Genomic DNA, 60,948 nt, shown 5'->3' on the forward strand with positions numbered 1-60,948 from the left:
TGCTGAACAGGTTTAGGGCCACTTCATTTCTTCTAATGGTTTGTTTTGAATTTCGCGCAAAACTACACTACGATTACCTGCGCTAGCCAATATCATTGTTTGGCGGTGTAAGACGAGAGGGAAGGCAGCTAGTCGTCACCACCTATCGCCATCTCTTGGGCTACTCTTCTACCAACAAATAGCGACACTATCCGTCCCATTATAATGGCTCCACGGCTGAAAGGGCGAGTATGTTTGGTGCGACAGGGATTCGAACCCGCGACCCTCGGATTACGCGTAGATTGCCTTATCCAAGTGGCCATGTAATCAAAACGAAGTTAAAAGCAAATGACAAAACCGTGCACAAACACAAGAGAATCGATAAAAGAATTTAAAAATAGAATTATCCCGCAACTGATCTCAAAACACAACATAGGATAATGACAGTACACAAAAAACAATACCCTAATCCCATACCAGTAAAATCAGATTGAGAAACGTACCCATGCATTACCTGTCTCAACAACGTCATAGATTATTTCGCCGTAGAAGTTAAAAGACGCAGTGAGAAACATTTACTGTTTTACAAATCTCGTGTTTGCTTCCCAGATCTGTTAACTCTCGACCCAGAATCGAGTCGCCCGATTGAAAAACAAAATAACAGAATCTATGAAAACCCGAGAATGAAAAATAAAAGGTTTATAATGGTTCCTAAACAACCATTACAAAACATGCACAATCCGGTATCTAAGCAGCCATTACAAAACGAACACAACCCAGTATCTGATTAACCATATAAAACGTGTACAACCCAGCACATAAGTAATCATTACGAACGTACAAACCAGTATCTGAGTAACCATTATAAAGGTACACAACCCATTTTCTAAGCAACCATTGTAAAACGTACATAACCCAACATCTAAGCAACCGTTACAAAACATATAGAACCCAATATGTTATGCAACCAGTAAAAACTGTATGCAACCCAATACCAAAGCAGCCATTATAAAACGTACACAGCCGAACATCGTGTTTATGCTACAAGTTTAACATGAGTGATTACAGTGTAGTACCGAAACCCAGGTTTCATAATGCCAGCTGGGATACAATAGACCGATTTTGCATCATTAACTTTCAAAATCAATTATCATACATGTAATTATGATAAATGTTATTGACAAATCAAGATTGTAATCTCAATAGCATGATATTATTTATTTTAACACTATTTATATTATTTGATGGCATTATTTTTACTTGTTTTAACTTTACTAACACCACGAAGCAGCGACGAACTTGTTTTAACTTTACTGACACCACGAAGCAGCGGTGAACTAGTCGTCTGGTCATTTTGTAAATTTTAGCAAGACCTAGAGGTCTTAGAATAGTACCAGTAAGTTCTGGAATAGTACCAGTAAGTTCTGGAATAGTACCAGTAAGTCCTAGAATAGTACCAATAAGTTCTGGAATAGTACCAGTAAGTCCTAGAATAGTACCAGTACGTTCTGGAATAGTACCAGTAAGTCCTAGAATAGTACCAATAAGATCTGGAATAGTACCAGTAAGTCCTAGAACAGTACCAGTAAGTTCTGGAATAGTACCAGTAAGTCCTAGAATAGTACCAGTAAGTCCTAGAATAGTACCAGTAAGTCCTAGAATAGTGCCAGTAAGTTATGGAATAGTACCAGTAAGTCCTAGAATAGTACCAGTAAGTTCTGGAATAGTACCAGTAAGTCCTAAAATAGTACCAGTAAGTTCTGGAATAGTACCAGTAAGTCCTAGAATAGTACCAGTAAGTCCTAGAATAGTGCCAGTAAGTTATGGAATAGTACCAGTAAGTCCTAGAATAGTACCAGTAAGTTCTGGAATAGTACCAGTAAGTCCTAGAATAGTACCAGTAAGTTCTGGAATAGTACCAGCTGAGACATAAATCGTATATCGGGGAGAAAAAAAATAAGTTAATATATAGAAAGTGCGTGACGATTCAATGACTTAAAACATTTAATAAAGTAGTTCGTAATTACAAAACGATATAATACACAGCAAGCTGATGAGCCTCTTAGGTCATCATTATGTCAACCCACTTTCTTTAAGGACGTCCTTGTTCAAATAAATGAGCTTTAACAAATCAGGGCGCCCTTGCTTAATAAGCACGCCTTTAAGAAAGCAGAGTGCCCTAGGTCCGATAAGAGTGCCTTAAAAAAAAACAGAGTGCCCTTGAGCACCCTTAGAGCAGCGTGACCTTCCTCCGATACGTGCACCCCTAAGGTTCTCTTTCACCTTTATATACGTAGGTAAAAGGTGTTCCATGTATATTTTACGAGATTGGTAAAAAAATTCTAAAAATAATAACTTCTTGTAAAATTCAAGACATTAGAGATTTGATTACAGGTTGAAAATGGACCACTTATTGGACAGTTTTTTATTAATGAATTTTTTAAAACATGTTTTGTCAAGATGAAAATCAGTTACTAAATAAAACCTATGTGGTTAAAATATCCATTTTATTGTACATAGTTATTCACTATTACATATGAGAGGTAACCGTTTTTCAATTTTGGTTTACAATGTCATATTTTCAAATTTATTTTTTTAATATATAAACATACAATTTTGTGGTAATTTTAAGATGTCATACAATAAAACCAATCGTAAATAGACCCATACCTATAAAACTTCAATTGTTGTTTATTGTTTACTCTAAAAATTATAAATCTCTTTACGTAACACAATTTTATATAAGAGAGATAAATTGAAAAATACCATAAGAAGATGCATTGAAAATTAGTTCAAGTAAGCTCTCATAGATGGCAGAGCTAATACTTTATGCTGTTCCTCAACATTGGCCGCTCTTACTCCACAAGTGCCGCATAGCAGTAGAGTATGTTACAGGACTGGAATTTTAATAGTTATTTATTTATTCACTGTAATAGATTAAGTATATCTTTAATATACAGCCTAGTAAGTGAGGTAAAAGCAGACGATAGTAAGAAAGGCATCTGTATAGGTGTAATATCAATTTATAAAAATTATGTAGAATTGTCATTGAAATAACGTTTTCTTCAAAGTACAAAATATTCTTGTGAAATTTTCATTTATTTGCCACGTTCACATTGCATACGTCTGCATAAGAAGCTTTGGTGGATGTTTTTCATATTTTATTTTTTCTTTTAAGTTACCTCTGCGGCTCAGCGTTAGGTTTCGTGACTTATAACGTTAAAACATTCTAGTTTCTATCCCTGCAGAGAGCATATCACATGTGGTCCATTGCATAGACTTGTGCCTTTTTTATTTGTTTTTGAATTTCGCGCAAAGCTATACGATGGCTATCTGCGCTAACCGTCCTTAATTTAGCAGGGTAAGACGAGAAGGAAGGCAGCTAGTTACAATGATTCACCACCAATTCTTGGGCTACTCTTTTACCACCGAATAATGGGTCTGACCGTCACATTATAACGCCTGAAAGTGCGAACATGTTGGGTGCGACGGGGATTCGAACCCGCGACCCTCAGTTTACGACTCCAACGCCCAAACCTGGACATGGCAGGACTGCTTGGCAATAAGCACACAAATGTAAATAATGATATGACAAAAAAGAAACGTGTTACTGCTAAAACTAACCGCACAAAAAAGATAAAAGAAAATTAGTTTACCATAATAAAACAAGAAGTTAACTTGAACAAGTAAAGTCAGTGTTAGGGACGACAGGTACTTAAACAAAGTTTTAGCACAGTAACATCAGCCTTCTCCGTACCTGACGGTCCGGCATGGCCAGGTGGGTTAAGGCGTTCGACTCGCAATTTGAGGGTCGCGGGCTCGAATCCCCGTCGCACCAAACATGCTCGCCCTTTCAGCCGTGGGGGCGTTATAATGTGACGGTCAATCCCACTATTCGTTGGTAAAAGAGTAGTCCAAGAGTTGGCGGTGGGTGGTGATGACTAGCTGCCTTCCCTCTGGTCTTACACTGCTAAATTAGGGACGGCTAGCACAGATAGCCCTCGAGTAGGTTTGTGCGAAATTTCAAAACAAACAAACAAAAACAAACAATTTAGTGGTTGTGCCTCTAGGTTACATTCCATGTGAATAAATAATTTGTATAAATAAACAGAAATCAAAACCTTAACAAAATAAAACAGCACATAATATACAATGCTAAAATAGAGCAATATTAACATCTTCCTTCATACTAAATATTATTTTAAATGATTCTAATTTTTAAGACAAATAATTGACTTCGTATTTTATTATGAATGAGAGAAACTTTCAATAAATCCTTTATATCAATCACGTATTTTTTACTTTTCTTCCAACGTGAACGTAATTTTCCAATACTTCCTTTTTTATAGGTTAGATGACGCTCAAAATTCAGTGGTTCGAAATAGTAAGTTACGCGTTAGTGTCTGTAAATATGTGTTATATGTTTTTTTATATTATAGATCTTGTGCTCCAATGTTTTTCATGAATTAATATTCATGGGAAGATTTTGTATTCTTGTTATTCATATTACAAAATATTTATATGTATATTATTTATTCATAGGGTGACTAAGTACGCATAAAGAGATAACCGATTTTAAATGTAATATTAGTATTACTACTACTAGTGTTAGTAAAGCTTTGTAAGCTGACGGTGACTCCTATTTATATTATATCAAAATATATATTTGTTTCCCCTATTTCTTACACACCCTGTCATTAAGTATAATAAAATATGTTATATCAGTGCATTCAAGTTCTTTAATAATTTTGATTGCATCAGTCGGAACTTCATGACATTTTTTCTAGATAATTTCAAATATATCCACCTGTTCGTTGTATGAAAACCCTTTTCTTAGGTATTATCTTAGTATCATTCTATTGAAGTTCTTCCTACATTTCATTGCCCTTGTACAAAGAGTGTAAGACTGAACACACTACTCCAAATAAGGTCTAACTAGTGGCTTATAACAGTGAAATAGTAATCTTATTTAGACTCTAATTTGGTGTGTCTGTAAATGCAGTCCAAAATTAGATTTGCCTTACCAGTAGCAATAACGCAATGCTTGGATGACTAATCAACTAAAACACTAATATCCTTTTATTCTATAATAGTGTCAGGTTATTTGTGTGAAAATTATATTTATGATTTAACCTGTTGATTGTTTATTTGCAAGATGTGCACCATATACATGTACAGCAATACTGAGACAGAATGTAGTAAGTTTTCAGATTTAAGATACTAATATCAAGGATTTGATTCCCCTTGGCTGATGGCCCATTGTGGCTTTGATATAATTAAAATAAATATATGGCACATTCACAGCTGATTACCAGGGTTGGGCCTTATTCTCTATGGCTGCTCAGGAGTCAGTGGGTTAAATTATGGTAATCCATGTACATGCATTCCCTTGCATTTATTACAGAGTTAAAAACTGTCAGCTTGTTATTTCTGTAACTTACTAAGTGATTATATTCTTTTGTAAAGTTGCAGAATTCTCATTGCAGACAGCAATGCTGAAAACCTTAATGTTGGTAGCATGTTTTATCAGTTTATTTACCATTTCTATTTTTCAGTAATTGGTGTAAATCAAAGAGGGCAGAAGTTCCAATGCTAAACCTTGAGTTACATAGTCATGAAACTAATCCAGTTTATTGGATCTTTGTTTATAACATCTGCTTTCTTCAATCCAGTCATGGCCCTTTTATGTGGCACCACGTCAGATTCTTTTTGAAAATATAGATATACCAAGTAAACATCTTAAGCAATAACCTTTTCAAAGAATTTAAAATAGACCAGCAAATCAAAATTACCACCAGTGAAACTATGTTAATAAGTGAATCAATTTTAAACTTTGTAAAATAATTGTGAATCATCTTTTATCAGACTTTCAAAAATGTTTTCTACAACAGATGTTAGATTGATAAGCTTATAATTGTGGGAACAATTTTTATCTTTCAAAAGAGGAGAGACATTAGCTAACTGCCAATCGTCTGGTACCTGCTCACTATTCATGGACTTCCAAAGACTTCAGAAACCTTGGAAGAATATGTGGTCTATGGATCTTGTCATGTTTACATTTTTCAGCTTTTTTTTATATCAGAATTAATATAATCATCTTGTTTCTCAGCCATGTTTCCCTTTTGCATCTGCTGGGAGTGAGGGATACTGCTTAACTCCATAGTTGTAAACAAAATTGAAGATAAAGTAGTGTTTAATAACATAGCCCAATCATAATCACCACTGCTATTTTTATTTACCTTAAGGATTTCAACTTTCTCTGTTAACTGTTGCATTTCTTGTTTCAGGATTTCTGTTTCTTCATCTAAGTGTCTAAACCTTCTGAGGATTTGTAATTTGTTGAACTCTTTTTGTGAGATGCCTTCTACCGTTTAACCCAGTGTATTCAAAATGTCTACTTCCTTTCGTCGAAAGGTTGCTTCTATGGTTTGTTTTTTTCTCTGATTTTGGACTTGAATTATCAGATGTGCCTGTTTTGGTTTTTTTATATTTAAATTACATTATATGTATATTTTAATAACAATATTTAAGGAAAACAAGCAACCTATTGATCCATCTAGACTGCCCTGTCCACTAAACTAAAGCTGTTAAATAAAATCAACTTCATAATCAACCCTTATATTTTATAACTGACGATGACTTCATCTTTGCCAAAATTTGTACTTATGTCCCCTAGTCCTACTATTATTAAAAACAACACTATTAATATACAGTTCAAATCCCAGCTGCACCAAACATACTTCTCCTTTCAGATGTGGGCATTATAAAGTGACGGTCAGTCCCACTATTCATTGATAAAAGAGTAGTCCAAGCAGTGGGTGGTGATGACTAGCTGCCTTCCCTCTAGTCTTACACTGCTAAATTAGGGACGGCTAGCTCAGATAGCCCTCGTGTAACTTTGTGCGAAAATCAAAAAACAACCAATTAATATACGATCCTTTCTAAGGTAACAAGGTTAGGATTGAACACAATATTCCAAATGTGACCTATACAATGAAATTATAACATTGCTAGAGATGTGTTCAGTATATCTGTAGAAACAACTTAAAATCCTATTTATTTTATCAGATTAAACTTGTAGAATATTGTATATTGTTTTTATTTTCGTTATTTCTAGTCCAAAATGAAATGCAGACAAATATCTAGTTTTGATGTGATTTTTATTTTCATATAAGCATATTATTATTTTTACCTTGTTAATTTTGTTTTATAAGAATAAAGTTTGTGTAATATTTATTTTCAGAAGCTAAAATGCCATAATTCTGTGAAAGAGATTGTTAATACATTAGAAAACCTGAATCCAGTGTAAATGCTAACTTTGATTCACCATAGTATATTCATTTTTCTCATGTAGAATTAAAATAAAAATATACATAATATATTTTGATGTATTATCATTGTTAGAATCTACTGGATAATATATATGCAACTTAAAAGTAAAAAGTTTTATGGTATTTACAAGTTGTGTGTAATAGTATAATCATTTATTGGTTGAATACTAGTACATTTAAAACTAAAAGAACTCCCACTGTTTTATCCATTTCAGGTAACTCAGTGTGTTTCATCAGTTCACAAAGGGTTAAATACAAATGTAACTGAATATGTTTCTAAACTGCTCAAAGTTTGTCCAAAAAAAAGGTATTGTCTGTTGTTTGATATGTAAAATTTAAACAAGAAAATAACACGATTTTCACTAGAGATGAGTGATTAAGTTAATTGTATCAGTTATTCATCATCCTTATTAATTAATTACATTCAACTACACAGTTATTCTCACACAAGATTAATATGCCTTGTTTGTTTTTTGGACATTGTTAAACTACAGTTTATTTAATGTTACAGACATCTTCAAGTACAACAATTTAGGGTTAAGTTATTTTTTAACTCTAAATTATATTGAAGTATAAACAACCTTTAATAAGCTTTAAATATATTATTTAAATCCTTCCTTCAGCTTCTTTCTGCACATTTTTGCAACACTAATAAAACTACTGGATTTTTTAGGGAGAATAAACACTGGTGGGTAACATTAGTTATAAATAAGAAAAACAATAAACGTTTTCAAGATTTGTTGGATAATTATCTTGGACATGCCTTCAGAAATGTTATGGGTGCCAATCAAAGTCAGTAAGGTTCAGAAACAGTTTATGGATTGTTTTTGAAAACTGAGATGTTTCTCACAAAGTAAGCTAGTCTTCATTAAAAATCACTGTTGTTGACCCTGCATTAGTGTGAGGAAACATCTTCCATAGCTGCTCTTTTGTCAGAGCAGACCTTGTCGTTAAAACATTCATTTAAAAGTATCAAAATACTAACACACAAAAACTCTTCCTTTATTAATCAATAAATTAACACTGAATATTACATTTTTTTCTTTTTTAACACCCAAATCAAATGTAACAATTCAACACAAACTATTGAAATACTGAAGCCACTGAGAACAACAAATGTGTGCTCGCTTCTCTCTGTTGGTTACCACAGATAGCCTAGTTGCTTTGTGCCATTAATCCCCAATCCAATCACCCATCCACCCTATCTGTTGATGCTGATTGTTACAAGATATTTGGGGTCCATGAAGATTAATGCAGGGTTAAAGAAATGGGTATAGCATTGTTACAGAGAACTAAGATATTTGTTTATTATTGTATTGAATTGCAAGCCATCTCTTGTAGTGGCTTCTAACGTTTAGAGCACTGAAGTATTCCAAGGTTGTAAAAAACATACTTGAATGATCCAAATCTTCACAAGACCAGTTGTGTTCACTTTAAAGTGAAATGTACAATCTTCTTGCTGGATAAAGATCGGTAAAGTTGGTCCTAAATAGTTTAGGATATCGACATTAACCAAGAAAAGAACATTACACATTCTCTACTTCATTTAAGTGCAGTATGTCAGATTAATTATTTTTTATTTCATTTAACCACAGTGTATCAGACTAATCACATGGAGACAACTGAATTAATGTTATACAAAAAATGAATTGAAATATACTAATCACAAAATGAAACAAAAAATCTTGAGACAGATGTTAAGAACAACTACGTTTATATTGCTTTCTGCTTTGTCATTGTTGTCATAAGACAACTGTTCAGATGTTTAATTTCTAAATAATTTCACAGATGGTGGAAAATGTACGTGATACTGTGGAATAGTTCACTTTTTACAAAAGGAATTTTGAAATATGTACAGTTAAATAGAAAACACATGAATATATTTATTATAGTGTTACTTGCACAATCAAAATAAAAACTTATTTTTGAAAGACTGCTTGTTCATTTTTTAAGTTAATTTATGATCAAATGTTGTAATAGTTTATGTATATAAAGATCATATAGGACAAATACATTAGTAGAATAAGTGATTTAATCAATATAACCAATTACTTATGAGCAGCAATTATGTCGATTAGTGGTATGTAAACTAACTGATTAATCAGTATTATAATGAAATTAATTAAAGTTTGTGTTAATGCTTGTCACTATTTTTTTTTTATTATTATTCTAACAGTAGATTAATCTAAAATCAAATTATATCGGTTATCATGAAAATAATAAACTAATTAAAAATTAGGATTTTTTAATTATTATTAAGTTATTCCCGATTAATATAAAATACTGCCATCAAATGAACTTACCTTATTTTGTGATGGAAAAGGTGGTGTCAGTTATGTTTGACTGCTTCTGACTGGATAGTAGGCAACTGGCTAACAGCACCCACTGAAAACAACTTTTTTTTGTTTGCACTATACTAATCAATTAATAGAATCAACAGTTAATTAGTTAGCAAATATCACTAACCAGAAGCTCTAAACGTGAAAGGCTTTTAATTGTGTTAAGTGACTCGTAGGTTTTCCAATTAATCAACTGCAGAAGATATACCTAATTTCAACAAAGAAAACTATTAAACTTACTGTAGCCTCTGAGGTTACACTTCACCAAAACTGCACGTTTATTTCTTACCACGTTTCTAGGATGTTGTTATGGATTGGATGAAAACTTGAAGGTAATGAAAACATTGCACAGATAGACATTTAAATGCTGTGTTTAAAACACAAATGTGTAAAATGTTTATAGTATTCTTAACAGATCCTCTGTATTTAAGAGAAGACAGCGATAGAACTTTTCTTTTTGAGTAATTTACCCATTATTATAAAAGTTGAAACAAAATAATGAAAACAAATCAAAATTCACCGAGATATGTAACCATAGCAATGTACAAAACAAAGTCACTATTCATGTCAGTATTACTGTTTACATATGTAGGTTGGATTTGTATGTCATCAAAGAGTGCTTATAGTTGAAAGACAGAAACAGTTTTCTTTGTATAATTATTACTGAACAAATAATGAATGTTTTCATTTCCATTGTTTTAAAGTAGGTTGGACTAGAGATAAGTGTTTATATGTCTAATTATGAATATTTTTGCAAAAATTTAATAACTTTATAGCTAAGGTAAGGGTTTGAGCCCCTTTATTGGTTGAATGTTAAAAGATATGTAACACTGAGTACATATGTAGCATGTTATTAGTAAGCAATATATTCCCTAGGTGGGCATAACTTGGTGGTTGTGACTTAAATTAAGGTTCATAGATTTGATACCTGCTGCCACCAAGCTTGTTTGTCATTTCAACTGTAATCAAAAGTGAGGGTCAGCCCAAGAGTTGGTGGTGGATGCTGCTGGCTGGTTGTCTTTCAGTTGATCAGTAGTTCAAAAGTAGTGACACATAGTCTTAGCAGTTTTCTACAACATGAAACTAAACACAACTCTTCTCAGCTGAGAGTGAGCATGCTTGATGGCACTGTAAATTGAATCCAATAATCTTGAATCATAAGATAACAAACTTCCTCCCCTCATCTAATTACCACTGTGCCAGTGCAAAGCTGGAAAAACTTGAATTGAAACCATAATAATAATGAGATGTCAAAATGGCAATACTGTGGTTATTTGGATAGTTTGAATAATCAGTAACCCTAATTTTGATAAGTTGATTATTTCATGAATTACTAAGACCTGGCATGGCCAGGTGGTTAAGGTGCTCGACTCGTAATAGGAGGGGTGCATATTCACCCTTTCAGTCGTGGGGACATTATAATGTGATGATCAGTCCCACTATTCATTGGTAAAAGAGTAGCCTAAGTTAGACAAACATGAAGTAATCAACAATGGTAAGAATTGGAAATCTTTATTTTTCAGTTAGTTGATTATTTCCATGACCATTAATTTAATCATAATTTAAATCCACTGATTAGTTTACACAATGGTGATCAGTGCTATCATTCTTAAGAAGAAAGTAATTTCCGAGCTCTAATTTTTATATTTGATGATAAGAGTTGACAATTAGCAGAAATATTAATCAATAAGATGTAAACAAGACAATGTCAATAAAAATAAAATTGTTAGCCATTGTAATGACTTTAAAAACAACACTTTACAATGTATACATTTTCTAAAAGCATTCCTATACCCAAAAGTTTATGAATATAATATATTAAAAATAAATATGAATGTTTTAAAAACTGTCTAATGATTGTTATTTGTTTTTCCAGCCATGAAACTCAGGTGTGGCTTGCATGGAAATCTTTAAAAGATTTTGATTCAACATTCTTGAATCTCAGTTCATGTGATTTTGTGTCTTTAATAAAAAAGGAGGTATGTTCTTTCAGTTATACTTTCATGTAATGATCTTCATTGTATTTACTTTTATCTACACATGATGGTTAAATTCCTAAAAAACCTGACAGTCAGGAAACTTGAAGACAAAGATGAAAATGTTAGGGAAAATTAATGAATCATTCCAACTCGTGGGAAACTCACAGAAAATTATGGATATCCATTTCCACCACCTTAGAACTTGTAGACAAACCATACTCTTTTTACAATGCCAATTATTAGTATATTTTAACAAGATCTTGGTCAGCAATGGTATTGTTTTATCTCAGGATACTTATCTAGTTCATTAAATTTAATGATAGGTTACATAAGATTTTTGTTTAAATAAATAAATGTGAAATATATATTGTTAACTATCAAGTTGATTGAAGAACCTTTCTGTGTAAGAAGTTTTTGTTACCACTTTAAAAAAACAACAACATTGATTGCAGTGTCGTGTTTGGGGGTGGGGCTCAAGGGTTACATATTAACCTCTCACACGGAGTTTTGTATGTTACCAAGAATAGTACCATGCTGTTGTCTGTCATAGTGTAGTACTGCAGTTTTATCCCATTGTACTGCATGACTTAATATTGCTAAACTAGGTTGTGTTACCCTGTTGTTATTGTAAAATAAACCTTAATAGTGACAAGCCTAAAACAAAAAGGAATTTTGAGCTTTCTTAAAGTTTATTTAAACATACAAGTATGTTTACTATATGTCAGAATTATAGTAGCCTAAACCATTTTAAAGGTACCATAGATAACATCAGTTGAGCGTTAATTTTTTGTCAGAAACATAGGATCCTAAAACATGTTAAAAGTGCCCTAGATTACAGTAGTTTGGCCTAAGTTGTTTACCAGAAATATGGTATTCCTAAACCATGTTAAAAGTGCCCAACATTATACTGGTTTGATTTTAATTGTTTGCAATTCTCTTGGTGGATGGACCTTGCAGAAGGGAGGCAGTTTTTTCTGGGGACTTTGGAGTGTTGCTTTCAATATCATATGCAATTTTACCTTTATACCAGTAAACACCATCTTCACATTTCTCCCAGACACCTGGCTCTGCCTCCTGCATTAGGAAGAATCAAGACGAAAGACTGAAATATTAGTGTATCATACATGAGTATGTAGAAATGACTGAAATATTAGTGTTTCATACATGAGTATGTGTAGAAACGACTGAAATATTAGTGTTTCGTACATAAGTATGTGTAGAAAACATTGAAATATTAGTGTTTCATACAGGAGTATGTGTAGAAAAGACTGAAATATTAGTGTTTCATACAGGAGTATGTGTAGAAAAGACTGAAATATTAGTGTTTGATAAATGAGTATGTGTAGAAAAGACTGAAATATTAGTGTTTCATACATGAGTATGTGTAGAAAAGACTGAAATATTAGTGTTTGATAAATATGTGTAGAAATATTAGTGTTTGAATGAGTAGACTGAAATATTAGTGTTTGATAAATAAGTGTGTGCAGAAAAGACTGAAATATTAGTGTTGCATACATGAGTATGTGCAGAAAAGACTGAAATATTAGTGTTTGATAAATGAGTATGTTTTGAAAAGACTGAAATATTAGTGTTTGATACATAAGCATGTGTAGAAAAGACTGAAATATTACTGTTCCATACGTGAGTATGTGTTGAAAAGACTGAAATATTAGTGTTTCATACATGAGTATGTGTAGAAAAGACTGAAATATTAGTGTTTGATAAATGAGTATGTGTAGAAAATACTGAAATATTAGTGTTTCATAAATAAGTGTGTGCAGAAAAGACTGAAATATTAGTGTTGCATACATGAGTATGTGTAGAAAAGACTGAAATATTAGTGTTTGATAAATGAGTATGTTTTGAAAAGACTGAAATATTAGTGTTTGATACATAAGCATGTGTAGAAAAGACTGAAATATTACTGTTCCATACGTGAGTATGTGTTGAAAAGACTGAAATATTACTGTTTCATACGTGAGTATGTGTAGAAAAGACTGAAATATTAGTGTTTCATACATGAGTATGTGTAGAAAAGACTGAAATATTAGTGTTTGGTAAATGAGTATGTGTAGAAAAGACTGAAATATTAGTGTTTGATACATAAGCATGTGTAGAAAAGACTGAAATATTACTGTTCCATACGTGAGTATGTGTTGAAAAGACTGAAATATTAGTGTTTGATACATAAGCATGTGTAGAAAAGACTGAAATATTACTGTTCCATACGTGAGTATGTGTTGAAAAGACTGAAATATTAGTGTTTGATAAATGAGTATGTTTTGAAAAGACTGAAATATTAGTGTTTGATACATAAGCATGTGTAGAAAAGACTGAAATATTACTGTTCCATACGTGAGTATGTGTTGAAAAGACTGAAATATTAGTGTTTGGTAAATGAGTATGTGTAGAAAAGACTGAAATATTAGTGTTCCATACGTGAGTATGTGTTGAAAAGACTGAAATATTACTGTTTCATACGTGAGTATGTGTAGAAAAGACTGAAATATTTTTTTTGATACATGATTATGTGTTGATACCGAAAATCTGGGAAGTTAGTGAAAATAAGTTTTTGAAAGAATTACGCTAAGTGTTTGCATTATTTGTTAATTAAAAGCTTTATTAATGTGGTAATTAAATCATTTTGTCAATTACCTTAATTATTTTTGTTGGAAATCATGTGTACATCTTAAAGGATATGTCAGTGTTGATTGTATTCTGTTTACTTGTGTAACCAATTATTGATCCGTAAGGAACATGGAAATCTGTGATATTATTTTGATATTTTTAATATAACATAGTAATTTGTAATATAACGTAGCAATTTTTCGAAACAACAAGGGACCAATTTGTCTGTTTCAGTTAACATATCTTCTAAACTAAAACTATTCAGTAAATAAATTAAAAAAAAATTTAAAGCCAGCATTTATCACTCATTGAGTTATCAAAATTTCTGTTAAACTCATTTATATATACTGCCTGCTCAACAAGGCAACCCATTCCAAAGATTAACCACTGTTAGAACAGTAGTCTTAGCTAAAAATGACTCCTAGACTCCTACTTTACTGAAATTATTCATGTCCTTTCGTCTTACTATTCACAGCATTAATTATGTAAAATGATGGTGCATCAACATTGTCAGTTCCATTTACAATATTGAACACCTCAGTCAGATCCCTTTGACTCTATTCATCCTGCTCTGAACCCTTTTTAGCAATTCAATATTTACCTTAGAGAATGAATGCAAGACTGAACTCAGTATTCCAAATGTAGCCTAATCAGTGACCTATATAATGAAGTTGTATCATCTTTAGAGTTGAATTGAATAGTTCTGTAGATCCAACATAAAATTCTATTTACCATACCACTATTAACAGCATATTGCTTGGATGGCTTTATAGACTGATTGATTAGTACACCGAGATACCTTTTGTTCATAACACTATTAAGGTTAATTCTGTCTAAATTGTACTTATATTATGATAATCACATGCATTATTTTGCATTTTTTATTATTAAAATAACTGAATATTAAGGACAAATAAATAATATGTGGTTTTTAATCACAGTAAATGCAAAATAATCCATGTGGGTTGTCATAAATTTAATTATAATCCACATACATTATTTTACATTTATTATAATTAAAAACCACACATTTATTTGTCCAACTCACTACATGATCTAAATCCTGTTCTAAAGTAGCAGCATCCTCTTTACAACCAGCAACATCCATAACCATGATATCATCCCTAAATGTAAGTAATTTATTGACCATTTCTTCATCTATATTATTGTTATAAAATGAAAACAAACAGTGAGCCTACGACTGAGCCCTAAGGTACACGCTTGCAACACCAATCCATCTTTACTGAGCTCCATTCATAAGAACACCTTGCTTTCTTTCATCAAGCCATTGTTCTATCCAAATAGCAAACTTATCCCCAACACGTATAGAGACAATTTGTTTTACAAGCTTCTTATGTGGCAATTTGTCAGTTGCTTTCTCAAGATCCAGATACAACAAATTCTCTTACCATTATCTACTTCACAGTAACATTTTCAAAGCACGTCAAAATATTCGTAAGGCAAAATTTTCTTTTAGTAAATCCTTGTTGACTTTGCAAAGCATCTTTTATTCGGCTTTCCAAAACTTTTCTCATAACTGATATGAGACTGATAGGCCTACAAGTAGTTGACCAACTTTTTATTACCTGTCTTGAATATAGGAGTAACATTAACTTCCAGTCTTTCAGTGTGTCCACTCTTCCATGAATTGCAAAAAATAGTAGCAAGTGGCTCACGTATGCCATCTTTAACCTCTTTCAAAACCATTATGGAAATACTATCTTGACCAGGAGCCTTATACTATCTTTAAACTGTGTAGATGTTTCCTTAATCAGCTCAGACTTAATGCAGTTATATTTTTAAACCGTGTTTCCATCTGTCAGCTGTTCAAGATTTAGTTAGTTGAATTGTCATTAGTAAAAACTGAAGAAAAGATAGAATCCAGTCATCTCATTATCATTAGATATGAGCCTTTCTTTATCAGTTCTTAAAGAATCTACTTCTGTCCTAACATTTTGTTAACCCTAATTATTTAAAGAATTATTACTGTCATTTTTTTTTACATTTTCAGCCAACCTTTTATCATACATCATTTTTGATGTTCTAATTTTCTGTTTAACTGATTTTCTTGGTATTTCATAATATCCTAAGTCTCCTGTTATACCAATCAGTTCATATTTCTTATATTTTATAGTGGTTTTCTTTAATTTTGTCTCTCATACCCTTTGTGAGCCAGCCTAGTTTTTACATTCAGCCTCCATTTACCTTTTATGTGAAGTATGTTTATTGTGAATATTTAAAATTTATGTTCAGAATTTTTTACATTTTATCATATAACTGACCAATTCACAACAGATAATTCTTGTTGTATTTCTCCAGAATTTGCTTTTTTGAAACTTGGAAACAAAATATTATTCCCAATTTCCATGTGCAGCAAAACGTCACCTAATACAGCAATGACCACTTACACCCAGGTGCGTCCAAATTTACACCCTCTATTTCATTTCTATACTATAAGTTAACAATAAATCTAAAATGGCCTTTCTTGTAGGAAGTTTTCTTGACTAATTGGTGAAGAAATCCATCTTGAATAATTCTATAACATTTTTCCCTCATTGTTTAACTCTAACATTTACCAACTAATGTGTTTGAAATTAACATCACCCATAATTATGATTTCATTAACAGTTGAAATTTTAATGTCACTGTAAAGTTCCTCATAATTTCATAAGGAACATGTAGTTGTCTTTGTAACAAATTCATACTGAGGACTTGATATCCACTAACAGAAACCCAAGTGGATATAACCTGCTTGCTATTATCTTTGTTATCCTGAGCTTCAACAGGATGTAACTCACATATATAGTGACCCCTCCCCTTTCTTCACTATTAAATAACCTATTATCATGTATTTCAAAGAACTTTCTGTCCTCAAAATCATCTACGTTTAACCATGTATCAGTTATCCCTACAAAATTATCTACATTTAACCATGTATCAGTTATCCCTACAAAATCATCTACGTTTAACCATGTTTCAGTTATCCCTACAAAATCATCTACGTTTAACCATGTTTCCGTTATCCCTATTATATAAAAATCTTCCATTCCTACCACTTCCTTAAAGAAATTAGGTGAATAACCTGTGGTTGCCATTGGTTGAATCTACAGGAAATCTCTCCTCCAATCAAAAATGGTGATAATCCAACCAATTACAACGTCCTCTTCACAATCCACCAGGACACTGTAAAAGACCGACAGCACCTACACACACACTGACTTGAAAATGAAAGGCAGAAGACTTTCAAAACATCGTCCACTACACTTGTGTCTTCACAACAAGCAGTTGCTGTCGATTATACAAAATTTCATCAGTAATCTGTTTAATTTCTTATATTTCTAGTATCATTATGCAATAGTTAAGCCTACCCTTAGCACCACATCTGTACTCATTACTGTGCTAACTTTTTTTTTTAAATCTTATTTTTTTTGCATTAGTTTATTCTGGCCCTCATCACTGTCTACTCCCAGTTTGAAATTTCTCTTACATTTTAAGAATAATTTTAATTGTAGTACTGTCCATAGATACTACATAAGGTTTATGTAGAGTAATGTTATTAACATTTGTGTTGGAGTTTATTTGTAACTGAACACAAACACAGTACTTAAACTTAATATTAAAATGATTTTACAAGTAATTGCAAGGATATTTAGTTATATGCTGGTAAAATAATCATTCCAAGTTAAATCAGTTATGAAGTTATAGTAACACTTTGACACTGATTGAATTCAAAATTTATCTAAAAATCTTATTATGAAGATATTAAACAGAAATATGTTGAAAACATTATTTAAAATATACTTAATTGTTAATTTTTATTTATGATATGCCACTAATTAATATAAATACACGTGAATAAAAATTGACATAGTGAAAAGTCTGTAGGTACGTAATTTAACTGTTTTAAAGCAGAGGGTTTAAAATCATATAATATTGTTTAAAGAGCTGTTGAGGAATTCTCATGTTGTTTATTAGCAGCATCTAAAACAGTCAATGTAATATTTAACCAATTCCTTGCACAGCTGTGTTTTGTCAGATGTAATTATATTTTTGTTGAACAGTTATAGATACTTAAAGGTTAAACTGTGACAAATAAAAAGTATATTAATTATTTTAGTGTGAGTAAACATATGATACCGTAAACAAAATTAAAACAAAAATAAGTGTATGAACTTAAGGTTTTTGGACTTTGGAATGGATTACCTTCAGGTGTTATGGAGACAGTAAATTTAAATGAGTTTAAAAAAGAACTTAACTATATGAATGATGACAATTCATTATAACAATTCGGGATGATGAGAAAACCCACTTGTAGAAAATTATATTTTTAAAAATGGATGGTATGGGTAGAGAAAGCACTAGTAGAGGAGCAAACAATATTTCGACCTTCTTCTTCTTTGTGAACCTGATGATGACCGAAGAAGGTGGAAATGTTTGCTCCTCTACTAGTGCTTTCTCTACCCATACTAGTCATTTTTAAATAGATAATTATGTTATAACAATTAATGTAGTTATTTAATATAATATAAAGTTTCATTTAATGAAAACACAAGTTATCATCTCTTAGGTTAGATAAAGAGAAGCACATTACATTTAAATATACATATATATGTGTATAATATGATTTGAGGAAAATAGTCGTATATGTTTATTAGGGTACGATGAATGGACAACCTTTTAAAAACGTTTTTAGTAACAAATTACAGACACTTTTGTTTATAAGATTGTGGGATGAGGTGACCATAATTTAATTACGGTGTTTTAAAAAATGTATAAATAAAGTGTATACTCCTCATTTTGTTATTGTGTGTTCTGAAATGCTTTAATAGAAAATATTTAATAGAGAAGACACCACTGAATGTTTGATCATTTAGAATGGATATAAAGTACTGTTTATGAGTGTATATGTAACTAATGCTTTTCTAAACCAGTTCTCTCATAGTCTTGAGAGAAAACTTGTGTAATGATACATCAAAATTTGAATTTTTGACAGTAGTTTTTAAGAATTAAAACATGAAGCTATTCTGAAATTTTTTACATAAAAATTCTAATTCTTTAAATTTTCTACAATTAATTTGAATTCCAGGTTTTTAATGAAATTTGATTGTGTTCTTTTTAAACTTTGAAATAAACTGCCATGTCATACATCAAGTAACACTGACATTCACAACAGACTGATTTATTTCAGTATTTGTAGGACAGAATATAGCACATACTCAAAGATTATTGCTTCTATCTTGTAAAATCATGTATTAGAAGAAATACATATAAAGTATGTGAAAGGTCATTATTACAACCTTCACTTGTTTTATTTCAATAGTTAATTAGTATGTATTTTTGAAAGCAAGGTTTTCTTTTCACAGCTTTCAGAGAATACAACTGGTGAGATTACAGGTGTAAATCAGTTAAATGATCACCAGCAACACCTGGTGTTTGTTGTTGACTACAAGTCCTTTGTAAAGGTATGGATGGTAATAATTCTTTTAATGTGTTGATGTGACTGCTACTTGTATCTCTAATTGCACTATTAACACACATTTTGTTCCTGGATAGTATGTGTTATTTCTTAATTGCTTATGTTGTAAAAGTACACAAAATGGCCATTATTCCCTTCAAACTTTACTTTTGTGACCTGGATAATGAAATTTAGAAATTAACCTATTTTCTATATAAAAATTGGCAAATTTGTACATTTTCATTTACGTAAGGCCTGAATAAAACAACATATGAATCAACAGTTACATGTATTTATACTAAAGTTATACAAAAATGTTTAGAAGTGAGTAGTAGTTCGAGATTGGTGACTGTAATGTAAATCACTTTCATGTATCAGCCCTCAGACATAGTCACCCATCATGTTTTTGTTACACGCTCCCAGATCCCAGAAGCGAAATTTGAAGAGAAAAATAAGTCTTTTCCATTTACTTTAGGCATAAGCGATTGAGAAATAACACTTTCTGACTAGGAACAAGAAAAAGTAAAAATTTTGTTACATTCTGTAATTGATTAAATTTTTATATAAATTTTAAAGTAATTTAGTTAGTTTGATTTCGATAGACATCAATGATATTTTTACAATTAATGTTCCTTTTCGTATTACTCAGGACACGCTTCAACTGTCATCAAGAAACATGGAGAAACTCTCGGAAACGAGCACTCTTTTAAGTTATATACCTCACCAAAAAGTTGTTGTGGAGTATAGGTGAGTCATTTTGATTTTTTAAATAATAACTGTACCTTTTATGTGCCATTTTCAACTTATTACCACAGTAGCTATAAAATATTTAATCAGTTAAAGGTAACCAATCATAAACGACTTATTACTCACAGATAATAAACATTTATAAACAGTTACTTACTCAAATTTTAGTTACATTGTTGAACATACATTACTACAGATATATTCTCTGACAATTATAGAACAATAAAATCAACAGTTGGAACAACTTAACTAACTCTTACCTTCTCATGCTGTAATCTTGTTCAAAATAATTATTGTATTTTTATGATTGTAATAATTTAAAAGAAATTTTTAATAATTTATAAACATGTGACTAGACAGGTGGAGCTTTTAACTTCAGATGGGAATAAAAGATCCTCTTGTAGGAAAAAAAAATTGTTACATTGCACACTTAAGAGTCATAGATGTGTTATAAGGATTACAGTCAAATCTCATCTTACAGAAGTTTCCCAACAGTTGGTGATGGGAGCTAATTACAAATCTTCCCTCTAGTTTAGCTTTCCTCAAATATCTCAAAACAAAGAAATAAGGTCTGGCATGGCCAGGTGGTTAGGATGGTCAATTTGCAGTCCAAAGATTATTAGTTTGAATCTCCATCCCATCAAAGATGCTCACCCCTTTTAGCCATGAGGTCATTATAATGTTATGGTCAGTCCTCAATATTTGTTGGTTAAAGAGTAGCCCAAGAGTTGGTGGTGATGACTAGCTAACTTCTCTTTAGTCTTTCACTGCTAGATTAGGAATGGCTGGAGTAGGTAACCCCTAGTGTAGAGCAGGTAACCCCTAGTGTAGAGCAGATAACCCCTATTATAGAGTAGGTAACCCTTGTATAGCTTTATATCAAACTTAAATCACACCAAAGAAACAAGTTAAACAAAGCTCTATATTTTTGTCTTTTAAATATTCTATTTAAATTTCTAATGCAACACAATTTATGTATTTATCATGTTAAAATATTGGTGCCACGAGGTTCACGTTAAATATTGTTATCTTTATACTCTGATTTGTTATCGGTCAAGAGTATAAAAATATACAGTTTCTACTTTCAGCTCACCAAATATTGCCAAAGCTTTTCATGTAGGCCACCTGAGGTCAACAATTATTGGCAGTTTCATAGGAAATCTCCACGAGTTTCTTGGCCATGATGTTACTCGACTCAATTACCTTGGAGACTGGGGAACCCAGTGTGGTAAGCAAGAATTTCTGTGTCTCTTGTGAGAATTATGACCATTAAATTTCTTTTGTTTGAAATAACGGGTCAGAGGAAAGACAACAAATGTTTCAAAATAGTTTGTTTCATATATTTTTTCTAGCTGTGACATTCATTTGATATCAACTGTACATAATATTCATGATGCATATAATTTGTATATTTATATATAAATATGTTCTTAAAGCATTTAGTCATATCTGAAGACTGATAATCCAATTAGAAAAATTGGAAAAAAGGGTTGATTGGAGGCTGTTAAAACTGAAGTGTCACATTTTGCATCTGGTTAAAAAACACTTTAAGGTTAGTTACAGTCAGATATTATTTTTCTTTAATGGCAGAGAACTCTGATTTATTTAGTCTTAAGGATTTTTCTAATTACAAACATTTTAAAACTTACAGAAATTCTCTAAAAAACTAAACAGACATTAGAAGAATAATGTTTGTATATTTTTTCAGGTTTGTTATTTGCTGGCTACCAACAGTTTGGTTCTGAAGATGACTTGCATCAAAACCCACTTTATCATTTGCTAAGGGTATGTATTTGTGAATTGTAATTCAATTAGTGTCATCTTTTTGTTATGTATACACAGAGAAACTTATTTATAATATTAGTTGTTGTATTGCTTAACTTGTTTATAACACATGGTGATAAAGTTTAGAAAACATATAATTGATGTTTATAAAAACTAAAACTTAGAATAAATCTTTACTTATGTTCATTGTCAATTATTCAGGTGGTATGGATACTTTGACAAGAGTTGAATCATGACTATAACAACCATTCTTAGATAAAGGGTTGGGATGGTTGTGGTTCTGTGATTATCACAGTTTGACTTTGAATCCAGTGGTACCTGGTTAGTGCTTTATGAAAAATGTACTCCATATTTTAGGGTTTTTTGCCAGTTGAGTCTTAGTTCTTTTGTAGTTGAAATAGTTCTTCCACTTATTTAGTTGCAGAAAACAAAACAAACTTGATGCACCAATTTAAAAAAAAACATGTAAAGAACCATTCCTTAAATTTTTTTTAATTTTGCATAATGTGAATTATCAAAATGTTATTTTGTCAGTGTTTTGTTTAAAATTTTCAAATAATATTCAAAGCATAGTATCCACTAATTAGATATGTTTATTTCACATTAGGAATACAAGTTTTTATTCTAAGGTAAATTGAACCTCAGCATTTTTATAATTAAACTATTCTATCCCAGTCTTATTGCCATTTAATGATAGCATCTATTTAAAAATGTCCAAACATTTTTTTTTTCTGAGTTAATTAAAGTTAACCCTTTCACGATAATCTAATTATCCGTTTCTCAAAAGTCAAATCACTGATTTCTTGCAATATTATTTTAAATTATGTTATTTTAACAGCATCACTTTGTGTGGCCTGATTGTTGGGGCATTTAGACTGTTTCTTGGCCAGCTCATCCTGGTTATCAGGATGCTCAACTCACACTCTGCAAGTTGTGAGCTCAAATTCAGGTACTAAAGATGCTTTTGGCTATGGGGTATTATAATGTAATTGTCAATCCCACTTTTTGGTTCCTCTAGTTCAATACCTTTTAGTTTAGGGACAGCTAATGCAAATAGTTCACAAGTAGGTGTATGTAAAATCAACACACAAACTAAATTTTACCAGCCCATCAGAAGTTTGTCATTACGAGGACTTGATGAATAGTAAAACTGGAAAATCATCATATTTTTACTTATGTCATGCTACCTATTGGAAAAATATATATTTAAGATACCATTAATATTCTACAGGTTTATGTGATGGCTAACAAGGAGGCTGAGAAAAATTCTTCCTTTCTAGATCATGCAAAGCACCTGTTTTCTCAAATGGAGAATGGTGAGTTTTGTCATGCGAGATAACTGTTTAGTTGCATCCTAGCATTAACATTCACATTGGAAATGTAAAATTGGATGTAACATAAACCACATTGTTAAATCAGTCGTCTTTAAGTTGAGACAAAGTCTGGTCACAATTTCTATCAGTTATTAAGCATTGTCTTTTACTGATATCTTTAAAATGTAAAATAGTGGTATTAACTAGTACTTGTTTTGTTATAGGTTACATATGGGTTCTTTAAATTAATAAGTAGGTTAAGTCAAGTGTTTAAATATGACATAATTTAGAGATTTCATGACTTGTAAAATTATGCAAGTATGTATGGTGTGTTATTATGAATTATACATGTTTGTATGGTGTGTTCTTGGGAATTATATGTCTTTATAACATGTTCTTATGAATTATATGTCTTTATAACATGTTCTTATGAATTATATGTCTTTATAACATGTTCTTATGAATTATATGTCTTTATAACATGTTCTTATGAATTATATGTCTTTATAACATGTTCTTATGAATTATATGTCCTTATAACATGTTCTTATGAATTATACATGTTTGTATGGTGTGTTATCAGTAATTATATGTCTTTATGGTGTGTTCTTATGACATGGTTTCATGCTTTTATGTATAGCTCTGTGAAAATCATACACCTACTATAAGATACTTGTACCTGATATGTTCACTCATATTTGCCTTTTAGTTGAGCAGGATTGACATTGTGTTATAAGTGGATATATTATTAGACCAGTATTACATGTCTCTCACTATTCTACCTATGATATAACTTTATATTAACTTTATTATTCAACCCTTTACTACTTGGATGATATTTTTAGTGGGGTAATACAGAACCCAAACTTTATTAACCATTTTCATGATGAGTTTACAGATCAGAGGCCATGCCATCACATTTGTTGACTTGCATTCAAAAGTTTATTGAATCACTGTTTTTTGAATTTACGTCAGTAAGTTTGGAATCAAGTGGTAGATTGTAATTCAAACTTTAATATTATATACGAGTTAAATTCTTAATTTAAAGTAAATATTAAAATAACACATTCTAATATAGATTTTAGTGAGTCACATAGTATGTTTAATGCAGCACTGTTTAAAATTAGATGTTTGTAATGTCAAAATACTAAGTCTATAGTCTTGTACAAATTAGGAACTCAAATTGCCAATGTTGACAAGCTAGAATAAGGACCTCATATATTTATTTTGTTAAGATATGGCTTATCAACTGAATCAAACACAGTAGCCCTGTTCACCTCTTTCCATTTTTATAAATGGTCCCCTATACACTCTTACTACAATATGATATGAATAACCAATCAGCAGTTCAGAATGTCCCCAGATTTGTTTTCTCAGCCATTTTAAGCTGTGAAAAAGCTACCACGTTATTTCGATCCAAGATTTCAAGGAGGTAGGTTGTGTCTTTAGTCTGCTCAAAGTTTCATTTTGTTACAAATCACACTACATCTTAAATACTAAGGTTAATATATCATAGTGGAAGTCTGTGGTATCAGTATAGTTACTTATGATTTTTTGATTATTCAACTGTGTGTGTGTGTGTCTATATATAAAACCTGAAAAAACAATTTGTTTGATATCCTTCATATGAGAAATTTGAAAAGGCTTAGCACCCTATGTCCAGTAGCAACTGACAACAAAAGTCATAGTGACAGGAGATAACTGTTTGTTTTACTTCTTGATGTATTGTTCTATATTTTAAGAAAAATATATTTAATAATTTATTTGTAAATAGTAACAATCTGTATACGTATATATAATGTATGATAATTGAAATGTAAGTGTATATTACAAAATACTAGTTCACTAAAATTCAGCCAAGACAGGGAAGACTAAAAGTCAGTTTTATATTACTGGATATGTGATATGAGTGCACGTGCCCTGCGAGTTGTGTAATGTTAGCTGGGAATGACTGAAAGGTCAATATAATAAAAAATAATAAATATATAATGTTATGAGACTTAATCTACTTCAACTAGACATTTGTATTTTTGTGTTATAATATTTAGTCATTCTATCATGAAAAAAGCATATTTATTTCTTAATTTTTGTGATGTTTACGACGTTGGTCAAGTGACAGACCCCACATAGTTAGAGTATAGAAAATAACACAAAGTCTTACTAAAAACAAACATTTGAAATGTATTTAAGAGATTTTAGAGATTACACAAATAATACTTGAGATTTTGGGTATGAAGATTAATTGTTTTAAACGTAACATGAAATCACTTTGCACTCAGACTAGTAATGAAACAGACTCTATTTTCACAAACAGATCTTAAGTAAAAATATTTCATTAAAAAATCTGATTTTTGTATACAAAATACTTTTAATCTTTACTAAATGTTTACCAAATTTTGTGAAGATACACATGTTGTGTCAAAAGTTATAGTGTAAATACTTAACATGTGCAAATGTGTAGACGAAGTAGTGTAAATTATACAGAGCATGTAATGTAAGGGATAGTTTCCAATAATTAATGAGAATAATATTGTTTAAGGTCATGTAGATTCACTGTAATTAATGTAAATCTTTGTTCTTTGAGTTTCTTGGTTTCATAGTAAGTTTCTGATATAACAATTATTACTTTAGGGTTTTTGAAAACGTTCCTACAAAAAAATAAAAGAAAGAGTCAACAGGCAAAAATCCTCATGTAGTTATCTACAGTTAGTGACATATTTAATGCCACATAGAATTTGATGTACATAAAAGTTTGCTAACTAACATTCACTGGTTGGTTTTACCAGCTCATCAGTCTTGGATATTTTTCTCAAGGGTGCATCTGACCATATGCTCTCTCATGTCTCCTCCCTCCAGATTTGTTGTGTCATTGGTCCTTATGAGAGACAAGTGGACTACACCTAACTTGTCATCTCCTATTACTTACCTCAGAGTGGTTCACCTATGGGCTCATGAGCCACATATCGCCTGTAAGATGGTTTTTAAGACCTTCAGGCCCTTCACAAAATAGTTTTACAATTATATAATCTTATTGAGAATAGTATGTTTGGTCTGTAAAACTAGGTTAATATTATTTTTGGCCTGCAATGCTTAAGAAGTTAGACCACCCTGACTTACATTATTGAGTGGTTTCATGTGCCTTCATTTTCACTTCCCTTCAGATGCTGTTCTCCAGTCTGTTGTAAATCTATACCATTATAAGTTTTGTCTATGAATTTTTCAGTGATTTCTGTTTTCTTCACACATTTCAAGTCATCTTCATGTGTATACCATTATATCTGTGCACATTCCAACACAACATGACCATACAAACATAGGAAGAGGCAATATGCTCCAGGTTGAACATGATGTAAGGTCCTAACCAGTACATTTCTTATGTTTGATCCTTACAGGGATTCACACTGAGCAGGGCAGAACAGAAAACATTAAACCACGAGACTCCTTGATGACGAGAAACACACTTGAAATAAAAATGTATTTCAGAATGGCTTGTATGAGTATTAACACTTATTGACATGCAGAGAACATTGTGACCTTCCTAAGTCATCTTCAGGGATGTCGAAACGTTGTTCTCTGCTCCCTCAGTCCCTTGTTCAGTATCTATCATGAGGTAGTTCCTCAAGAGAAAGTAGTTTAAGACCATAACCATGCAAACCAATGTTCTGTCCATTTTGGTGACACTTTACCACTGGTACTGAATTTTCATTATTACTTTTGCTCTTCTCTTACTGTTATAGAAACTGTGAATGCATAAATCAGTAATAGTAAACCAGGCAAATGGATGTGGTCTCCCACTGGTTGTTGCTTCACTAGATGACTTCAGGTCTCATGCACCTGTTGGGCTTTCTCCTCATGATTTCAAAAAGGAGCTCATCTCTTTAGTTGATCACCATTCACCATCTTCAATGTAATGTTCTTGTTATTGGTGAGAGGAGGTAAGGGGCATTTCTGAAGTTACTCGTCTGCCTGCACCATCTCCCATTCTCCCTACTTATGATGTGCTTCATTTGGCTCATCAGGATGAGTCTGTGATGATGTGCTGTTGCTCATAGGGATTATGGTGACTGTATTTTCCTTCTGCAGTAATCATTATGATGATTACATCATGGGTGGGAGCAACACATTTAGGTAAAAGAAGGGGTGCAGGAAATTCCATAGCTCTTAGTAGAGCAGAGATTTGTGAAAGATACCACCTTGTGTACAAAACGTTTAGTGGGTTTTGTAAATGTTCTCAATGAATTGTTTGTTTGTTTTTCTTATACCAAAGCCACATCAGGCTATCTGCTGAGCCCACTGAAGGGGAATCAAACCCCCAATTTTAGCATTGTAAATTCGTAGACTTCCGCTTTACTAGCAGGGAGCTTGTTCACTTCATTCATTGCTTTTCACTAGCAGGGAGCTTGTTCATGACTATGTACATTCATTGAATCAGTACAATGGAAAACATTCATTGAATCAGTACAATGGAAAACATTCAGTTGTTCAAAATGTTGGTTAAGTATGTTAAAATACCTTTGAATGAATATATCCCTGATACACCTTAACACTTTATGTAACAAAGAGTTTGTCAAAGGAAATAGTTACAAAACCTTCTTCTTTAATACCTGAAAACTCGTGAATAGTTTATTTCACATTATTTTAACAGCACAAACATTTTGGAAAGGAAATATATTCATAGGGACTTTAACAAAAGGATTAGGAGGTGTGAAAACCCTATTAGGTCACAGATGAAAATTAAATTTATGGGCCACCTTGCAGAATAATAATACACTTCATACACAGAATGTTTGAAAGGTGGTTCTTTATTTGGAGGCCACTGACTCACGATGGCAGAATAAAATTCTGCGAGAGCAGTGAAAGTGAACCAGTCTTCCTGATCCAGCTTCCACCAGGGCACGCGGGTAGGGTGGCATCGACCACGGCCAGTCTCTCTCAAAAGTATAGGAAAATGTTCACTGCCTAGTGGATTACTGTCAACTCTCCATGAAAAATGGGAGAATAATGAAGGGGAGCAAACCAAGAGATCAATAGCGGTAAAGGACTGACTAGGTGCGTGAAAATAAGTGGAAGAACCAGTATTGAAAACAGAAAGGCTGTGATCACAGAGCATACGCTCTACAGAGCGACCCCTCCTATCAATAACAGCACTTCCCCAGAGGGGATGATGTCCATTAAAGTCCCCCAGGATTAAAGAGGGAGACGGCAACTGTTCAACAAGAGCATCAAGGTCTAATTTATCATATGTCTTTCTAGGGGACAGGTAGAGAGAACAAACAGTGATGGTATGAGTGATAAAGACAGGATGGGCACATGCTGATCAACCAACAGTGCCATCCCTCCATGTACTTGTCCATCACTCAGCCTGTCATTTCTGTACAGAGAAAACTGCTGAAATGTGACTGTATTGGCAGGTTTCAGAAATGTTAAGTATGTTAAGTAAAGCATGCTAATGCTATGGGGGTCTGAGGACATTCTTTATTTCAGAAAATGTTTAAAAAATGTGTTACGAGACTAAATAAGAAAAAAGTTTGCATGAAATATAGTTTGAACATAAAATCCACAAATGATTTTGTTCCAACAATACATAGGGAGCTAGACTTACATTAACATAAATATATATTTTTTATTATGGTAAAATACTTAACTATCTACATGCCTGGTAGTTATTAATTGTTAGATTATATTACATATATAAACAACTGTACAACAATAATATATTAACTATTTCAGTCATTGGCTATCATATGTGTTACTAAAACAACATGATAGCATACTCTATTCATACATAAAGTACTGTGTTGAAAGCAGTGCCTTATGAATTATCTGTTAAAGTTAGAGCACCCAGTATTTCTTTTGTTTGTGTACACTTCAGCTATTTAACTAACCAGCAAAAAACAGGTACTGGACATTCACATGAACATGGACTTTAGTAGCAATATTTTATGACATCACAGATGCCATAATGAAGTTCATGTTCTAGCCAGGTTAAATTTTTGATATTTTAATTTATAATGGAGAAAGTAAATACAGGGTGTTCAGAAAGTCACTGTGCAGTTTTGTAATCATATGTCTATTCAGTCTATTTCAAGCCAGCAACTAATAGCAGTGTTTAGAAACAAAATAAGAAGGATTCAAGCCTGTATTGATACCAACGGGGGTCACTTTCAACATTGTTTATAATTGTTATTCATATTTACCTCCTGTATTCTATATTGAAACATGCCTGTTAATAAATATATAAGTGCACAGTGACTTTCCAAACACCTTGTATGTTGTAGTAAACTGTGACTGTATTTTCCAGTTCTGTACAATACTTAAACTGAAGGACCAAGTAGTTTATGTTATAATGCAGAAACTTTATTAGAAAGGGATATAAAAATGTATAGGTAATATTCAGTTAAGTAGTGAGAACATACACTCTAGTTTATTTATAAAACATTAATGAACATTTATTTATAAAACATTAATTTTTGATATATCTTTCATCTAAAAATAGGTAACTATGAACAGTAAGGAACACCTTAAATCGTCCTTGTAAGAGCTAAAGTACGCCAGAAATAAGTACTAAACTGTGTGATCAGTTAAAGACACTTAAAATCCTACAATGTTATTTGTGAAGTTTCAAATCACGATATTATCATGCGTGTAACTAAGGCCATTCTGCACGTAATTTAACATCATGCATGTGATTAAATGTAATAAAATAATTTTAGGTTTCTTTCATTGCGATCATTTTTGGCAAATGTGAAATGTATGGGTTATGACAAATTTACTTATTTTGATTACAGGTAACAAAGCTATACTGACATATTGGAAGAAATTCAGAGACTTGAGTATAGAAGAGTACAATAAGGTGTACAACGTAAGTGTCTAAAATTCGATAATTTCTTTATTGCTTTAGTTTTAACAGTTTAATAACCAAATCAAGTCTTGTTGGAATTGATTGTATACCACTATCTCTGTGACATTAACAGAACAGATTAATCTAGTGCTAATGCCTTACCTAGTGGCAGTAACAAAAAGCTGCATCAGTGGGAATAACATTTGTGATAAACTGTGTTTTCTTAAAACACAAATTGAAAACTACTTTCTTCTCAATTATCTAGCGTGTTTTCATTTAATTGTTTTGAAAAGATTGTAAATATGTCTCCAAATTTTAAACATTTCCTTAAAATATATGAGTTTTTTTTCTGACACATTTGACTCTATTCTTTTGAATCTTTTAAAACTTTAGCTGTATCAAAGTGTAACATTCTTCTCAGGATAGATCTGTAACAGTTTGTAATCAGCTGAGGTTATTGGTGCATATATAAAGTTCTTCTTTCTCAGAATGGTTGGTATAGGTACAAACAGAACAGCATTTCAACCTTCCTAGGTCATCGTCAGGTTAACAAAGAGAGAGCTCGTAACTGACTATTGCCGAACATTTCTCAGGTTTCTTGTTGTCAAGAAAGTTATTGTTTCCTCTAAGAAACTCTTGTAAAAACATTTACTATAGCACAAACTTAATGTTTAAAAGAGAACAAAAAACAAATGTAACAAATAAACTGAAGAACTTGTATATAAGAACTTGTGCAATGTTTAGTCTACAACCCAGTTTATACATTATTGAAACATTGTTTTAATGTTATCTATTTTTAAATAATTTAAATATTATGGAATTAAAGTGTGTTCTAACATAAGTTTTCCTTATAATACTATAGTTACCATATACTCAAAGACAGAGGTAGTTAATATTTCAGTGTAATTAGTTGTAGTTTCTGTGTTAGTTTTATATTCTAGTTTGTTTGTTATGTAGAACCTTATTTGTTCATACACAAATAACTTTCTTAATTTTGACTTGTATAGTTCTCATTAATAATAACTTCCAAGTGAAAGTAAAGTATAATCGTATTTCAGCCACACTAGATCTGCTGTATCCAGTGCAGGCTAAAGGCCTTTAACTCAGTAATAGCATTCTTCAGGTCGGTTAGGATACACCAGACAAATTAGTGGTTGGGATGTAATTGATACTGACAAATTCGTTAACGGTAACTGTTACAAAGCGAACAGGATTATGTTGGTGAAGTGTAATTTTTGTCATAACACAAATATTAGTTTCCTTTTGATCAAAGGGTATTACTAGCTTACAGAATTTGTATAGAGAATGAAATAAAATTTATGAAAAATGGAAACGTTTGTCTAGCTGGTATTGTAGTACAGTTGGAAGATTTCACATGTCTAGACTGACCACCAAAGTAATATTGGGTTTTGTAGCACCAAAGCATAACAAACAATAAAAACATATTAATACTTTAATTATTTTTGAAAACTCTATGGATTTTTGTTTCTATAACATTGCTAGTGAGGTATATTAAAATAAGTTTCAATATGTTTGGATTATAAAATGCTTTGTTATTTCTTAGTGATAATTCTATAACATTTAGTGGGATTCCCAACTAGTAACTAAGGAATAAATGATTCCAAAACTCAAGTTAACTGAAATAGATATTGTAGGTTTATAAAAGTAGTTAAAGTAATGAATTGCTGTTTATATGTTATGTATAGAGAGGAAACACTATGATTTTCTTGTTTTTGGTTTCAGTTTGTACTCAAATACAGAGGTAATCTTTCATTCTTTGTGTTTTATCCATCAATCAATTTTTTTATTTACTGGTGAGTATGGACATGAATTTATGACTAGAAAGTAGAATAACATACAAACCCATTCTAGTGAAACAAGAAAAACAGAATAAAACTTATATCCCAAAACATATTGGATGAGACTTTGATTACTGTATTTAAACAATTCCAGCTGTTGTTAATTTTTAATTGTATAAGTTTTAAGTTAAGAAACGAATCTAAAAATTCATATTTCATAATTTAATTTTTGTATCCATGTTTTCATATATGCAAATAAATGCTCAAAAATGAAAACCTACAATAAATTGAAGAATAAATGTTAAGTGAAACATCCTTAGGAAAGAAGAAATAGTAATACTGTTGTTGTTTTTTTCAAGCCAGAACATATGGGAAAGGGTTTCTAAGTTTAAATAAACATGTTGAGTCTCAAGTGATACATTGTTTTCTATATTCACACTTTTACCAGAGACTTGGAGGTACAGCAAAGCGGCAAAAAATGTCTTGGATAAAATGAAGTTTGACAAATATGAATCAGAATCAATGTACAGCAAAGCGACAAAAAACATATCTTGGATAAAATGGAAGAAAATGGGTATTTATCAATAGACAAGTATCTACGTACATATCTATGTTTAGAAACTTGTTACATAGAAACTTGTTACATATCTACGTTTAGAAACTTGTTACATATCTACATTTAGAAACTTGTTACATATCTACGTAAGAAACTTGTTACATATCTACGTTTAGAAACTTGTTACATATCTACGTTTAGAAACTTGTTACATATCTACGTTTAGAAACTTGTTACATATCTATGTTTAGAAACTTGTTTATCTACGAGAAACTTGTTATATATCTACGTTTTTAGAAACTTGTTACATATCTGCGTTTAGAAACTTGTTACATATCTGCGTTTAGAAACTTGTTATATATCTACGTGAGAAACTTGTTACATATCTGCGTTTAGAAACTTGTTACATATCTACATTTAGAAACTTGTTACATATCTACGTAAGAAACTTGTTACATATCTAATGAAACTTGTTTAGAAACTTGTTACATATCTACGTTTAGAAACTTGTTACATATCTACGTTTAGAAACTTGTTACATATCTGCGTTTAGAAACTTGTTACATATCTGCGTTTAGAAACTTGTTACATATCTGCGTTTAGAAACTTGTTATATATCTACGTGAGAAACTTGTTACATATCTACGTGAGAAACTTGTTACATATCTACGTGAGAAACTTGTTACATATCTATGTGAGAAACTTGTTACATATCTACGTTTAGAAACTTGTTACATATCTGCGTTTAGAAACTTGTTATATATCTACGTGAGAAACTTGTTACATATCTGCGTTTAGAAACTTGTTATATATCTACGTGAGAAAATTGTTACATATCTGCGTTTAGAAACTTGTTACATATCTACATTTAGAAACTTGTTACATATCTACGTAAGAAACTTGTTACATATCTACGTTTAGAAACTTGTTACATATCTACGTTTAGAAACTTGTTACATATCTGCGTTTAGAAACTTGTTACATATCTGCGTTTAGAAACTTGTTACATATCTGCGTTTAGAAACTTGTTATATATCTACGTGAGAAACTTGTTACATATCTACGTGAGAAACTTGTTACATATCTACGTGAGAAACTTGTTACATATCTATGTGAGAAACTTGTTACATATCTACGTGAGAAACTTGTTACATATCTATGTGAGAAACTTGTTACATATCTATGTGAGACTTGTTACATATCTATGTGAGAAACTTGTTACATATCTATGTGAGAAACTTGTTACATATCTACGTGAGAAACTTGTTACATATCTACGTCTAGAAACTTGTTACATATCTACGTCTAGAAACTTGTTACATATCTACGTCTAGAAACTTGTTACATATCTACGTCTAGAAACTTGTTACATATCTACGTTTATAAGCTTGTTACATATCTACGTTTACAAGCTTGTTACATATCTACGTTTACAAGCTTGTTACATATCTACGTTTATAAACTTGTTACATATCTATGTCTAGAAACTTGTTACATATCTACGTTTAGGAATCTCTAAACTAAATCATGGTTGTACTTATTGTGAAGAAAAGTTTGTATTAAAATACATGTGAACTTTCTAATACTTATGTAATCATAAGTCATATTGAAAGAGTACTTTAATTTTTAATATTTATCGTTGTACTCTAGACATTGCATGTGTTCTTGCACACAGTTTTACTGCTTCATTTACAACAGAAGTGTTTTTAGCAACATTAAACATAACAGGTGTATTAATCTTCTGTTGTGTTTCTTGTTTTTAAACTTTCTTAATAGAACATTATATCTATATATGCATTCAGTGTTTGATTATTGAGTAACTAAGGTATTCAAAACATGTTGCTTCACCAGTAAGCAGTGTAACTACAATGAACAAGGTGTTAAAATTATGTAAACAATATTACTAAAACTACAGTATGAATATTTGTAATGAGTATGACTTTTCTAACCTACAATGAACAAGGTGTTAAAATTATGTAAACAATATTACTAAAACTACAGTATGAATATTTGTAATGAATATGACTTTTCTAACCTACAATGAACAAGGTGTTAAAATTATGTAAACAATATTACTGAAACTACAGTATGAATATTTGTAATGAATATGACTTTTCTAACCTACAATGAACAAGGTGTTAAAATTATGTAAACAATATTACTGAAACTACAGTATGAATATTTGTAATGAGTATGACTTTTCTAACCTACAATGAACAAGGTGTTAAAATTATGTAAACAATATTACTGAAACTACAGTATGAATATTTGTAATGAGTATGACTTTTCTAACCTACAATGAACAAGGTGTTAAAATTATGTAAACAATATTACTGAAACTACAGTATGAATATTTGTAATGAATATGACTTTTCTAACCTACAATGAACAAGGTGTTAAAATTATATAAACAATATTACTAAAACTACAGTATGAATATTTGTAATGAGTATGACTTTTCTAACCTACAATGAACAAGGTGTTAAAATTATGTAAACAATATTACTGAAACTACAGTATGAATATTTGTAATGAGTATGACTTTTTTAACCTACAATGAACAAGGTGTTAAAATTATGTAAACAATATTACTGAAACTACAGTATGAATATTTGTAATGAATATGACTTTTCTAACCACAGGAATGGTGCAAAAGTTCTAAAATTGAAATTGGCTACTGGACAAGAGCAAAACATTACAATAGCTAAAAGTGATGGATCTACACTTTATCTTAGTAGGCAAGTTCTATTTCTTCTCATAACATACTTAAAGTTATAAGGTACGTATAGTTTAGAGTATTTTTATTAAAACAATATCAAATATTCATTTTATTTTTATGTGGTAATTTTCTAATTTTATAAAGGAGCAGTGTAAAAACAATAAATTAATATATTTCTTTCTGAGTGAAGCTTCTATATCAAAGTATTATTAAACTTAGGTTGACTTATGTATTAATTAATACTAATTAATGCTACAGTATAATGAAATGTTATGATTACTAATGTAGAGTATATTTTATAATAAAACATGATAATAAAAAAATGTAGTTTTCATATGCATAAGAAATTTAGTTCACCTATATTATACTGTAAATTTACATAGAATATGGTTTGTATTAACAAAAATACTAAAAAGGCTTGCCTTCAGTTGTGTCAGAAGCTTAGAAGTGTTTTTTTTTTTCCTAAAGTAGAAATAGTTCACTCACGGTATTTATACGTTGCCCTGATGTGACCAGATCTAACAGTTGGAAGTATTTGTGTACCACTGAAGGCAGTTTAGTAGCTATTTCAAATTCTTGCAAGTGACTTAATAAGCATGCAATAGGTTAAAATTTAAGGTGATTGTACAGTATTGACCTGGCGTAACCCTGTCAATATGAGCATCCTTTGTTGTGCATGTCACAATGTTTGAAGTAAGATATATTAAAAATTTAAACTTTTTGCTCATGTTATACCAGTTAGTATAGCATAAAGTCATAACTAATACTTTTCTATTTTAACAGTATATAAGTTTTAAGTTATTAATTTTAAAGCAACCTTTTTTTAAAATCCTGAATTTTCCCTGGTGGGAGAAATTAGACTTTACTTTTGTAGCCATCTTCTTTCCTCTAATTTATTTGCCACCCCTCCAACAAGTATGAACTCTAATGTAAGTTATTCATTATAATTTTGTCATTGTTCAGGCAGAGCATACTTTTTGTAGCTTTTAATTTTATTTAGTTATATTTCCATCAAATATAAAATTAAACACCTATTGTTACATCCTCTCTTTAAGAATTTGTCATTAGTTCTGTCTGATGTTCAATAATATATTATTTATAACCATCAAAAAGCTAAGGTTTTCATCTTTCAGATGACATATTATATTACATTGTTTTCTGTACAGAAGAGTATTAAGTTATCTTTCATTACAAACTTTGTTCCCATGACAAACCTTCCCACAGGAATGAAACTTGTATTGAAAGAGAAATTATAAAGCTGTGAATATGGTAATGATAGTCTACAAATTTGATGAGTGCAGAATTTAACATTTGCTCATATAATATTAAATATTCACAAAATACTAATACTGTAACTGAATTTGAATACAGATACTTTAATTTTTCCTACCAAAGTATTTGGACACAGGTATGAAGAGTTCGAGAGCTGTACTTAATGAAAACAAATAACCAATATTTGGTATGTAATGAAATTATATGACTATTAGATTCTTCCATATTGTTACTACTACAGTGTGATAAAATGTAGGTATGACTGTTAGGTTCTTCTGCACTGTTACTAAACTAGTATAGTGAAATGTAAGTGGCAAATAAAACTGTAAAACATAGTAAACTAAAACCTTATAAATACAACTTTGTGGGTATTTCTGATTGATAACTAAACTTGTGTGGGTAAAAAGAGTAAGTTTTGTGTTTTATCCATAGAGATATTGCTGCAGCTATACAGAGGAAGGCTACATACAATTTTGACAAAATGCTGTATGTGGTGAGTGAAAGAACATTTTGTTACCTCTATATTCTAGACTTCAAAAATGTTCAGGATTTTCTGAGTACTGTATTTCTGATGAACAAATGTGAATGTATTATTCATGACTTATTTTACTAATTCTGTACCATTGAGGTTCGAGATATCATTCTATTACACAATATTGTAAACAGTTGTGTTAAAATAACTTAGTCTTTCTTTCTTGTGGTAAATGTGATTCTTGAGACTGTTGTGGTTTTTAATGGAAGATGTACACAATTTTACAAAGTATAAAACAGTTGTATAAAAATTTCTTGTCTGTAAAATTATTACCCTCAACAACAGAAAACAGTAAAGTGAAAGCGAGGAGCAAAATATGTTTGCATATTAGACATGAAAGACTTGCAAATTTGAAATTGTTTGAAAAATTAAATATTTAAATTTGTTTTAAAATGAAAATGATTTTATGATGTCACCTTTCTGTTTACTGTTGTGATATAATTTCACATTATCTCTAGATACAGTGCTGAAATTGTTCACATTGCTGAACATGCCATCTCATTAAAATGTTCTGTTTGCAGTACAGGTGGACAATAGCCAGAGTGACCATTTTTCTGCATTATTTAGCATTCTAAAACTGTTGGACTACAAATGGTTCAGGTATTTAGCATCTTTGAATATAGATGATTCACTTAATGTTCAGTGTTTTAAACATGGTGAAATTTGTGTGTATTGGGCATACAAGACTGATTAGTGTAAGAGTTATTATTTAATTCATTTTGTGACTTAATATTTAACGATTGTTTAGTTTTCATGACTAGGAGTGTTCAAGGCTGGTTGTTTTAAGTGTTGGTTGTGACAAATTTTGTTATGTTACTCTGTACGAGTTGCACATCGTGTACAAAGTTGATTGTTGTACTGTGCTTTTGTAATATTGTTGGTGTCAAGTTACTTGAATCTTTGGTATTCTCTTGTTACCTTGAGTGTGTATTGTTTCATTATAGTATCACTTGGATAGTTTATAGAAAGTTTGAGACCTCAGTAAACAAGATATATAGGCACTAGTTAGTGCAAGATAGACAGATTTACACTGAATAATTGGCAGTTTAGATATGATGAACAGTTTATAAAAAGTTAGAAGTTTAGTCAGAAAACATTAAGTGAAGTGAAAGTAAAGGTTCATCAGAAAAAGAAAACATGAAGTTAGCTGGCATATAAGTAATTAGCTTTAACAGGAAAAATTTTAATGTGAGTTTCACAGTTTAATGGAGAAAAGAATAGGTCTTGTCAAAGGGTATTCTAAAAGTAATTACACGTTGGTATGAATTTGAAGTTTAAGATATAACTATGGTAATCCATGGGATAACATAAGTCAATTGGATTATAAAGTAATTGAATCAATTTGTGTGATGTCTTGACAAGAAAAGGTTATTTTGTTTTACATAAAACTGTAATGACCTACAGTTTAAAGAATTTTTTGCATATAAATTGACTTGTTTTGAATATATATTATTTTAAAACAAGTGGATTGTGTGCTGTCCACTTATTGTCCAAATTTATCAGCAACAAGTCACAGACACCTACAGTAGAAGAATTCCCAGCAACCTTCGTACTAAAAACTCTAACAGTATAACTCAAGCAAGTAGCTAGATTCTCAAACCTGTTGGAGTATGTATAGATTGCTGAGGTAGTGTTTAGTGTCTCACATGCACTGAATTATTTGGGGCTTCGTAAAACAGCTGAAAGTTTCAACAATGTTAAATGTCTTTTGTAAAACTATTATTGTTATTATATTAATAGTACCTTTAGTTTTGTGAATGAAAAGCTTTAGATTGAAGGTGTACTTTTTAAATATCTTTCAATTTGAAACTTAAAGTATAATTTACTGATTGTCAGTGTGTTTTGAAGCAATACTCTGTATGTGTACTTTTGGTTTTAGTACCTTACAACACGTAAAATTTGGGCGTGTGCTGGGCATGAGTTCCAGAAGAGGAGAGATGGTTTTCTCGGTGATATCCTAAACGAAGCTAAGTATCGTGCCCTGGAAAAAATTCAAGCTTCTCCAAGTATGTTCTCCTACCACTTGTCTTTACAAGATTAATGTCAGTCACAAGTATACTAAGACAGATTTGATTTATTTAAAAGTAAAATTCATATTAGTTTTAGTATTCATGAGAATACAGTAACAGCAACATCCACAATAAAGATGGTGAAAATACTTGGAAGGTTCATGATTTTGTAAACTTGATTTAAACAGATTGTTACAACAAGAATCCCAAATTTCTGTCTTCTCTAAGTAAGGTGTATTACTTAATTGTTACTTTAATTAATAGAATTGATTATATTATTTGATATATTGATATCAGATTACTTTCTATTTTTTTATACATTTATTTTATGTTAGAGATGGTTTTACATTCTTAACTTATAAAGTTGCTTCTGTCTGAAATAATTTTTCTGAAGGTCAAAAAACAGTTTAGTGCTTTAAAATTTATCTCAATTTTTTCTCCCTTTATTTATTTGAATAGTTTTAATGTTCAAATGCATTTCAAGTTTGATTATCAGAGAAAGTTTGAGACTGTTTTTAATTCTACAATTATTAAAAGGTCTGTCCCTGTGACTGAGCCCATGGTGGTATAGTATTTGAAGCTAAAACTTTTAATACAGTATGTGTATCTTTGTGAAGTTTTGCAGATTGTCAGCAAACATTATAAAGCTTTCATACACAAAATATTAGATTTCTGTATTTCTCTTTTTGAATGGTGACCATTCAAAATGAAAAGTAATTTTCATTTTAAAATCAAAAATATTTCTAAACATTAGAAAATTTTCAAATTTCACATGCAAAAATCCTAACCTCCAGATAATTATCAAATGTTTTTCGAAGAACTTTATATTTTTTTCTTTGTGGGTTTGGTCCATTTGACCAATCTTGTAACCATCATATGAAATTAGGAAATAGATGTAAATTATGTTTTTTCATTGTAGAATAACTACAAATTATAAAATGAAAACACAAATATTTAAATATCATAACATTATACATCTATACATATATACTATTTTTATTATATTCACCTTTCAAGCATGGCTGTCTTGGCTGTGTTCTAGTGGGCCACTATATTGTAAAACATAGTCACACTTCATATCTCAGAACAGCTGGTGTGGTATCAACGCTTTTATTATTAAAGCAGAGAACAAAGGTTTGACCTTCCTAGGTCATCTTCAGGTTAACAAAAAACCTGGAAGGTCGAAACATTTTTCTCTGCTTTAATAGTAAAAGTGTTAATACCCATACCAGCTGTTCTGAGATGCATTTTTATTTCAAGTGGGTTTCTTGTCATCAAAAAATAGTCACACTTTGGTTATAATACATTTTATGTGTACATACGTTGTTACTATTTGCAAATAAGTTAATCAATTTATTTTTTCTTGAAACAACAATAAATAATGAAGAATATAAAATAATTATCTTTTCTTTTTTATAAACTTTGTGTTCATTTGCTGCTTGCTGTAAGTTGCTGAATCGTAACAAATTTTGCACATGAGAAATCTAAATCAAATATATTTTGTAAGGTTTAAATGTACATTTTTAAATAACAAAAACATTATAAATTACAATTTCAATGTCATTGAATTCCACTGTAATTTATCCTGTCTAGTAAGTAAGCTGCATTTGGGTCTAAAAACATATGATTTTTTGAGGTCATTAATGTCTCGCTGCTTGTAATCTAGCATGAAGAGAAAGAGATAACTGTTCTTGACGATGAAAAACTCACTTGAAATAAAAATGTATCTCAGAATGGCTGGTATTAGTATTAACACTGTTATAAGCAGAGAACAATGTTTTGACCTTCCTAGGTCATCTTCAGGTTGACAAGATGATCTTCCTAGGTTGAAATGTTGTTCTCTGCTTATTAATAAAAGTGTTAGTACCCATACCAGTTGTATAGAGATAACTGCATAAATACCTTTCATTGGTTGAGAAAGAATTATAGAATATTCAGAGCTTTTTATTCATTATACACACATCACTGGACAAAGTACGTGTACAAAAGCAAGTATTTTTAAAAATGGAAGAGGTGGAGAGGTGGGTAGTGCCACCTTGTTTGATTCATTAAATGTATACCACAGAAAAAAATATTTAGAGGGCATTATCTTATATTCTAGCTTGTTGATATTGGTAATATAAGTTTTTGATTGATAAGAAACTAAAGACTTTATATTTGGATGTCACAGGTATCTAACTTGAACCAGTGCTGCATTCACCATGCTGTGAAACACAGCAATCAATGTTTAGATTTTTATTATAATATTTACTTATAAATAAAGAAATCAACTATTGTATAGTACTAAAATTTGAATTATAATCTATAATGTGACACCATATCTGTTTAAACACCTGCACAAAATAGTAATTCAATACCATTTTTAAAGTGAGCCTACAAATATGATGGCATGACATTTACCCCATGACCTTAGAAAGCCTCATGTTGGTAGGGTTAAAGGAATGTTAGTCAATGCTTCATATTGTACGAGGTTCTCATTTTATACATTTAAAAAAAATAGTTGTTCCAAGAAAACTTAAAATCATCCAAATTTACAGTAACTTTGTTTATCTGTTGTTATTCTTTTTATAGTTTTATTGTACTTATCTTCACCTGGAGAAAAACGATTATTATATTCTATAGCCAGGGAAACATTAAATTTGCTCTATATTTAACGTTGTTAGTAATATTGTATACAATTACAGCATCATATTGTGATGGATACAATATAAAACAAACGTCAGGTGATTAAAAGCATTGTTTAACATACATGTATGTATAGTGTGTGCAACTTAGGTTTACTAAGGATCAAATAATACATGAACAAAATTATAGTTTTCTAATTGATTGTTAAAATTTCAGCCACAAAAGTTACAAAAGAGGTTGAAGAGGTGGCAGATATATTAGGAGTCTCGGCAGTTTTGATAAACGATCTGAAGAGTAGACGACGGAATGATTACACATTCAAGTGGGAGCGTGCAGTCCAAGATAAAGGAGATTGTGGGATTGTGCTTCAATACAGTCATGCACGACTAGCTAAGTAAGAATATCTTGACATACCTCTGTAAATTATATTTCAAAGACATTGCATTTCTCTTGTCTGTTAATAAACAAAACAACAGTTGAAACAAGCACACCAATCAGTAGGTCAGTTGTTAATATTTTATATTCCAGTTTTAAACTGCTGCAAATTATTTTCATTTATCTGCTGTAAGTAAAGTTGTTTTTAAGAGTAAACTTTATAGTTGTTTAAATTGAATTTTTGGTAAGGAAAGAATAAAAAAATGTGTATTTGTGTATGTGTGTGTGTGTATATATATATATATATTTCCTTGAGCTTTAATACATTTGTTTTTATGTTAACTTGCTTATTGTCATAGGTTGTGTAGTAATTATGGAAGCAACGAGCTAGAAATAACATGTGCTTAATATATTATGCATAGCAAAATATGGCTTGTTAAATTACACATCTACAATACCTTTTGTGTATTTAAATCCATAGTAGACCTCAATATTATTGATTAGCTCTGTTAGTACTGGCTGAGTAGATCATTTATATAGCTGACAATACCTACATCGATTCGAGTAATGTTTTTATGGCATAATAATGAACTAATGTATTTTATAAATTCGTCAAAGAACTGGAGATGTATCCTACATTTCATAAAAATTTTGAGGGGCATAAAGGAGCTTATTAGCCCATCAAGAATGTCCCTTCCAGCTCATTCTAAAATCAGGGGTTTCATTCCTCTCAGTGGACTCAGCAGACAGCTCAATGTGGCTTTGTTATAAGAAAACACACACCCTTCCAGCTTCCAACTATAATCGCTCTTTACTAATCATGTATTAATCTAATATATTCTTGCATTTAGTTAAATTTTTGCCTCCACAACCGTTGAAGACAGCTCATTCTAAAAGCCAGCCACTGTATTTGAAAAGTAATACTGTATAAACTGTAGATGACTCCTATGCTGCCAAAATGTGAACTTATGACCCCTTGACTTGTTGTTTTTACTAATAACACAATAAAGTTTGATGTGTCTGTATTATCAATACCCTTAATAATCTTAAACAAATCCCCTCTGACCCTTCACCTCTCCAGAGAAAATATTTTAGGCTTTCCTCATAGGACAATCCTACCATCCCAGGTATCATTCTGGTGGCTCTTCTCTGTATCTTCTCAAACAATTCAATGTCTTATTTCAGGAAGGGAGTCAAAAACTGTACACAGTACTCTGATGCGTGATCTGTACAGCGAAACAATAATATCCCTCATCTTATATTCACTATTCCTGTTGATGCTGCCCCAAATCCTATAACCGTATTGCTTATTACAGTACACTGATCAGATGACTTCAGTGATTTTTAACTCGCAATACTAAGATCTTTTTCTTCATCCACAGTATTTAATGTAATCCCATTTGAATTGTGAAAAACCTACATGTGCATCACGTTACATTTTGAATAGTTAAACATCATGTGCCACTTACTGTATCAAATGATCTAACTCTTCCTATACGTCTGCAGCATCTTTAATACAGTTAGTCACCCCAAAAATGTGGAGTCATCTGTAAAGTTAGAAAATGTTTTTTGTTAGCCATTCCAGAGTTAATATTGTTACCAGTGGCACAGCAGTATGTCTGTGTATTGAAAACCCTAGCAACTGGATTTTGATACCCATGGTGGGCAGAGCACTAATAGCTCATTGTGTAGTTTTGTGCTTAATCATTAATTTAAATTGCAAACAAGCAAAGGGTCCATCACAAAGCCCTGAGGCACTCTTGTTGTTACTGTGATCTAGTCAGTTCTGACTATTTATTACTACTCTGTTCTTTCTACTCTACAGTTAATTTTCTATGCAATTCAATAACATTTTCCCCATGCCCACAGATTTAAATTTTTATAAGAAGTATTTTGTGAGGCATCTTATCGAACATTTTCTGGAAATGAAGGTAAACCAAATCAACAGTACTTCATCAGCCATTGCAAGTTGTTAGATTTCCTAAACAAGATTTGTTTCCTTAGTGAAACCATGCTGTCTCTGACACTATATCAAAAATATCTAACTGCTTTAAGTGACTCTGCAATGCATTTCTAAACACACTTTCCAAAACCTTTCCAACTACTGATGTAATACTAACTGGCTTGTAATTGCCTGGGCAATGTTTATCACCTCCTTTAAGTATTAGACTAACGCTAGCAATCTTCTAGCCTTTTAATACTTTTTCACAACTACTATAAAAAAAGGCCTATAAAATATATTAGCTAGTGGTTCACAAATACGATCTTAGTTCCAGTAAAACTCTAAGATAAAAAGTTATTTTGTCCAGTGGATTTATCAATTTTTAGGTTTCCCAACCTTTTTCTTACAGTTTCAGATTCAAAATGATATATTTTATATCATTATTTTCTTCATACATTAAGTCCTGAAGAATTCTTGATTGTTTGATTTAATTTTCTAAACCTTCTTTGCCCTTTTAACTTTCTTTTTAACCCCTTTCAGAATGAGTTGGATATAACATAGGAGTTAAGTATTTATATTTTAAGTTATTTTGCAGTATGTTTCTGACTCCACAAAATTTGGTAGACTTTTAGTAGAGATTACAAGTCTTTGGTACATACAAAATCTGATTTTTTTAATGAAGTATTTTTACAAAAGATTCATTTGTGAAAATACTGAGTATGTTTCGTTACTGGTCTGAGTAGAAATACAAAAGTGATTTTCATTTTATGATTAGAACACAGTTCTTTGTCTCATAAAGGTCACATATCATTTGTGTAATCTGTAAAACCTTTGTCTTTCTTCAGTAAAACTTTACATTTTGTCTATTATATTCTCTACCTTAACTATATGAGGTCTGTAAATTCGACTAATGTTGTAACCACCAGAAAATATTAAGAAATAAATATAAAATATGCTTTATTCATTCTAAAATGACTACACATTACAACACAAAAACACACATGTTCAGTCTAAGTAGCTTAAATTTCATACATTATACATTTATATATATATATTTTTTAATGTATTAACCTTCTAGTCATGTGTGGCTAACATTACAGAAGTTGTGTTGATGTGGTGCACATGCACTTATGTTTCTATATCCAAAAATATAAAACTGACCTATACAAAAGCCTTGGTTGCATTTTAGTGTAAAATGGTCATTTCATTTATAATACATTATATATATACATGTACATTATTACAATTTACAAATAAGTTTTTATAAAGCTATTTTTATTAAAACGTAGAACAGTAAATAAAGAAGTATGACAAACTGTTATTTCTTCTACTTATGAACTGTGTACTCATTTGCTGCTTACCATAGGTTGCTAAGCCTATCAAATTTTGCACATGGAGAATGTGAAACAAAGTAATTTTTTTAGGTTTTATATATACATTTGAAATAACCAAAATTCATTAAGTACTACATCAGTACCATAAAATTTACTATAATTTATCAAGCTTGGTAACTGAGCTGTATTTGGATCTAAAAGAAATACAGAATTTTAAGCCAACTAGAGACACAATTCACCAGCTTGAAATTCTGGATCTAAAGAACAAGATGTCATTTTATTTCAAAATGGTCCAAAAAGCCACTACAAGGACATTACGAACTTTCAACAAAAGTATGTGTGGCTAAGGATATATTTCCAAAAATGGAAAAAGATGAGCATGGCCTCTGTGTGTGTTTTGGAAAAAGAATGGTATCTCAGCATGTGTAGGAGATTCCTGTTTTGTATTCTAGCGGTATCTCGAATTTGAGTTCCTAATTTGAATAAAACTGTAGACTTTTTATTTAGACATCACAGACATCTAATTTGAACAAATGCTCTATGCAACATAAGACACACAAAAATCAATATTTACTTTTAAATTAAGAAATTATCTAATATATAATACTATTATAATCTAGTTTGATACCAAAGTTATTCAGATCAGTTCATAAAATGTTCAGTAAAATTTTCAATGCGAGTCAACAAACATGATGACTTGTGACCCACTGCAAGATTTAACCACCTATTTTGTACTCTGTACTCTGGTATTTAAAAAAAAAAACTGTTCAAATTCAATCAAGTTGTAGTGATAACAGTAACATCAAACTGTTCAAATCCAACCAAGTTGTAGTGATAACAGTAACATCAAACTGTTCAAATCCAACCAAGTTGTAGTGATAACAGTAACATCAAACTGTTCAAATCCAACCAGTGAGTTGTAGTGATAACAGTAACATCAAACTGTTCAAATCCAACCAAGTTGTAGTGATAACAGTAACATCAAACTGTTCAAATCCAACCAAGTTGTAGTGATAACAGTAATATCAAACTGTTCAAATCCAACCAAGTTGTAGTGATAACAGTAACATCAAACTGTTCAAATCCAACCAAGTTGTAGTGATAACAGTAACATCAAACTGTTCAAATCCAACCAAGTTGTAGTGATAACAGTAATATCAAACTGTTCAAATCCAACCAATTGTAGTGATAACAGTAATATCAAACTGTTCAAATCCAACCAATTATAGTGATAACAGTAACATCAAACTGTTCAAATCCAACCAAGTTGTAGTGATAACAGTAACATCAAACTGTTCAAATCCAACCAAGTTGTAGTGATAACAGTAACATCAAACTGTTCAAATCCAACCAAGTTGTAGTGATAACAGTAACATCAAACTGTTCAAATCCAACCAAGTTGTAGTGATAACAGTAACAAACTGTTCAAATCTGTTCAGTAATATCAAACTGTTCAAATCCAACCAAGTTGTAGTGATAACAGTAATATCAAACTGTTCAAATCCAACCAAGTTGTAGTGATAACAGTAACATCATCAAACTTGTGATAACAAACATCAAACTGTTCAAATCCAAGTTGTAGTGATAACAGTAACATCAAACTGTTCAAATCCAACCAAGTTGTAGTGATAACAGTAACATCAAACTGTTCAAATCCAACCAAGTTGTAGTGATAACAGTAACATCAAACTGTTCAAATCCAACCAAGTTGTAGTGATAACAGTAACATCAAACTGTTCAAATCCAACCAAGTTGTAGTGATAACAGTAACATCAAACTGTTCAAATCCAACCAAGTTGTAGTGATAACAGTAACATCAAACTGTTCAAATCCAACCAAGTTGTAGTGATAACAGTAACATCAAACTGTTCAAATCCAACCAAGTTGTAGTGATAACAGTAACATCAAACTGTTCAAATCCAACCAAGTTGTAGTGATAACAGTAACATCAAACTGTTCAAATCCAACCAAGTTGTAGTGATAACAGTAACATCAAACTGTTCAAATCCAACCAAGTTGTAGTAACATCAAACTGTTCAAATCCAAAGTTGTAGTGATAACAGTAACATCAAACTGTTCAAATCAACCAAGTTGTAGTGATAACAGTAACATCAAACTGTTCAAATCCAACCAAGTTGTAGTGATAACAGTAACATCAAACTGTTCAAATCCAACCAAGTTGTAGTGATAACAGTAATATCAAATCTGTTCAAATCCTGTTCAAATCCAACCAAGTTGTAGTGATAACAGTAATATCAAACTGTTCAAATCCAACCAATGTTCAGTAATATCAAACTGTTCAAATCCAACCAATTATAGTGATAACAGTAACATCAAACTGTTCAAATCCAACCAAGTTGTAGTATAACAGTAACATCAAACTGTTCAAATCCAACCAAGTTGTAGTGATAACAGTAACATCAAACTGTTCAAATCCAACCAAGTTGTAGTGATAACAGTAACATCAAACTGTTCAAATCCAACCAAGTTGTAGTGATAACAGTAACATCAAACTGTTCAAATCCAACCAAGTTGTTGTAGTGATAACAGTAATAACAGTAATATCAAACTGTTCAAATCCAACCAAGTTGTAGTGATAACAGTAACATCAAACTGTTCAAATCCAACCAAGTTGTAGTGATAACAGTAACATCAAACTGTTCAAATCCAACCAAGTTGTAGTGATAACAGTAACATCAAACTGTTCAAATCCAACCAAGTTGTAGTGATAACAGTAACATCAAACTGTTCAAATCCAACCAAGTTGTAGTGATAACAGTAACATCAAACTGTTCAAATCCAACCAAGTTGTAGTGATAACAGTAACATCAAACTGTTCAAATCCAACCAAGTTGTAGTGATAACAGTAACATCAAACTGTTCAAATCCAACCAAGTTGTAGTGATAACAGTAACATCAAACTGTTCAAATCCAACCAAGTTGTAGTGATAACAGTAACATCAAACTGTTCAAATCCAACCAAGTTGTAGTGATAACAGTAACATCAAACTGTTCAAATCCAACCATGTTGTAGTGATAACAGTAACATCAAACTGTTCAAATCCAACCAAGTTGTAGTGATACCAGTAATATCAAACTGTTCAAATCCAACCAAGTTGTAGTGATACCAGTAATATCAAACTGTTCAAATCCAACCAAGTTGTAGTGATAACAGTAACATCAAACTGTTCAAATCCAACCAAGTTGTAGTGATAACAGTAACATCAAACTGTTCAAATCCAACCAAGTTGTAGTGATAACAGTAACATCAAACTGTTCAAATCCAACCAAGTTGTAGTGATAACAGTAACATCAAACTGTTCAAATCCAACCAAGTTGTAGTGATAACAGTAACATCAAACTGTTCAAATCCAACCAAGTTATAGTGATAACAGTAACATCAAACTGTTCAAATCCAACCAAGTTGTAGTGATAACAGTAATATCAAACTGTTCAAATCCAACCAAGTTGTAGTGATAACAGTAATAACATCAAACTGTTCAAATCCAACCATGTTGTAGTGATAACAGTAATATCAAACTGTTCAAATCCAACCAATTGTAGTGATAACAGTAATATCAAACTGTTCAAATCCAACCAATTTATGAGTGATAACAGTAACATCAAACTGTTCAAATTGTAGTGATAACAGTAACAAAACTGTTCAAATCCAACCAAGTTGTAGTGATAACAGTAACATCAAACTGTTCAAATCCAACCAAGTTGTAGTGATAACAGTAACATCAAACTGTTCAAATCCAACCAAGTTGTAGTGATAACAGTAACATCAAACTGTTCAAATCCAACCAAGTTGTAGTGATAACAGTAACATCAAACTGTTCAAATCCAACCAAGTTGTAGTGATAACAGTAACATCAAACTGTTCAAATCCAACCAAGTTGTAGTGATAACAGTAACATCAAACTGTTCAAATCCAACCAAGTTGTAGTGATAACAGTAACATCAAACTGTTCAAATCCAACCAAGTTGTAGTGATAACAGTAACATCAAACTGTTCAAATCCAACCAAGTTGTAGTGATAACAGTAATATCAAACTGTTCAAATCCAACCAAGTTGTAGTGATAACAGTAACATCAAACTGTTCAAATCCAACCAAGTTGTAGTGATAACAGTAACATCAAACTGTTCAAATCCAACCAAGTTGTAGTGATAACAGTAACATCAAACTGTTCAAATCCAACCAAGTTGTAGTGATAACAGTAACATCAAACTGTTCAAATCCAACCAAGTTGTAGTGATAACAGTAACATCAAACTGTTCAAATCCAACCAAGTTGTAGTGATAACAGTAACATCAAACTGTTCAAATCCAACCAAGTTGTAGTGATAACAGTAATATCAAACTGTTCAAATCCAACCAAGTTGTAGTGATAACAGTAACATCAAACTGTTCAAATCCAACCAAGTTGTAGTGATAACAGTAATATCAAACTGTTCAAATCCAACCAAGTTGTAGTGATAACAGTAATATCAAACTGTTCAAATCCAACCAAGTTGTAGTGATAACAGTAACATCAAAATCTGTTCAAATCCAAATCCAACCAAGTTGTAGTGATACCAGTAATATCAAACTGTTCAAATCCAACCAAGTTGTAGTAATATCAAACTGTTCAAATAACCAAGTTGTAGTGATATAGTAATATCAAAACTGTTCAAATCAAACCAAGTTGTAGTGATAACAGTAATATCAAACTGTTCAAATCAAACCAAGTTGTAGTGATAACAGTAACATCAAACTGTTCAAATCCAACCAAGTTGTAGTGATAACAGTAACATCAAACTGTTCAAACAACCAAGTTGTAAAGATAACAGTAACATCAAACTGTTCAAATCCAACCAAGTTGTAGTGATAACAGTAACATCAAACTGTTCAAATCCAACCAAGTTGTAGTGATAACAGTAACATCAAAACTGTTCAAATCCAAACTGCAAGTTGTAGTGATAACAGTAACATCAAACTGTTCAAATCCAACCAAGTTGTAGTGATAACAACAATATCAAACTGTTCAAATCCAACCAAGTTGTAGTGATAACAGTAACATCAAACTGTTCAAATCCAACCAAGTTGTAGTGATAACAGTAACATCAAACTGTTCAAATCCAACCAAGTTTGTAGTGATAACAGTAACATCAAACTGTTCAAATCCAACCAAGTTGTAGTGATAACAGTAACATCAAACTGTTCAAATCCAACCAAGTTGTAGTGATAACAGTAACATCAAACTGTTCAAATCCAACCAAGTTGTAGTGATAACAGTAACATCAAACTGTTCAAATCCAACCAAGTTGTAGTGATAACAGTAACATCAAACTGTTCAAATCCAACCAAGTTGTAGTGATAACAGTAATATCAAACTGTTCAAATCCAACCAAGTTGTAGTGATAACAGTAACATCAAACTGTTCAAATCCAACCATGTTGTAGTGATAACAGTAACATCAAACTGTTCAAATCCAACCAAGTTGTAGTGATAACAGTAACATCAAACTGTTCAAATCCAACCAAGTTGTAGTGATAACAGTAATATCAAACTGTTCAAATCCAACCAAGTTGTAGTGATAACAGTAACATCAAACTGTTCAAATCCAACCAAGTTGTAGTGATAACAGTAACATCAAACTGTTCAAATCCAACCAAGTTGTAGTGATAACAGTAACATCAAACTGTTCAAATCCAACCAAGTTGTAGTGATAACAGTAACATCAAACTGTTCAAATCCAACCAAGTTGTAGTGATAACAGTAACATCAAACTGTTCAAATCCAACCAAGTTGTAGTGATAACAGTAACATCAAACTGTTCAAATCCAACCAAGTTGTAGTGATAACAGTAATATCAAACTGTTCAAATCCAACCAAGTTGTAGTGATAACAGTAACATCAAACTGTTCAAATCCAACCAAGTTGTAGTGATAACAGTAATATCAAACTGTTCAAATCCAACCAAGTTGTAGTGATAACAGTAGTAACAAATCCAAACTGTTCAAACAGTCCAAACTGTTCAAGTTGTAGTGATAACAGTAACATCAAACTGTTCAAATCCAACCAAGTTGTAGTGATAACAGTAACATCAAACTGTTCAAATCCATCAAACCAAATCCAACCAAGTTGTAGTGATAACAGTAACATCAAACTGTTCAAATCCAACCAAGTTGTAGTGATAACAGTAACATCAAACTGTTCAAATCCAACCAAGTTGTAGTGATAACAGTAATATCAAACTGTTCAAATCCAACCAATTGTAGTGATAACAGTAACATCAAACTGTTCAAATCCAACCAAGTTGTAGTGATAACAGTAACATCAAACTGTTCAAATCCAACCAAGTTGTAGTGATAACAGTAACATCAAACTGTTCAAATCCAACCAAGTTGTAGTGATAACAGTAATATCAAACTGTTCAAATCCAACCAAGTTGTAGTGATAACAGTAACATCAAACTGTTCAAATCCAACTAAGTTGTAGTGATAACAGTAACATCAAACTGTTCAAATCCAACCAAGTTGTAGTGATAACAGTAACATCAAACTGTTCAAATCCAACCAAGTTGTAGTGATAACAGTAACATCAAACTGTTCAAATCCAACAAGTTGTAGTGATAACAGTAATATCAAACTGTTCAAATCCAACCAAGTTGTAGTGATAACAGTAACATCAAACTGTTCAAATCCAACCAAGTTGTAGTGATAACAGTAACATCAAACTGTTCAAATCCAACCAAGTTGTAGTGATAACAGTAATATCAAACTGTTCAAATCCAACCAAGTTGTAGTGATAACAGTAATATCAAACTGTTCAAATCCAACCAAGTTGTAGTGATAACAGTAACATCAAACTGTTCAAATCCAACCAAGTTATAGTGATAACAGTAACATCAAACTGTTCAAATCCAACCAAGTTGTAGTGATAACAGTAATATCAAACTGTTCAAATCCAACCAAGTTGTAGTGATAACAGTAACATCAAACTGTTCAAATCCAACCAAGTTGTAGTGATAACAGTAATATCAAACTGTTCAAATCCAACCAAGTTGTAGTGATAACAGTAATATCAAACTGTTCAAATCCAACCAAGTTGTAGTGATACCAGTAATATCAAACTGTTCAAATCCAACCAAGTTGTAGTGATACCAGTAATATCAAACTGTTCAAATCCAACCAAGTTGTAGTGAAATCCAACCAAGTTGTAGTGATAACAGTAATATCAAACTGTTCAAATCCAACCAAGTTGTAGTGATAACAGTAACATCAAACTCCTCAGTTTCCACAACTGTTTTGAACTCATCAGTTTTATTTCTAATACTCCTAACATTATAACAGTAACAATTAATCATATATTTTAAAATACATCCATGTTTTATGTTGGTTGTACATGTTTTCCTGTGAATTATATTTCCTATATTACTAACCTTGTACCCTTCACCTCTCTCTAGTCCCAGCTTAAATCTATCACTGTAGCCTTTGCTAACACGCTAACCTCTGTTTTGTTTAAGTGTAAACCATCCACTTCTAAAATATTAACTTTATTATTAAAAAACTATCCAATCAACGTATTTGTTCATCTATACGTACTGATCTAAACCGTAGCATTCAATCTTAGTTACCTACTCAGTATTTTAGCAACACAATCTATCCCTGACAAAATCAAGCTGTGACCCTTTTCTTTAAATGTGTCAGTGTTTTGTACTTCACAATAAACTCCTGCGACCCTCAGATTACGAGTCAAGTGCCTTAACTACCTGGCCAGATCCATCTTTCTTTACATCATTAACCCAAACATGTTCCACAAAATCTGAACTGCTGGTAGTACCTCTGGTTCTATCAATTATATCATATCCCTACTCCTGGATAAAGTGTAATCTGTAACTACTTTTTACTACACATACCACTATATCTACATGTCTAACTAGAGTCACTGAAGCTGTAACTTCCCTGTTCTTTACATTGTCATCCTTTGTGATCCAATCTGTTTGATTTATCTGCTCTCTCTCATCACTATTAAGTGCTTGGAACCAGTTGTTTAACTTAAAATGAAGCCCATCCTTGTCCATAAATGCATTATTTTCTCAACTTTTAGCCATATTTGTTTCTAGCTCCCTGTTTGTGAACTGTGTGCAGGAGTTTTTAGTTCTTCACAAAGCCTCGCCATCACTTCAAGTAATTTACATTTCTCCTTTTCCCAAAAAAACCAACTTCTCTTCCAACCTGCAAATTAACTGTACATCATGGCTACTAGCTTCCATAATAGTACACTTAAACCAGAGTTTATAAATAAAATGTTCTCTTAGTATCTATCACACTTTATCAACTGAGAACCCATAGTAGCTAGACTATTTGTAACCATAGCTAATGTTTAAGTGTACTTAAATTATAATTATATTTTAACGTGCTATTACTGTTGTTAGTACTAACATGTAAAAGGTTAAGTCTAATGTCACTAGCTAACTATATTAAATATTCAATGGTAATCTTTACATATAAATAATAATATAACATTTTATAAATAGTATAAGGGCATTCCATCCTTAGCCAAATATCTTATAACCAATATTTAATGTTCAGCCTAATGATAAAATCAGATGAGTGACTGTATAATTGTAATCCTATTTTAACTTAAGATAAATATAATTTTTACTGTAAACTTCAGTATTTATCACATATTAACTGTAATATATCTATTACTAAACAACTTATAAATGTCTTCTTGTATGGCTTTATAATCAATGGTGATGGACGAGATAAACAGGCCATAGTGCAGGATCTTGTTGTAGGCCTCCCGGTTACCTCTTATTTGTATGTAGACGAACAGTTATTCATAAATGTTATACAGTCTCCCTGAATTACAGTTCTCACTTCTTTCATTGTTCATATGTCTCATTCTGCACACAAAAGGTGGTGTTAGACAATGCAAAACCTAAACTAATTTGGTAAGTCGAGGCCTCTACCAATATGTTATTTATATAAAGGTGAATTATCTTGCCAAAAGTTTAGGCTTTCCTAGAACAATATATAAAGCTTACACCCATATATACAGTTGCAGTACATATTCTTTTTGGTAGTGTTTTGTTTGGCATATCTTGTGTTGATTGATGTGTCGGGATATTTGGTGTTCTGTTTCAGTCTTCAAAGAAACTGTGGTGTGACCCTTGATGTCGACTGTGATCTATCTGCTTTAGTGGAACCTGAGGCTCTGTATTTAGTGCAACACCTTGCTAAGTAAGAAAAGTGTACAATATGTAATTTATTCTACTTGATACTATTGATTTTGTGAGTAAAATATTAACTTTAAATTTCAAGGTACAACTGTTTATTGAGCTTTTATTTTATAAACTTGATACATTTGATTTTAATTAAGAACTTGTTAATATTAACTTTAAATTTTCAAAACTTGTTACATTTCACAGCATTGAAGAGAACTGAGAAGATTAATGAATAAAAGTCAGTGATCAAATACTTTCTTATCAAATTTATAGAAATAAAATTTTAACACCAATTTCAGTGGAGTCAATAGAAACAAAATTTTGTCGCAAGATGGTGCTGTTGTGTACAGACGAAATTTTTTTTTTATACATGGATTCTAAAAACCAAATTTAATATGTTTGATCACTCGTACTGAATATTATGATTCTGTTTGAATATTTTAATTTTTTTTTACAGTATTATTTCTGATGGCAAAAAACATACTAATGATAATAAAAACTTCCAGAAATCTCCTTGTCATTGAATGTAATATAAAACCCAGTTTTAAACAGAAAAACGTTTTCATACAGTACTTGAGGAAATATCAAATTATTTAAGTGACACAAGTTGAGAAAACATTGAATATAGGGAGCAAATGTTAATTAAAAACCTTATGTGAGGATAATAAGGCAAAATAATATAATGAATATATCATAGGTTCAACTGGACTCTAGGAATTACTACCATGTGTATGGCTTTGTTTTATTCTTAGCACATGTTCCAAAAAGTATGAGAGAATTAAAAAAGTAAACCAATTGAAACATTGACTACCATTGACCTGAAATCATTGTAAAGGCTTTGCTATCAACTTCAATTAGATGCTACTTTAACACTACAAGTATTTTGAATTTTTCTCACTGACCTTTGTAGTTCTTTATAAATTGGTAACATTTAAAGGTATGTCTATTTTTAAGACAATATGTTTATAATAACATATATGCATTACACATAATGTGGTAATGATTTAAGAAAAGGAAAAATTGTTTTTTCAGAATCTTATATGAAGTGAAAAATAATTATTCTTTTCAAGCATGATTAAATTTATTAGGATTATCATTACTGTAAATTTATCTAGTCTTCTCAAAAGGTGTTGCTTTAGTGGTAAAATGTTGATTTTATAACTTTTGTTTCCAGATTTGATGAAGTGATTTTTGAAGCGTACGAAAGTCTGGAGCCATGTGTTCTTGTCCAGTACTTGTTCTCTCTCTGGTACTCTTAACATTTCAGTTACTCTGCAGAGCACAGATAACATCTGCTCTTTGTTTTTTAATAAACTTTGGTTTTAAAATAATTTAAAGAAAAATGGAAATCTTATTTGCAGATAAAATTGTCTATCTATGGATTGTATTTGTTTCAAAATGTAGACAAAATAAAAATTAAAGTATTTCTGTATAATCAAAATAAGAAAGGTGATAACATTATTTTAAATGTACAAGAGACTAAGAGATGCAGCCATTTTTCTTATGTTTATCCTGTTCATAAATTTGAAGATTTTTTACATTAAATGAGTTGTCTATATTTAGTAAAGTGGATGGATAAGAATGCCAGTAATGACATTTGAAATTTTTTTCACAAAAACTAAACTGGTTTACACAGTTGTAGGTAATGGAAATAAAATGGTTAGTGTACACTGACAAGAAAAATGATGCATTTTCAACAATTAGAATAAATACCATGGAAAAAAACAATAAGTTGTCAAGTTACAGCTGCTTTATGTCATATGGTTAGTATTTCTATGTAGTTAGTGGAAATGTTTACACTAGTAATAATTTTGTGTTTAATAGTGTAATATGCATTTCACATAGAAGAGTTAACAATAACATTAGATTGTAATGAAAATTGTATTTTTTTTGTTGCATACAAATTGTAGTGTTCATACTTTTAAACATATTTTTTCCTCATTACAGCTTTTTAGATAAAGATAATTTTTAAATTGTAGAAACATTGAATCTAACGTTAATAAAAAAACACAACAACCCAATAGGTGACCATCACCAGTTTTTAAACTCATGTTAACACTTTATGGAAGTGATAATTGTAAGCTTGTGGACAAATATATAAAGTGAAATTATATTTATTTCAAAGTTATAAACTTAAGCAACTGTTTTAAGTTTTCTTTCCTTAAAAAGTGTCCATATTGACACTTTTCTCCCCATACTCAATGTCTTGTTTTTTAATGTTATTACTATGAGATTGGAAACTATGAAAATGTCTTTCCTCTCGGCTAGCCTTATCAGTTTTCCACATTTTACTTTATTGAATATATATGAAATTTTTGTTGTTGTTGTTTTTCCATTTTTATGAATAAATAAGGTTTTAGCTTCACTAGACATTTTCAGTTTCACATTTGTGTAAGACAGAACAGTTAGTAGAATTGTGTAGAATACTTTCTTTAAATTAATTATTAATTTGTTCTTGTTATCAGAATATCTACCACTGTTTTATCATAAACTTGAAGCCATTTATTAATGTTTATTAATGCTATTACACTTGCAGCTTAAAGCAATTCTAATGAACATCTATATCAATCTCTTAGCCCATACAAGGACTGCTATTTAGTGATAAGTCTAGGAAAGCTGTATTAATAATGCAACCTAATATTGATACTGTGTGAACAGTATAGGTCCTACACTTGAAAAGTCTTAAAAGTGAAATTTGGTACCACCATCTGATGTTGGTTGTTTAAAACCAAGTAAGACTGTGCTGAATACTAATGTATCTTGTAGGATTATTATGACAGAACAGAAAACCTTGAATATTGTTTTGACATTAAAAATACATATGTATATTTTTAACATTTACCACATGATTACATCTTATTGATGTTCATTTCTTTGTATTTTAGTCATTTAGCTGGACGTGCAAACAAAGTTCTTGTAGTGAAGAATCAAGACATGACAGTTGCTCAGGTAAATGGAAACATTAACATAGTCCATCTTTATGTATTGTTTTAAAATAGTTCTATAAGGATATATATGTCCTTTTTTATTGTTCTCCAGCAAAGCTACAGTAGAATGACAAAAAAATACTGAGTTTTGGTTTTTGTGTGATCGTATATGGTAACATTTTTATCAGTGTTTTCATGAAACCTTGATTGATAGAAATAAATATGTACCTTACTAATTATTGGGAAACTTTAATAAACATTCACAATTTTCTTTCCTTTAAAGATGCAATATCAATTTCTCTTTCACAGTTCAGCTGGTAAACTTAAAACTCTTGTGTTATCTACAGGCTCGACTCTTGCTTTTTCACTGTGCGAAGAATGTCCTAAATTGTGGAATGAAGATCCTTAGTTTGAAGCCGTTGGAGAGGATGTAACTGAACGTTTATATATAGTTTGAGTTGCAAGAAAAATTTTCAGTTTGTGTTACAGAATAAATGATTTTCTTTGTATTTCTGAATGATGATCGTAACTTTCTTGTAACTGAAAACATTTCAGTTTTCATGTATTACCAGAAGACTTCGACCATTCTGACAGTAAGTTATGTACACAAAATTTGAAAAATGATCTCATATGCAATTCAATGTTTTAGTTGTTAGAGTAGAAAAGAAATCACATTTGTTTTCACCTGAATACAAATTTTGATACAATCAGTCTCTGTAAAACAGGACTACTGTAGCAACTTGCATTTAAAGGGTTAGGAATCACAGCAGACAATTGTGGGAATGCAAATCACTAAAGTAATTTGTATTTTAGATGCTGTCTTACAAATTAATTATTATTTGTGTTAGAATATCTCTACTCACTTTTGTCATGCTATGAGGAAAATAATTTGATTAAAATTAATGTGGATATTTTGTATAATGAAGTGGCAAAATAAACTCATGATAATTTAAAATTTCTAATGGCAATGGTTATAACACTTGTGTGTAGTTCTGTGACAAGTAGGCTATTTCCTTTCATTACAGAGGAGTAAGCTCAGTTGTGGCTGACTGTATGTGTTATCTGAAAATAATATAATCTTGCAAACACAGTTACATTCCATGTAATGAAGTAGACAAAGGTCAGGTTCCAGCATTAAACTCTCTTGCTATGGGCTCAGTCAATTTAACCTTAAACTGACCTTTATTTTGAATACAATAAATTTTAACATGTTCTGTGTATCTTCATGCAATTGTGCATGTTTTCACTAAGCATCTTACAGACCAGTGGTTCTTAACCTTGTTGGAGGTACTGAACCCTTCATAATTGGAAAAATAAAATATGATTTATTCAAAAACCAGGCACAAAACTGAGGTCTATACTATGTAAAAACTACATTGACAAACACCACACCAACATTATTTATAAAATACAATGTGATAACTGCCACGACTTCTATATTGGAGAAACAAGTAGAAAAATGGGAACCAGATTCAAAGAACATAAAAAGTCACCTTCACACGTTTTCGAACACTGCAAGTCAAATAAACACAACATAACCATAGAAAACACTCAAATACTAAATAAAGAAACAAACATAAACAAACGCAAAATTAAAGAAGCCTTACTTATACAAATACTTAACCCCAAAATTAACCAATATAAAGGAATGCCTTTATACCTATGTTAATACAATAAAATAATAAATTATATATTCTAACACTGCCCTCTACATTCCGACACTCAGTTATACAACCCCTTCTAAACATGTGGTCAGCTTTTGGTCAGTTACCTCTTTCTTTTTTTGTGAACCTGACAATGACCGAGGAAGGTTGAAATGTTATTTGCTCTTCTATGTAAAATATTTTCTCAATCCAAACGAGCCGTTTTTGCATATATATTTCTCTACAAGTGGGTTTTCTCGACATCAAAACATAAATAGATATTTTATTAGTGCACACAATATCACTGTGTTCAAAGGACAAAACATGAATTTCACACAAAAACAAAAACTCAATGAATATTTACTGCAAATCAATGTGACTTTTGCTGTTGTCTTTCAGAGACAAGTTCAAAAATGCACAGCTTCACCATGGCAAGTGCCATTCTCATATTTTCCGAACAAAGTCTGTTACTTTTCTTCGTTTTTATGTCTACCATCCTTGAAAAGGGCTGCTCACAAAGATACGTTGTAACAAACGGTATGAGTATCTCAAGGGCTTTCTTAGCAATAAGAGGGTACGCTACGATTTGGTGACATCAAAACGGTGAGAACGTTGTTGTTCTGAAAAGTTGCTGTTGAACCTGGCTCTGCTGAAGTTCAATGATTTCATTGAGGTATTCATCATTGACATCTGCTGTCGCAACACTAAACGTGAACGGCTGTCTCACCCATGCTGGATGTGACTCTCTGGTGGGAGGTATCTGTCGAGAGACTGCGAGCTCATCTAAGTGCATGGCAATTGCTTGCTTCAGTTCTCTGGGTACAGAAATGTCTCCGATTTCAGACACATCTTTGATCTTACTTACACAATTGTCCAGCAAAGTTATCATTCTCTGTTCCTCGTTTCCATAACGGTAGCGTTTTTTGAAAAGCCTTCAGGTTTTCTTCTTTTCTTCTGCTTTGATGATGTTGACTCCACCACCCTGCATCTGTTGATTGAGAGCATTGAAGATCTTCGATCTTAATTACACAGTCGTCCAGCAGGGGAAAGTTTGCAAAGTTATCATTCTCTGTTCGTTGTTTCCATAACGGTAGTGTTTTTTGAAAAGCCTTCAGGTTTTCTTCCACTTCGATGATGTTGACTCCACTGCCCTGCATCTGTTGATTGAGATGATTGAGAGTATTGAAGATATCGGCCATGTACACCAAAATGAGAATGAACTTAGATTTTTCAAAGCAATCTGCATGACAATGTTGGTGCTCTCACAAAAACACGATTCAACACCTATACCCGGGATAACCACCGAATGTTAGAATGGTACAGAAGTGCCTCCAATTCAGAGCCCATTTCATTACACAGCTCTTTGAATATTGGGGTGCTTCAAGGCACTAATTTGCACAAATTTCACACATTCCACTACAATTTTTAATACTTCTGTGAGTTTTGAAGGCAAGGTTTTTGTTGCCTGTGCAGAACACAGTGTGTTACATCAGCTTTCATCAGCGCACCAAAACCAGAGTTTCGTCCCAGCATGACTTGAGCTTCATCTGAACAAACTGCAGAAACCATATCCCATGAAAGATTGTTGTCTATAAAGAAG

The 60,948-nt window shown here is 31.3% G+C and overlaps 2 protein-coding genes across 3 annotated transcripts; both read left to right on the forward strand.

Moving 5' to 3' along the window:
- The first annotated feature begins 4,270 nt into the window (after positions 1–4,270).
- On the forward strand, positions 4,271–32,725 carry LOC143251209 (putative arginine--tRNA ligase, mitochondrial). The gene is made up of 11 exons (XM_076502651.1): positions 4,271–4,363; positions 6,267–6,405; positions 7,526–7,617; positions 11,526–11,628; positions 19,620–19,718; positions 20,361–20,458; positions 21,547–21,686; positions 22,167–22,243; positions 23,475–23,559; positions 30,345–30,418; positions 32,645–32,725. Exons 2-11 carry the CDS (start codon positions 6,370–6,372, stop codon positions 32,690–32,692), a joined length of 852 nt encoding a protein of 283 aa, XP_076358766.1. The 5' UTR covers positions 4,271–4,363; positions 6,267–6,369; the 3' UTR covers positions 32,693–32,725.
- On the forward strand, positions 32,645–58,660 carry LOC143251210 (putative arginine--tRNA ligase, mitochondrial). 2 transcript variants are annotated; one of them, XM_076502652.1, is made up of 10 exons: positions 32,645–32,788; positions 35,395–35,490; positions 37,176–37,236; positions 37,802–37,875; positions 39,155–39,281; positions 42,126–42,303; positions 54,699–54,794; positions 55,953–56,027; positions 57,664–57,727; positions 58,053–58,660. In XM_076502652.1, exons 4-10 carry the CDS (start codon positions 37,867–37,869, stop codon positions 58,137–58,139), a joined length of 636 nt encoding a protein of 211 aa, XP_076358767.1. In that variant the 5' UTR covers positions 32,645–32,788; positions 35,395–35,490; positions 37,176–37,236; positions 37,802–37,866; the 3' UTR covers positions 58,140–58,660. The 2 variants fall into 2 exon arrangements, with proteins under 2 accessions (XP_076358767.1, XP_076358768.1); XM_076502653.1 differs by having other exon boundaries at positions 32,666–32,788; positions 37,797–37,875.
- The last annotated feature ends 2,288 nt before the right edge of the window (positions 58,661–60,948 follow it).

Source organism: Tachypleus tridentatus, chromosome 5 (assembly GCF_004210375.1).
Source record: "Tachypleus tridentatus isolate NWPU-2018 chromosome 5, ASM421037v1, whole genome shotgun sequence".
Lineage (NCBI taxonomy): Eukaryota > Metazoa > Arthropoda > Merostomata > Xiphosura > Limulidae > Tachypleus > Tachypleus tridentatus.

What these genes read in the sequence shown, in the direction of transcription:
- LOC143251209 (XM_076502651.1), top strand. Translation starts at nt 6,370, where the DNA reads ATGTCTACTTCCTTTCGTCGAAAGGTTGCTTCTATG. An exon ending in GTCGAAAGGTTGCTTCTATG is followed by an intron (nt 6,406 to 7,525) that starts GTTTGTTTTTTT and finishes TATCCATTTCAG; the next exon opens with GTAACTCAGTGTGTTTCATC. An exon ending in GTTTTCTCAAATGGAGAATG is followed by an intron (nt 23,560 to 30,344) that starts GTGAGTTTTGTC and finishes TTTTGATTACAG; the next exon opens with GTAACAAAGCTATACTGACA.
- LOC143251210 (XM_076502652.1), top strand. An exon ending in AAAAATTCAAGCTTCTCCAA is followed by an intron (nt 39,282 to 42,125) that starts GTATGTTCTCCT and finishes TTAAAATTTCAG; the next exon opens with CCACAAAAGTTACAAAAGAG. An exon ending in AAGACATGACAGTTGCTCAG is followed by an intron (nt 57,728 to 58,052) that starts GTAAATGGAAAC and finishes TGTTATCTACAG; the next exon opens with GCTCGACTCTTGCTTTTTCA.